Source organism: Sylvia atricapilla, chromosome 6 (assembly GCF_009819655.1).
Source record: "Sylvia atricapilla isolate bSylAtr1 chromosome 6, bSylAtr1.pri, whole genome shotgun sequence".
Taxonomy (NCBI): Eukaryota; Metazoa; Chordata; class Aves; order Passeriformes; family Sylviidae; genus Sylvia; species Sylvia atricapilla.
This window is the reverse complement of record NC_089145.1, coordinates 40,026,708-40,098,796: the sequence shown is the minus strand read 5'-3', so window position 1 is coordinate 40,098,796 and position 72,089 is coordinate 40,026,708. Positions and strand designations below refer to the sequence as shown.

General features: G+C 44.4%; 1 protein-coding gene and 1 long non-coding RNA gene across 2 annotated transcripts in view; both read right to left on the bottom strand.

The window, feature by feature from the left end:
• The window catches only part of LOC136363213 (uncharacterized), an 8,068-nt gene extending 6,975 nt beyond the window's left edge, over positions 1 to 1,093 (bottom strand). Inside the window, exon 1 of the long non-coding RNA XR_010743928.1 lies at positions 992 to 1,093. This is a non-coding gene — a long non-coding RNA (uncharacterized lncRNA). The remainder of the gene's footprint in view (positions 1 to 991) is intronic.
• Positions 1,094 to 16,353: 15,260 nt separating this feature from the next.
• Positions 16,354 to 53,404, bottom strand: SYT16 (synaptotagmin 16). Its single transcript, XM_066322290.1, has 5 exons — positions 52,849 to 53,404; positions 32,880 to 33,136; positions 28,541 to 28,984; positions 27,302 to 27,491; positions 16,354 to 16,848 (listed from the first exon to the last, which is right to left on the bottom strand). The coding sequence occupies exons 1-5, from the start codon at positions 53,390 to 53,392 to the stop codon at positions 16,535 to 16,537; spliced, it is 1,749 nt and encodes a 582-aa protein (XP_066178387.1). The 5' UTR covers positions 53,393 to 53,404; the 3' UTR covers positions 16,354 to 16,534.
• Between the last annotated feature and the right edge of the window lie 18,685 nt (positions 53,405 to 72,089).

Here is a 72,089-nt window from a genome sequence, read left to right as displayed (position 1 = left end):
TAGATAAAACATTAGGGGAAAAAAATCTCAGTTTTTCAGTGGTGTAGCTATAATCCTCTCAGAGCAAATGCTGCAAATATAGAGCTTGTTCCTCTAAATATCCGGATGTTTCTGGAGCTAGAACATTAATTCTACCCCAACCACCTCTTAAAATGGCACGTTATTTTCTCCATTAATTCTTGTCAACCTCAAAGGAAAGCTAAAGGGCTGCTATTAAAACTATGCCATTATTTTGAGTAGCAACATTAATTTTCTATCATACACACTCACACTGCCTGCAGAGCAGTACAGATCTGGGGAAAGTCAGATTCCCATTTCCCTTTAACAGGGTGCACGTTTCAGAGTTTGCCTGACATACAGAACATTTTCCAGGCTGATGCCTTGCCTTCTGGGTGAAGCATTCGCGCGCTGTAGTAAGAGTATCTCCCACTCTCAGGGGAAAAAACCATCACAGATACATGTGTATAGCTAAACTCTGCACTTTTACATATGTGTGCCAGAGACACTCAGACCTTTTTTTGAGTACATGAACGGAATTAGACCTGTCTAAATCCTGCAAGAGAGAAAGCAAAAGAGATCTTGTGTGCGCGCGTACTCATGTCTCGCAGCTACAAGACAACTATATTTAGACACTTGTGTCACCCCAGAGGATGACAGCACTAACAGGCAATGGAAAGAAGAGCTGTGGTTACTTTTCAGAGTTCAGCTCTGACCGTAAAAAGCGGATTCTGATGGAAATGAGCTCTCGCAGAGTCCGGCAGAGCAGCAGCACCTCTGCCCGTGGCACTGCGGGACGCGCAGAACCTCCTTCTCAGCTCTTCCCTCTGCCACGCTGCAGCAAAGCCACGGGAGCTCCCAAACAAACACAAAACTTCCTCCACGCCAGCAGCCACCTGCCAAACCCTTCGGAGCAGATCCCACCAGCAAAGCCCCACACCGCCTCGCAGACGCGGGCAACCCCACAGCCCCCTGTGAGCTCAGCGGCACTCACCCAGCGAGCCCCGGCTCCAGAGGGAGGGCTGCTCCGTCCTTCCCTCGCTGCTCCTGGAGGAGGTGGTGGCGGTGCTGCTGCTGGTGCTGGTGGCGGTGGTGGTGGCGGCGGTGGCAGCTCCTGCGGGTCCCTGCAGCCACTGAGGAGCGCATCACCTCCCGGCCGCAGCCCGCGGAGGTGGGTGCCCAGATGTTCCCCGCGCGGATTGGTCCAGCGGGAGCAGATGTTGCCCGGTTGCTAGGAGCGTTGCTAGGAGCGCTGCTAGGAGACGGTGACGCTCTCTCCATCACTGGCGCGACTCGAGGCCGCGGGGAGGGAGGAAGGGAGGGAAGGAGAAGAGAAGGAGGGAGGAGGAAGAGGGGAGGAGGGCGGAGCAGGTCCCGCCACCGGGATGTCCGCGCCGGGCCGGGCCGGAGGATGGATCAGAGGCCGCGGCTCAGAGCTGAGCAGGCGGTGAGGAGCTGCCTGGGGCTGGCGGCAGAGGACGGGGACGTGAAACGCCAGAACCGGGAGGGTTCGGGGAGGGCGCGGGCAGGGGGACCGTAAAACCTGCCGTCAGGGCGGGCTGAAGGATGCGCGGAGCGGGCCGGGAGGTGCCCAGGGCTCGGTGCGGCACTGAGAGAGGGCAAGAGCGCTGCTCGCTTCAGGGCGAGATTGGGAGAGACACAACCCAGTGCCTGGAAGGGCTGGAGGGAGAGGAGTACAATTCGCTCCTGCTGGCAGAGAGCCCAGCTCTTCTGCTCTCTCACTGGGTCATGTTCCTCTTCCCTTCTGATTTATGATTCTCCCTTTTCCCTCCATGCCCACCAGCAGATCTTGGCCCATTTTTTTCCCCCTGAGCTTTTGGAATGTTCCACCACGGTGCCCTGGGTCCCACCCTGGCCCTTACACCCGTGATCCCATGGCTAGGAATTGGATTCCTGTAGGAAAAAAAGCTGCACAGCAAAACAAGCCAGACCTCCTCCCAAATAAAAGAGCAGGTCACTGTGGGGTAGGGCAACTCCTGCCTCTCAGCTAGACAGTGGGATTTGACTGCTGACCACCCTCCCTAGGGCAATAGGTGAGATCCCAGGCTCAGCCTACCCTCACACCCAAAGGTCCACATAGAAAAAGATTAAAAGGGGTCAGTAAATATAATACAGTGTGCAGAAAGAGGGGAAATCCCTTTTCCTGAAGACCTAACTCAGTATCTAAATACTGGCAGATAGAATGGTATAAAAAAGAAATCTATTAAAAAAAAAAAAAAGCCAGCTAAGTGTAGGGATCTTCCCTGGGGAAGTGGGTCATTTCCAGAGTGAAAAGGAGTTGCACAGGATGAGCTTTCCTGGAAAGCCAGACTGGTGCCAGTGGCTGCACTGGAGTTACTGGTACAACACTGGCTTAGATCAGCCCCAGCACCAAAACTGGGCTTTGATCAGGACTTCTCTCCAAGAAGAAACATCTCTAGACAACAAATTTTCCTCTGCACCTGCCAGCTGTGTCCATTTCTTCACAGCTACCACGGATGACACTGCTACTCCTGCAGATTCACGTTCCTGCCACAGCCTTCCTCTCCAAGCAGTCACCAGTCCAGCCCACAGAACCTCAGAATGGCTTGACTTGGAAGGGACCCTAAAAATCATCTTGTTCCACTCCTTGCCAATGGGCAGGGACACTCCTCACTACACTGTGTTGCTCAAAGCTCTATCCAACCTTACCTTGAACACTTCCAAAACTACTGCCACCTCCCGTCCTGCTACTAAAGGTGACTCAAAGGCTCAGACAGGGTGAAAAACAAGGCAAGGTGCAATGGAACATATTCATTTTGACAGCATTTTAAGCTCCTGGGCAATTCCCTGTTCCCCTGTGATCTGTAAGATATCCAGTGCACATTCTATCTGCTCATGTCACTGCTGGAAGGACACAGGGACTTCCCCTCCCTCTGGTTGCTCCATGAAGGTTCTGCAGAGGATTTTGCAGCAGACTTTATCCTCCTCCCTCTTAGACAGCGGGAATGGAGGCACAGAGCATTTGGCATTCACCTGGATCAATATCTCACCCAAATTTTAACAAACTGGGTCTTGGCAGCCTGAGGCTCAGCTAGCACATGTCAATGCAGAAGCCTCAGATCAGTTCTTCCCTGAACTTGGATCACCTGGCTGCATTTGGTACTCAGTGTGCTCCCCTGGTCTTTGCAGCTTGAGTAAAGATCACTCACGGCCACATAGTTACTTCAAAATATCTGTGAAGCTCTGCTTCTTTTATTGAGAAGTCAAATGAAACTCCAATTTCAAATTTGAATTTTCTAGGACAATAGGAAAGCACTAGAATTTAATTGATTTTGATTACCTGCCTTATTATTATGCTGCCAGTAGCAGTAGTTCAGGTTGGTATAATTTTAAATTTACTGTGAGATGAATCTGACGTTTTTTCTACTGCTGAATTGAAGACTTGAGCGATTCTTCAGCTCTTCACAAAGACGTCGTAATTAATTCAGTAATATCACTTCTGTAAGCAGAGATAGAAAAGGAAGACACAGCAGCACCTACTCCGTGCCTAACAGCTGAATGAATGACAGCATCACTCATTCCAATCTTTGTGATATTTACTGGATTTTTTTTAACATTCCACACAATTCCTACTGCAAAGACACATCTTCCCTTCTCCTGCCAGCACACAAGCAGGAGTTACTAGCAGGCAATAATTTACAGCCAAAAGGTCAGTTGTGTTTCCTCAGCTGGATCCAGGAAGGGTTTCTATCCCTGAGCAACCCTGAGGAAATTCTTCCACAATCCAAGTGTAGCTGCTTATCTTTGCCTGCTTTCCAAGGGGGCAGAGACTGCAGGGAAGTAGATCCCTGCCAGTGTAAACCAGCACTCAGAGGGACCTCCATCAGGAAGAAGATGGTCCATCTCACCCCATCCCATCTCCTCTCTCCTGCATTGGAAGCACGAGGAATCACCTCCCCTCCTTGTCTGGAGAAGAGTTTTCCCATCCACCAGGGATGCCTGGTCAGGAATCACTGCCCAGATGATTCTCACAGAGTTTTAGTGCAGAGGAAATTAAACACACCCATGAACTGGGACTAAAGCGTCTACTGACAGGGATATTATTTGAGAAGATAAGATTTTAAATGTGTGCAGCACAAGATAAAACCTGGACAGGCAGACAATGGAGAGCAGCTTTTTTATTTTATTTTAATCTCTCAAAAGAAGGATTGCCTGACATATTCAGTACTATAACAAATACATGTTTTTAAATGGTTTAGAGCAATTGGAAATATAAAACCCCAGAACATTAGCATTTACTTTAACTGTCTCACAGAATTAGGAAAAAAAAATCAGTTCCTTCATTTCAAAGCAGTTATGTCTCCTCAAGTCAAGTGTTAAAGAAGAATGAATTAAGTTAATGTGCCCTTTTGAATCCAAGCACCAAACATTCAAAAGACGTGTTTGTATAAAAGCACCAGCCCTCTCAGGCCACATTTACCTACACATACCTACACCTACACAGGTGCTGCATTTCTAAACATAGCATGCAGAAGGTATTTTCAAAAGACAAAATGCACCCAAAATGCTCTGCATTTATACCTGGGAAGTTTCAGATGTGAGGAGCTGCATCCTGGGCTAGGTTTCATCCTTGGCCTGGCCCACTCTGCTGCCTCCAGCAAACACAGACCCTCAAAAACTTTCCCAGCCATTGGCTTGTCACAGCAAATGAAGATGAGTAGCTCCAGTTTCTGGACCCTGTTCAGGCCTCCCAGTGGTTGGCCAGCCTCAGAGGGACCAGATGCCTTGGGAGGCTAATCCTGCCTCCATCTGAAATGCAGACCAGCTCTTTCTCTTTCTGTTCTTTCTGTAGAATGCTATTTTTCTCCTCTATCTTCCAATTCATTGTACAAGGAAATTTGTCATTTTTTAAATTTTTCTTTTCTTTTACTTTTTGACATTTGAGAAAAACTTTTTAAAACAAGCTGGGGACGAGCAGAAAAAATGAAGCCCATTTTCCTACATACCTGTGCTCTTTACCCCCTACACTCTCCTCACATCCCCAGCCAAATTCCACCGTGCGCCCTTGAACACTACCAGCTCAACCAGAGGCAGCACATGCTGGAGCTGTCACAATGGACCAGCTCACCAACCCTTGGCCATCAAAGCCTCTCCTTTCTGCTTCTCTGGAAATGATCCTCTGCCAGCTGACAAAACTTGTAGAGGCATAACTGTCTTCGAGACAGTTACCCTGCTCTCAAATGTGATTGAAATTGGCCAACCCGTTAAAAAGTGATGGTGGTGGAAGAGAGGCTGGCGAGGAGACAGATGGCAGACAGCTCAGCTTTAGCCTCCACTGAGCTGATTGAGAAGTGGGAATGCTTTCACCCTCTCGTGAAAAATGATATCACTCTTTTGCTGAAATTCAAAACTTAGTTTCCTGACATTAAAAATGTGACTTTTCCAAGTGGTCAAAATTAGGATGGAAAAAAAAAAAAAAAAAAAATGATGTCTTTACAAAACAGCACTTGGTGCTTCGCCAAGGGATGAAGTCATTCCAAAGAATTAAAATGCAGCTGGAGGAAGGACAGGATAATCAGAACGATAAAACATAAGACAGCCGGGAGCCCAGCAGGGCCCACACGTGCTCGTGCTGAGCAGTGGTGTCCCAGCAGGAGCAGCAAGAGGAGTGTTAAGCCCTTGCACTTGCATGGAGGAGTTGTTCACCAAGCACAGAGAAAACCTGAGTTTTTAACACCAAATTTACGGGCAGCCTCACTTAGTCCAAGCTGACCAAGTGCTGGCACCAAAACCAACATCCCGGTGCCTCTCCCTGAGTTCAACACCAGCAGTTTCATCATGGTGTGTGCTGAACTCACATGGGCTCACAGGCAAGTCTACCTGCAGGAATGAAACAAACCCTGTGCTGGTTAGCCCTGATATGGGAATCAGCCTGAGAAAACTCACCTGGGGCTGAGGATATTCTCACAAGTACGGAGTAGGGCTGCAGGAACAGCGGTGTTCCCAGCAGAACCAGAACCATCACCAGCATCCCTCAGCACTGGGGTTACTGGGGAGGATTGGGGTGACTTGGTGGGAGGATTGAGGCAGGGTGATTGGGCAGGGAGAATTTTAAGTGGTTTTCAGAAAATGCAAGGGGGGTGAAGCAGTGTTAGGAAAACCAAGCCAGGACAGTGCTGCCCTGGTACTGACTCAGACCCTGGCAGCAGCTCCCCCCTGAGCTCCCAAACCCCTGAGCAACTTGCAGGCAGTGCCTGGCTCTGCAGATTTCCCTCTGTGCCTGGAGGAGTTGCAGGGGGACTGCTGCAACCCAGAACAAGCCCCAGCCCACCCTGCAAGCCCCACCATCCTTCTCAGCTGAGGCTGGTCACCCATGAACATCAGTCATTAGCAAAACATGTATTCCATCCCCATTTTACACCAAGGAGGGTGAGTTTTTCCAAACTGCCTAGTTTCTCTCTAAGCCTCCCAGCATAACCCATTTCTCCACTGTCTTTAAGATGAAGGGCCCTGGGCTGGGTTTTCTGTGTCCTCAGACATGTCTTATATCAGCTGCCTTTGCCGAGGTTTCCAAGCACTGAATCTACCAACTGTTGCCAGAAAAAGAAACTCTATTTCAGGGCTGGTCCTGGAAAGCCAACCCTGTGGGTGCCAGCAGGGCTGCAGAAATCATGGTTTCTCATGTCTACCTCAAATATGGCATTGCTATTCTGAGAGGAACAAACTAACCCCAGTTCAAAGTCACCAATCTGGGAAATTTTTTTAAGCTTCTATCATTCTCCATCTTAAAGTGGGCAGGTATTACAACTGCAACCTACCAGAATTAAACCACTCACAAATACATCACCACCAAAGGTAGGTGCAAACAAAAGTAGCCGCCAGATACAGACACACCCGTTGGTTGACCCAATTTCACCTCTCCAGCTCATCATTTGAGCTCTTACCTTTGTTTCCCCCAAGTGGCCACCCCAGCTTTGGTGAGGGCATCCCTCTGTGCCCAGTGCACACAGCCAGGGTGTCACAGAGCAGGGACACTGGTGACACTGACTCCGTGTATTCTGGTGCAGGTGCCAGCATGTCACTGGTGTGTAGGGGAAATGCTGAGTCCTGGCTATCACCACAGAGGGGGCTGGAGGGGCTTCTCCCCCAACTCCTGCCAAGGCTGGATGAGAGAGCAGGGAAGAGCAATGTCAAAAGCCCTTTTTCTTTCCCATACAGAGTTGGCTGAATGGCTGCATGCAGAGGGAAGCAGAGACACGATGGTGATACTTTAGGATTTGGCTTTTGTATTTTCCAGATCCTGTACTGCCTTAGTGCATAGCTCTAAAACCCCAAAGCTTGTCAGTTGCTCTTCTCCCATTTTATCCAGATAAAACAATTCCTCTCTAGGCCTGAAACTCAAGGACACATTATTGTTTCAGGCCTGAGAGATACAAATAGTGAATTGTGGGGGGAGGAAACTTGGAGTAAATTACTTCATTACCTGAAACTGTAATTGGAGGATTAGCCCCTGCTATGTAAATGGATCAAACTTGTAGCTGTATGAAACACTGGTGTCTGTTGTCCAGCTTGGGTGTAGCCCCTTGGAGGATTTTGACTGCCCAAGGTGTACCTGGTGAAGGCCTTCAATAAATACCTGCTGTTATTCTCTGAATTTTGTCTCACCTCTGTTTCAGGTAGCCAATCCAAGACATCAGTGGGACATGGGAATCTCTTCCACCCCCAAAATGCCCCAGCCTGCTGCCACAGGGCCCCTGTGTCCATGTGGATGGGCAGGGAGACCAAAGGCAGGGCAGATACTTCCCACCCCTCCCCAGTCCTGCATTATGCACCAGGCTCCTGCAACCCTGTTCTGAACACAACACATCCCCCTCTCCTGGATGCATATTCACTGGTCTGCCACAGTGAGAACAAAAAGGAAGATACGTTGGGTTTGCATGTCTACATGAGCCATCTGCTTCTGTTTTATTGATAAAACCTCTAAGAGCAGCATTCTCCATAACAAAATAAGACTGTTTCTAAGGTGTGGACAGCTGTGTGTGTGCAGGGGTAATTTCAGCCCAGAATTCTGCAGAAGCTGGGTGTAGTGCTGATTTTTTTTTTCCAGTCAGATATCATCTAGACATTAGTATTCCTAAAGCAGCATATAATTAGCAAGAGGCAATATATTGTATGATCATGCATGTTAGCACTTAAGTAGAATAAAAAATGTTTCATTGTCAACTACACAAAAAGCTAAGAATAAACTCATACCAGTTTTACAGTTGAATATCCAAACATCTTTTCCTTGTGTTTTCAATCTTTTTATCAGTTTTTGCATTCCAGATATCTCTTTCAATCACATACCCAGCAAGTGAAACAATTCTCACACCATCCCAGTGGCCTCTGTCCAGTCAATACCAACCATCCAGAAACTAGATTCAAGGTACAATTTTCAGTGCTCATCTTTGAACTTTACAAAAGAGAAAAAGACATGTGCATTTGGATTTTTTTAACCTTCATAGTAAGAAAAGTTCTCCCTTTATAGATTTATGTACCATAAAAATAATTCAACAATAAATGCAAGCCCTAGAAGCCTTGCTTTTGCACCAATGGAAGTTAAGGATGTGGAATTTTTATTAAATTGTCTGTACTGTTATTTTTTAAAGTAAACAATTTATAGATAAATTTTGTGCTTGCCGAGGGAAGTTGTGGGTGTTCATCCCTGGAATTGTTCAAGGCCGGGTTGGACGGGGCTCTGAGCAACCTGCTCTAGTGGGAGGTAGCACATGGCAGGGGTTGGAGTGGGATGGTCTTTAAGGTCCCTTTCCAACCCAAACCATTCTGTGGTTCTGTGATCTCAGGCTGGGAAAGGAGAGCTGGGATCTCCATCGCTCCTGGGGCTCCCTCAGCCACGGGCCTCAATCACTCTGAACACCAATCCTGTGCTGAGGAGATGACAGCAGAGAGAGGAGAAATATTAAATATTCTACTCAACACCAGCAGGGAGATGCAGTAGGAGGCTCACAGCACAAACCCCAGGAGCGATGTCTGCACACCCACCGAGCTCCTGAGGAGGAACAAATCCCACCTCATGGAGGACAAGGAGGAATGAGGACAAGGACACACTTCTGTCTACAGAGTCCAGCTGTGCCGCAACAGAGAGACAACAAAACCCCGCCAGAGATGGTATATTGTTCCAATATAGAAAGAAGTCAATACACACTAAAAATAACTTATTACATACCATATATTTAAATCAACAGTCAAATATACATCGAGATGTGCTTCATGCAAATGCCCCGCAGCACTCTGCCATTAAAAAAAAAAACATTTTTATATATACACACACATATAAATGTCACACAGTATTTAAATGCTAAGTCTACCAAACGATTACTTCATTTACTCTTCTTGACAAACAAAACTCTCTGCTGGGAAGAAGTCAATGAAGTTTCAGCTGAGAATACAGCCCAGCAAGACACAAAGCAATGCCAGCAGAGGAATACAGGAGGGATGTGGTACCAGTTTAATTGGAAACTTGTGCTTGAGGTGCCACGTAGTGACAAGGGATCAGAGGACAGGTTTTATCCTGAGCACTGTGAACATAAAATATTGCTACCAGGCACTGACCTGCCTTGGACCAGACCTCTGTAGATGTTAATGAGAGGATGGGAGATGCAGTGATGGAGACAGCATGAAGGAAAAGCAGCCGAAAAAGTGTTAACAAGACACAACAGGGATGAGGAAAGCTGGCAAAATGATACGGGTTTTTTCCCTAGTTGCTAATGAAGAGAGAAATTTGCAATGTTACCCTAAGAGAAATGAAGGGAGAGGGAAGTATTTGGCAGGGTGAAATGCCTTCCCTGGAGGTCACAGCTAATTAATGGTTGTGGGGCTCAGGAAGAATCCTGCTTTTGTGTGAATCCTGAATCCTTGTTCCTCACCCATGGCCAATATCAGTATTTTGTCTCTTGTTTCTCAGTAAGATCAGCCCACACTGAGAATGACACTACAGGGGACAAACATCTCCAGAGTGTTCGGTGTCTATTTGATGTCCCCCACTACAGCCAGAGGAAATACAAAAATGAAGAGGAAACATCCTTAGCTCCTCACACCTGCAGCTGCCAAAGCAGCTGTGATTTGTCTTAAAGAAAAAAAACCAAAACAAAACAAAAACAAACAAACAAACAAACAAAAACACTACCCTGCTTTCTAATTTCCTTGAGAGATGAGCAAGTAACAGGTCTGAGTGGAGTTTCACAGCTCCCATCTGGCTTTTGTGCTTCTTCCACAGCTATTTCCAAACCCAGCTGCCTAATACTCACTGAGGGCAACCCAGTGACTGTACAGTTTTTGGTGTGGGAGATGACAGATTATCACAGCCTACCTGCATCACCACCTGCAGTCTTCCTTCTGCTCCACCAGGGATACCTCAGAGGATTCAAGGGTCTGTGCTCCTGTGATAGGCAATCCTATGCAGGTTCCCGAATTAAGACTAAAAAAGGTTTCATTACTGGAATTTTGTTTTTCTTCTGCAGGAATTAGGTTTTCTCTGCTCTGGGTGTAAAGGCCTGTCTAATTGACAGAGTTTTGCTAAGATTGTTCAGTTTTGCAGAGAGATCTCGAAATTCATCCACCCAGGACAAACTCAGGAGCAGAGGAGAGAGGAAAAAAAAAATCTCACCTTCAGTCTTTTGTTTTGGGGGAGCGGCACAGGGAGAGCCCAAGGCAGAGATCTCCTCTTTCCCCTTCATTTTTATAAAGGGTTTGTGTGAAGACGAGAGGGTTTTTAATGCCAAAAGAGATGAATGGCATCTACTAAGTTTTTTATCCAGGCTACAGTATTGACCTATATCTGCTTTATAAAGGTGAAAAAACATGGATAGCTGTGTAGGTTGAGCAGGAGCATCTTCCTGCTGCCAGCTGGCAAACAGCTTGGGGATTACAGCATGAGGATTAATAGCCTTTGTCATTTGTAAGTGCAGATGCTAACCTTACTCATATGACAGACTGATCTTCTTTGGATTCTGTGCCTGTTTGCTGTTCCAGAAAGATGACCTTGGGCTGCTGTGAGAGACAAAATATTTACACATTCATTTCTTAGGGCCCACGGTGTAGGCTGCAGGAAGACGTAAGCTCACTGCACTGAATAAAAAAGCTGTGTGCCTTCAGCAGATCTGGAGCTCAGGAGTCATGCAGAGAAACTGAGTTTCAGCTCAGGCTTGATGCCACTGCAGCCAGGCTGTGCTGCTTTCTGGAGCAGGGAGTGAGCAAATTCCCAGCTCTACAGCAGTACGAGCACATCAAGAGCCTTCCCCTCCTGCCTCTCTCCCCCGCCGCCACCTTCCCACCACTGCTTGGGGTTTTCATTTCTTGCCTGACAGCTTGTTAAATCCTCCACAGATCCCAAATAAACACCCAGACCAGCTCTGTGGAATTATCTTGGATGCCTTTCCAAGCTTTAGGATCTGTCAGCTTCTGGCTGCATGTATCAAAGAAGCAGATGAGCTCAGAGCCAGCACCGCTTCCTGGGATAGGAGAATGTATTTGTTGGGGTATCACATGCTGGAGGGAAAAACCTGCCTCATTCAAAGTGTGAGCTTCTCTACAAACCCTGGCTGCTTTGTTTCTTTCCCTCAAACCATAGCTGCAAACATCACACTTAGCACATTTTAAATGGAAAGAGGATGTTCCCGCATACTAATTCCTGCAGTCTCTGTTGTCCTTTTGCAGAACACAATGCCCATGAGAATAGGAAGAAAGCAAATACAGAACCGGTTGTTTCTTCTGTCATTAACTCGGTCCACACTGAGGTGAATGGGTGTCACTACTCTGTAAATATTTGTCACAGCCCAACCGACAAACTTCGAACTCCACAAGTGGACAAGAGAGCAGGGAGGCAAGGTCTTGATCAGGTGCATCCCAACTTGGAGATGACCCCTCTGGGAGGGGATAACGTGATGGAGAAGGCCACGTTCTTTGCTCAGCCTTTCAGTCAACTTTTCGTGCTGAAGGGCAGAAGGCAGCTGAGAGGCAGAGAGATGAAGTGCTGTGATCACACAGATTAAAAACGATGATAAATATGGGAGCGGAAAGCAAGCTCTGCAGGCACGCCAGCTCCAAGGTCACTGCCAGCTCCAGCTGAAGGGGAAAATGAACTGCCACCAGAGGAAATGCCTGCTCCTCTGCCAAGCTGCCACCTTCAGCTTTATGCTGGGGAAATGATCAATAGCAGCTGGCAGCCTTTGGATCTGTGAATCCAGGAACTTCTAACGACATCCATGACTGAGGATCAGTCGGCTGTGTAATGCACCAAATAACTCCTCGGGATCTGCAGCTGCTAAAAATACACCCAAGCATTGTCCACGTACCCCGGGAGCTGCACAACCCACGTTGCCCCTGAAGGGAAAAGCAGACAAGGCAGAGCAACAGGAACGAGCAGGCCACAGCAGGGTCCAGCTAATTAAAGACACCGGTAAAAAGGAAACCCAGGCAAATCAAAGGATGCAGAAGATCATCCAGATAAAGCCTTTGCAAATGGGCACTTTAGTGAGCGATTGCCGCAGCTCAGTGGGCTAAAAGAGGAACTCATTCCTGTGGGCATCAGTTGAAGATCACCATTGTTATGGGGAATATAAACACGGTGAGATCACTCTGTTCTGTTGTCGATAAACATTTAAAAAGAAGGAACAAAATAGAAACAGAGAGCATGGCAGGACAGGGGCATGCTGGCCGGGGAGAGAACGAGGAAGGAACAGACTGCAACCAGATGAATGATGCTGCTCAAGATACAGAGATGTATCTAGGGCACTTGCCGATAACACTCCGGGTCAATGAAATTAATCCCTTTCCACATTTTCAGGCGGTTTTTGTTGTTGTTGTTTGGTTTGGTTTTTGTTTGTTTGTTTGTGGGATTTGCTGTTGTTGTTTGGGTGTGGTTTTTTTTTGTTTTGGGCGGGGTTTTGGTGAGGTTTTTGGTGGGGGTTTTTTTGGGGGGGAGGTTTTTTGGGTTTGTTTTTGGGGTTTTTTGGGGTTTTGTTTGTTTGTTTTAAGAGAATTCAAATAAACTATAAAGAGATTACAAACAGTGGTGTCAAAAGGGAACTAATTATCTTAGAAAACATGAGTGCATTAGGAAGCTTCCATGATCTAGACTAGCAAATGCCCAAGCACCCCAAAACCCGGTTATCCATCCCTATCCTGCTCCCTGAAACCCCCATGGCCCTCTCACAGCTCTTCTCCCCATCTGGAACCCCACAGAAGCAGATGGCATCAGCACCCACATGGAGAAATCCAGTGGAGCACAGGATCTACCAGCCATCTGCCAGTCAACTGAGAGTCAGGATTCCCGAGGAATGGAAAACTTCCTTGTCAGCCACTTCCAAAGGAAACAAGGGGTTAAAGCAGTGACTAAAAGGGCAGTGGTGTTTACATAAGAAAGACCACGAGCACAAGCCCAGCCTGTATCAATATTAGCAATGACTAATTCAGTCTGTCAATGGGAAGAATTACAGGAGCTTTGGAATATGCCAGAGCTGCTGCAAAGCCTCTATTTCACAGACAGTCAATAATGGAAGGAAAAATAAACCACAAAAGCAATAAAAATCCTAAAATATAGCTAGCCAGCACGAGTACCTCCAGCACCTTGTTCATCCCAAGATTCCTGAATTTCTCCATTGTTTTAGTAGGAAAATAATATCCAGAATGCCACAAATGCACTTCTCAAGGCATGGATGTGGCAAGCCTTTTAGCAGTAACTCAAAAAACTCAACGGTCCCCCTACCCCAGCCCTTACCCCCTCTCTCCAAAATTTTCTGATAAAATATAAGGGTAAAATGTGGCAACAAGGACAGAATAACCTGCTTCCCTTGGACAGCAAAGTTTTGACACATCCTTAGGTATTAACTTACTCCAAGTAAGCCATTTTCACTTGCTTTCCTCTGACTCCAAAAACTCTACAATGAAATTATATATTAAAATTCAATTCCCTTAATGCCATATCTTCAGAAAAGATCTTAATGTGAAAACAGCATGGAAGTCCAAACCCAGTGTACTTCATTGTTTTTTACAATTATCTTTTTCATTAGGGTTTTTTTTTAATCATGCTGTTATAAATCTGGGTTATCTCCAGTTCACTGCTGAAATGTATTATGACCCTACACATTTTCTTTAGCTAATCATGAAGTGTAGGCAAGACTGTGCAGGTTCAAGAAGTTCTGAAGAGAATCTCAGTAAGTTTATTATACACACATATTCCAGGTAATAAAATTAATTATAAACACTTGCATATACATTTTATGCAGTTCAAGACAAAAAAAAAAAAAAAAAAAAAAAAAAAAAAAAAAAAAAAAAAAAAAAAAAGACAGAGAGAGAGAGAGCGAGAGATTTGAAAACAACTGGAATCGGCAAATGCACCTTTTGAATTGGGTTGTTTCCTCTATTTTTTTTTATTTTTCCCCAAGAGAAAAGTGTATGATAAATAAAATTCTATGCTGCTGGCTACCACTCAGATGTTCACTTTCTCTTGCATCAGTAGTGCAGCAGCTTTAGCAGTGCAGTCAAGAACGGATTTGTTGGGTGAGCTGCATTTGGGTTACACCCTGTTTTGTGTTACAAAGCCCCAGTAGTGCAAAGCAGACGTGCCAGCTTATCTAGACAGTGGAGGAGAATCCTCCTGCATAGGATAACCACCAGTCTCTCTGGAAAAATGATGCTCAGACAGGTGATAAGAGGATACAAGAGCGTGGTCTGCAGAATAACTTGTATCACCTGTTCCAGGAGTGCTTCTCTGTGCAGATTATTCTGTCTGCCTCCTGAGGACAGACAGAGCCTCTGTGTGACACCCAGTGATAACCTGTGAGTGTCACAGCAGTGCCCTCAGGGCCTGTCTAGCCTGGATGTGACAACAGCCAGCACCAAGGACCAATTTTGGTCGAACAGCCAGTGCCAGAGTTTGCATTAGTTAGATTTGCACAGCACCGTTGAAGCGAAGGAAGTGGCTGTGGTGCAAGAGGAGGCAGAATTTGGTGCCAGGTCTCTGTAAATGGCAAAAACAAACCATGAAGTGATTCAGTACAGACAAACCTCTTCAGCAGAATATTTCCTGTGTCTTGCTGTCATCAGCAGGAATGGAGAAAAGACAGTCCTCTCCTAGAGAGAGTGGGGAATGGGAGATTGGGCAGCTGATAGCATTTGAGATCTCAGCACCTCACTGCCTACATTCCACTGAGGATGAACATCCTCCTTTGTGTCACACACAGCACTGCAACAACAACCACTTAGCCAAGCAGCAGACTGAGACACATCCTCTATCCATCATCTCCATGACTTCAGCTCACAGAGACAGGAAAAGAGATTAAAATGGAAAAGGACAATGCAGTCTGAAAAGTAACCACGTGACAGTGTCATCACCTCATCCAGCAAGGCTGCTCCTTGCATTGCTTTCAGTTGGAGGCAGGAAGCACAATTCTTTTCCCCCATGCTAGTCCAGCAGAGCCAGCAGTCCCTCTGGATCCTATTCCTGGCCTGCAAGAGAGCTCCTTCCCAAGGTTAGGGGACATGGTCTGGCATCCTTTACTGCTCAGCATGCCAGAACCAGTCCCCTTCCATATCCCAAGGAGGTATTATAGGATAGCACAGGAGATTTGAAGAAGAGCCCTCAGCAAACTGAATCACAGAAAAGCCACGAATCTGAAACCCTCTCCTGCAATGCTCACAGAAATGCTTTTCTGAATGAACCTCACTTCTAAAAATCACATTACCATGTGGGCAAAAGGGTGCAGAAAGGAGTGATTCAGGCACAAAGGTGGCTGTGCAGTTTGTTCTGGTATTTTTTTGGTATTTGTGGTGACATAAGCCAAAACTTCAAGTAAACATCCAAACATGCATCGTGTAATGCAATATAAATCTTGTGCAAACTTATGTCAATGCAGGCTAACAAGTGCACAGGGTGCCTAATTAAAAATACCAATAGTATTTAGTCCTTATATCAACTGTTAGTACAAGAGAACAGTAGTAATGTCTAGGCACTTAAAAGTTGACAGAGAATTCAAGAGTGCTTTCTCATGCTGCCTGAAAAATATATCATCCAGTCTACAGTGGTATCAAATGCTTGTTTCTAGGACTTAGAAACACGATAATAAAAGGGAGAGGATGTGATCTGCATGCAGGTTAGCTTTTCTGTGAGCTATCTGCGTGGCAAGAATATTTGCAAAGTTCATTAATATAAATAAGGGGAGAGAGGGAAGAGAGAGTTTACCCCAGAAGAAAACAGTATCACATCAGAATCAGTCTGTGGTGCTTAAGCCTACAAAAAAATGAGCAAGACAATGACCAAGGAAAGGATTTTGCAGGTATTCCCACTGCATCTCACTAGCATTAGAATTATCTGAACGTAGAAAATGCAGGGCAAGCTGGAAAGGCAAGAACTAAACTTGCCACCTTTGATACCCATGGCTGCTGACACTGAGCAGGCAAGGTAAAGCTGCATGCCCCGCCAGAGTTGTTTCCTGCTGGCAGAGAAGATGGGGAGACAGCCCTTTGTGCCAGGACCTGCAGGCTGCCCAGACCACCACTAGGACTCCAGCAGCGTGTGCCACCTGCAGACCTGTGTCCCCTGCGACTCCTTCATCTCCTGCCAGTGGCTCTGCTCCTCCTCCCCGCTGCTGCTCTGGCCCAGGGAGATCCAGCCCACCATCTCCTTGCGCTTCATGCTGCGCCTGTTGTAGATGGAGATGAGCAGGGTGACGTCAGAGAGCTGGAAGAGGGCGACCTGGAAGATGAAAGTCTCCTTGTAGACGGGGTTGGGCTGTCCCCTGCGGACAGAGGTCTTGCAGCGGGACATCTCCTGACCCACGGAGTTGCGCAGGCAGAGCTTTCCGTAGGTATCTAAGGCAAAAAAAGAAAAAAGAAAAAAGAGGAAATGACATGTTTGGTGCAGGTGAGAGGCTAAATGAAAGTCTCAGGAAGTCAAAAAACACCCCCAAAGACCATCCAAGTAGAGCAGTTTAGGCTGCAGTGAACAACCCTCCTTGGTAAAATCTACAGAGTGAGAAGTAGATGAAAGCATCTCTTGGATTTTCTCATATTCAGCTGGGGAGAAAAGAAAACCGATGCACATTTCAGCCCCACTCTCTGGGAAAGAACAAGGTTATCAGGTATCCAGTCTCAGCAGTCTCAGTCTCAGACTGACCAAAACTGTGAGCACCACTATGGATTCTTCACTTCAAATGGTATCTCCACCTTCCCTTCCTCACAATCAAACTTCATTTGGGCTGTGTTACTCAGGCTTCCCTTGACTGCCCTTGCCTCTCCACCACTCTCTATGATCTCTTGTTAGAGATACTGAAAAAATAGGGATCTTGAAAAGGAGGGGGAAAAAACTGCATAAACAATGCAATTGTTTGACCTCCCATGGTAGTTTCACATTTTTTCCAAATTCTCATATTACTTTTTTGCTGGACTCAAGGTCAATTTTATTTACAATCTAAGTCTGTACAAGGAGTCCATACAAGGAGAACACATGCTTAGCAAATACAAGGAAAGGGGGTGGCCCCATTCAGTGCTCCTGTAAATCTACTCTTTAAATTCCTGCTGCCTCCTGTATTACTCAGTGCTCCTCTGTTACATCGTTGCTAATACTGTGGTGTCAGAGCTCCCAGTGCTCCACAGACCCAGCTCAGGCAAGTTTTCACCTTGCTCTGCACGTGACAGTGACAGATTGCCTGGCTAGACAAGTCCTCTGCTAACCCCTTCGTAATCTGTGCCTGGGTCCCTGCAAGTGAGTATTATTTCAGAATGTGCTGAAGATAGGAAATAAATAACAAGCCTCCACCTCTTGTCTGCAGCATTTCTATCCTCTTCTGTTCCCGTTTGATGTGCTATTTTACGCACTTATCTACTGAGCAACACAAGGTGTGAAATTACACTTCAGGTGTGAAAACACTTCCATGTCTCCAAAGCAGGGCTCCCCGCTCCTCTCAAACTGTTCCACTGAAAAAGCTGTCAGGAGGCTGACAATCAAGGAGCAAATTGTGAGCCTGCACAGCTGTACAGCTATCAAGTTACTGCGGGGAAAGTTCAGCCCAGCCATTAGCTGAGGGTGGCAGCTTGGCTCCCAACATAACACTGGTGATGAAGAGGATCTTGCCAGCAAAGACCTACTTGTCACACAGAAAGGCAAAGATTTGATTCAATTTCCTGATTATATCTGGGAAGGAAAAAAAATCCACTTTATTGAGAGGTGGACTAATTTCCACCTTAATGTTCAGTGTTGAGGGATTGAAATCTGTAACAACTTCAGACCCATCAGGAACACAAAGCCCAAGAGAGGACCTTCTGTTCCGGCTTGATTCAATGTGAAACCAGACACAACTCCTACAGTATTTGTAGGGATGTCACTGTGCTTGGCGCTGACAAACCACAATGTGCACTGAAGCATTCCTCATGCATAAGTCCCGGCTGCTGGTCTAGACTGCAGGGAACTCCCTGGAAATAAAGATAAGTAGGGGGTTTATGGATTTTGAAAAATGTATTCATCCTTTTTTGCTTTGTTTTCTGAGAAGGGGATTTCAAAATATTGGAAGAATTCCACTGGGCTGATTTTTAAATACAAACAAACAGGTAATAAGTACAATTATCTGTTTGAACTTCAAAATTTTTCTTTCTTTTCCCAACCAACCCAACATTACCTCCTTATGCTATTTTAGGAAAAGGTCCCCCATGTATGCCCACATCTCTTTTTCTAAGAAGACAGGAAGAGGACTGAGGTCTAGATTTTAACCTTAGTATACTTTGCTGTCATCCTTCCTTCTGACTTTCTCCAGCTCAGGTGGGATTCATCACATCTAACTGCAGGCACATTCATCTGAACAGTATCCAAAGGAGTCAACCAATCCATAATCAAAAAAGTAGATGCCATAACTCAGCAGTGATCTAGCAGAGAGTGATACCATTACAGATGTTTTAGGTGTTAACACTAAAGCAAGTGCCACAGCTAAAACAACCCATAGGATACTGTTTCAGCATGTCCCAGTTAATTTTGCAGGCAATGAATGGATGAGTGTCTTAAGCCATAAACTCTGGGATGTCACATCCCTGACTGAGGCCTCAACCTTCAAAAGTGAGGGATAACACAGCTGGCTTTGAGGAAAAGTGAGCAGTACACCACCAATGAGCTAAAGTCAGAAAAGTTGGATTTTTCTTTAATATACCTCAGATTTTTATGTAGTTCTGCACCAAGACCCTGTTCCATACCAAGATGGGTGGGGATTCTGCATTTATCTTCTGGATCAGGCTGGAAGGAGACTGCTCTCAAGGCAGAGGCAATACCAGGAGCCCTATTTACCCCCAAGGAAACACAGGCACAAAACCAGTGCAAAGTGACAACTAAATCAGGCTGCTAATTCTCCTCAAGTTTATTCCACTGGGTGTATTTTACCAGCCAAAAGAATCAAGCTTGCCTGAACAGAAATAAAAGAGTAGGTGTGGATCATATATTTAGCATCTGAAATTTGCTTTGCAGAGATGGTACGTACGAGGCTGCGCTGTTATTCTGCTTCACTAACTAAATTTTAAGATTGTAGTTTTCCCTTCCTGCACTGTGCTCTTTGCAGCATCTTTTTAGGTAGCTCATCAGAAAACACAGCTTTTCTTGTGGTCCAGTCTGGTCCTCTGGGATAGAAAGCTTTCCCCTCCTGTTGGCTTTGCCAGGGAAAATCCATTCCTAGTTACACAGTGAAATTAGTGGAGCTACAGCAAGGATGAACTTGACGATTTACTGAGGAATGTATGTGTAAGAGCATCTATTCATTATGAAGGCAAACATTTTCCATCTAATTACATGCTCAAGTTCAGTAATGGCCTCATTACCGTGGTGTCTCAGCACTCAGTGCTCTTCAGAGTGTTTACTTTTGTGCCACCTCCATCAAGCACAAAAGGAAAAGAGATTAGGGCTGACATTCTTTAAAATGCCTAAGTGCTCACCTTCTGTTTAGGCACCCATCTCACTGATATGAGGAACAGTATGACCTCTTAATATCTGGGAGTGTCTGAGACTGCAGCTTGCCCACGGTTACACAAAGTCTGTGAAGATTCAAGAACAAACTCTAATTTTGCCAAGACCAATTTTAGAACCACATCTACCAGGCTCTCCTTTCCATACAGGTTTTGGAACAGAAGTTCTCGCTGCAGAGCATTTTTACTCTGAACTCACCTTTGCCTCTCTGGTGTGAGTGGACTGGACAATGTTCATGTGTACATAAAATATCAGCATCTCAGCATTGAATACCAGAGTGAAAAGCACTAAATCAAGGAATGCTGACACAGTTTGGGCTAGTGCTACATCTTCTTACTCCAGAGGGTTGGCCAAACCTCTCCTTATGCAGACTGCTCTGTCTCCATCAACTATCAAACACCTCTCAAGGGCTCATCTGCAAAGGCAATCAGTTTTTCCAGGATTCTTCTAATGACCCATTTCTGTCATGATTCTTCAGAGGGAACTAACTGATAATGACAACTCAGGGGAATAATCAACTGTAATTTATGCATTCCTGTTTTTGGAGCAGGGACCATAGCGTGCCTTCTGCTTTCAATTGCACTAAGCACCACCATTATTATTAAAGCTGACCCGTGTGCAAGAGCACTGCAAATACAAAAGAGTCTAACCCCCTGCTTGAATTTATATTTAGAAAGGAAGTAAACAACCAAAGACTCCTGACCCCTCATGTCCGTGGACCGCAGGGCACTGCACAGCGCCGTGCGGACTTTCCCACCCGCGCTCCAGGCAAGCTAGCTCATTTCCAAAAGCAGGATAACCGTGTCAGCATGCTGCAATCCAGACTAATAACAGCAGCAGTAGAAGAAAGCCTTGGGCCTGGAGTTTAATTTCCCCCAGCTGGCAAGCCCACGCTCCCAGCCTACACAATGAACGGCAGCACCGCGTGGCAAAGCCGCCCCAGAGCTCGGCTCTGTGCTGCTGGGTACAGGCAGCTCAATGTGAGATTCCAGATTAGGGGCTAGAAGACCATTAGTCCTGGGTTTGCCTCCCCTTTCAACCAGCAGTGGGGCAGAACACTGAACATCCACACTCTGAACTGGACTCGCTGCAGTTGGATCAGGAAAGTAGCAGGGAGGAGAATTGGACCCAAGCTTTTGATCCAACTGCACATCATGAAAGTCTGGATTAAGGCAGTTTCTGGCCTATTCTATAAATCACACCAGAGCTGGGAGCTTCCTGCTACAGTGCTGAGAAGTCAACTCTCCTTCCCCTGTTCCACCAAGCCTCTTCTCAGGCTCCCTCTCACGGGGTGGCAGCTCTCTCACAAAGGCAACCTTCTCTGGCAACCTTCACAATGTGAGTAATCAGAGAAGAGGCCAGCAGTTCCTTTAATTTAAAATGCAGCAGAAAAGAATGCACTGCTCCCTGGAAGCACTGTTGAGGGAATTACTGGCATCAGTGACATGCAAGAGGGGCAGCAGATGAGGGCTCCCTGGAGGCAACTGCGCAGGTCTCTCAGGAAGAAAAGCTGGTTTCAGAGAACCTTGGAGCTCAGTTCCTCAGTGATTCTCCTCTGCTGCCTCAACACTCCATGTCCACTCCATTTCACAGCACCAGCCCTCTCCTGGGACACATGTCAGGCTGCAGAGCCTGTTCACCACCTGCCTTCACTCCCCAGCCCTGAGGAGGTGCAGCTTCAGCCCGGGCTGACACAGCTAAAACAGAGCACAGACACCTCTCCAGATGCACAGCGTCACTCTCCTCTAATCAGGGCATTTCTGCTCTTTTCCACATTAGTGCTTTGCTGCTGCCTCAGAGATGGGCCTGGAACTTTACAGAGAAAGCAGAGATGCCCAGCCGAGCAGATCAGGAAGCAACGGGAGCAGCAGGATGTAAGGATGCTTAAGCCCGGCTTTTGTCACCTCCAGCCGCAGTGCCCACGGGCACGGCTTGATTGCACAGCCTGTGATCAGACCTCCTGCAAACTCTGCTGCTCGCTAGCGCTCCTGCAGATTCTGACTGAACATTCAGCTCCAGCTGAAATTTGGACTTAGAATTGTTCCACTCTGGTAGAAATGCCTTTTTTTTCTTCTACTTGTTTTGGGAGGCGAAGAATTTTCTTGTTAACACCATCCGTCCACTTCAGATGCAGTCCTTTGATTCAAAAAGATCTTCATTTCTATACCCAGCACCTGTATCATGGACTATGTCTTTTACAGACCTTTTAGAAACCTCAAGCTATTGAAAACATTACTGGGTAACCATGCACTATCCCTGGATGTCTAATTATTATGGAATATCCTCCATCTCAGTCAATCTCACTGTTGCTCCTTGAAAGTCCATTTTTCACTTGTTTCGACTGTGACACTTGTTGCCCAAAGCCTACTCAGTCCCAGGTCCCACATGTGGTGGGAAGAGCTGTACCCAGCCAGCCCATCCACCCAACAGTGCCCAGTGCCACACACAGCAGGAAATCCACAAAATCATGGGGTAGGCTGGTTCTCTCACAAGTACACTCAAATCTCCAGCGATTTGTGACTCAAGAACTTCCTCATCTAGAGGCTTTGTGTTTAACAATCCTCTGTGGAACTTTCTCTGTGGATTTCTCCTGTGCTGCACAGAACTGAAGCAGGCTCCCAGCATCCATGACATCCTGTAGTGAGGGATGTGACAGCGTAGGTGAAGAGCTGTCTCCTCTTCAGAACCTGCTCCCTCCTCGCTTCCTTTAACTATCCTTTGGTTTTGTATCAGAAGAAGACAGCAGATTACTATTGTCAATTCACTTTCTCAATGGCACTTAGAGACCTCTGTGAATCCTCCCCCATCTCCCTTTGTTGTAGCATGGTAGGAGGCACAGTCTATTCAGCTACAGCTCGATGGGAGCTGTTCCCATTCCCCGATTGTCTCACACCCTCCTCACCACATCTTTTCAGTTCTGCCATATTCTGTTTGAACAGAGAAAGACAAAATTGTGCACGGTGCTCATTGCACCACTGAATGTGTATTTACAATCAAATACCAATTTTCTGTTTTGTCCACCTTAAATTTGGGGCTTTTTTTCACTACTATGGTGACCCTTGAGTTGACATTTTCCTGCAGCTATTTACCATAAGCCTAATATTTCACTCCTAAGTGGCTCTGAGTCCATCCAGATCTTGTTTGAATTCCACCTGCGTCCCCATGCAATACCTTACACCCATCCACACTTCCTCTTCCACCTCACTGCCCAGCTGCTCATTACTGAGACATCCTTCTGAGGCTCCTTGCATCTGGCCTCATCTTTTCCACCCAGAACAAATCTTCCTCAGCTGTTCTTACTATGAGCTTATTCCAGCTATATTCATGGATGGACAGCAAGAAGGAGCAAAAGAAGAGGTGGTTTTCTACAATCTTACTGTCATTGACTGGCAAGCACTCAGCAGCAAGAAGCTTCCCAGCACATTTACTGCTCTGTTATCCAATGTCTGGAGGACTGAATCCATCCCAGCTTACCCTGGCACAGATCCCTCTTCTATTACTGATGACATGAGAACATGAATCACAAAGCTTTAAGAGCTCAAGCAAGTTCCCTGTTCAGAGCAAGATATCCAGGTGAAAAAGGTTAGTTTCTTTTATTCAGCTTCCTGGCCTGCTTTGAAGTAATTAAAGGAATTAATCTGTGCCTTTGTTCTCCAGCAATGTAACACGGATAATAACTTTTCTTCCCTCGGAAATAAGCAAATAAAATAAAATAAAATAAAATCCAGTAATGGCTTTCAAGCACTCTGACCCCAGAGCAAATGGGATCCAAATTTAAAGATCCTAATTTTCATATGGGAGCATTTTCTGTACTTGTTGGCGTTGTTACCTGTGGCTCAGGTAGATGTTTGTTTTCAGACAAGTCTTTACTTCAAGAATTTCTCCTGTTCCCCATAGAAATCCTGATAGCTTGTTCTCTCTCCTCCTGTCTTTTCCAGCATCAGTGCTATTGTATTTGTTTAATGGGGTTAATATGCTGCTGGTATAATAATGATCATGCACGGATGCAATTATTATGTGTGATTAATTCTGCAGCTGCTGAAAAGCTTGGAGGACTTTTCTTAGGCAAGGGAATAACTTCACAATAGTTCTTCTCACATTGCATTACACACAGACATAAACCCCAAAAGAAATGCAGAAGGGAACAGAAGGGAGGCTGGATTAGAGGAGACAGAGCTGCACCCAGCAGAGCTGCTGATGAAGGTTTAGCATCACATGGGCAGACACATTTCTGTGCTTTGTGTCTATGCACTGACTAACTCAGATGATTCCTGGTCCATCACTCTGATCCCAAGGTATTACTTCCATGCACATAGTATGTAACTGGTTATAAATTTTTAAATACATTTCTGCCAGTGGTGTAGGCTTCTCTTGTTACTTTCTTTTTTAAATAATAAACACCCTTTAAACCAACACACTGCATTTTGTTCTGAGAAGATACAAGACCACAGACCAAAATATGAACTCCTACAAAATGCTAGCAGAGGTTAACGATATTTTTCAAGACACAAGGAGAACGAGGGGCACAGCATACAGGCCATTACCACTAAAATACCAACAGTGTCCACATCTGACAAAACTGTAGATGCTTTTCTGCACGAGGCTTTTTGGCACACCCAGATAATTTACAGCCTGATGCTGAAGCCATACTCTTGAGTGCTCTTAAGTGCTCTGAGTGATAATGGATCTATTTGTGTGATCAGGGGTTATAAGTTTAGGCCTATAACTCAGCATGTATCCCAGAATAATACCTGGACATTTATCCTTGACCAAACTATTCTTGAATTCCATATATGTGACCTGAAGAGAAGACATTTGCCTGCACAATTTAAGTTTCTGTAAGCTGCCCAGCAGTCTTCTAACCCATTTATTATCCACGTAAGCACCCATGACTTTGACATTTACCTGACTCAGTTTAAAGGTTTAAGTGAAGGAGAAAATATGCCCAGGAAACACTGTGACATGCACTATCTCCCTTTTCTTCTCTAGAAAGCCATCTGTTTCAGCCTCTGCAGTCTTTAACACCTAAAATCGCCAATGCCCCAGCCCAGTTCCTTCTGCTCACAGTGAGATCCCATGCAAAGATGCCAAGAAGGCAGCACACACGGTGTGGGTCAACAGGTGGCAGAGAAGAGGGTCAAGGTGGGCAAAAAGCACAGCTGGAGACTTTGCTGTTGTGCAAAACTCCTTTGCCATTGCTAAAAGCTGACAGGACCACATATAGGTCCTGTAAGGGTCTGTGTAGCCAGGGCTGGGAATGGAGAGAGATTCTGCCCCTTGGCTTCTCTCTCTCTTACTATAAATGGCTGCCCTGAATAGCGGTATAGGCCAGGTATTTAAGTGTTCCACAGCTCTATTATATCCAAAATTTCAGTGACACTTTTTAAAGAAATCACTCCCTCTGAGCCTCGAACAACAGAACTTCAAATAGGACCTATTTAAGAAAACACAAGGGCTCTTTGCTCACCCTCCAGAAAGAGTCTCAGCAGTTTCAGCTTTCACCTTGTGAAGGACTTATTGAGCATCTCATTCAGCCAGCAGCGTGTTTCAGAGCAGCCCTCACAGCACTGCTCTGCAGCACCCGAGGGGTTATCAGTGAAATGCCGCTCCAGCACCGAGACAAGGGCTGGTTTCCTTCCTCCTTTTTAATTCCTTTCAGTTTCTGCTTCACTGCGTTTTCTTTTTCTCACCACACTACTGGGGGCTTTGCAGGCACAGAAGAACAATTCAGAAGGCAGAAGCAGCAATGTGACTTGGAATAAAAAAAGCAGATTTTGATAGGTCCAGAGTTTGCCTATAAAAATTTATGGATTTCTGTGTTTCACCTGAAAGTTGGTCTAGCACTGAGAGACATTGGTCTGACATTGGTCTGTATCATCTGGATACAGAAAGGATGAAATTTCGTTTACAGGGAAAAGAAGTGGGCATTACAAATGCCTGAAAATTAATTTGCACCTATATTGGGACTACTTTAATGTAATTTCTGAGAGTAAAACTTTACAGTGTATCTACTCTGCAGCATATGTAAACAGGAGAGCTTTCCTGGTGGGGCATGGTTGCCTTAGTTTACCTTTGTTTCAAATGACTAAAGAAGATCCCAACTTAAAACCTTTTATTAAAAGACGTACATCCGAAGAAGAACATGCCTTTCGGTAGCCCATTTGGAGGGCTAGGTTGTCACAGCTAATAAAAGACAGTGAGGTCTGCACAGGGTGGGGTCAGGTGTTTTACTGTTGCCCAGACTTTCCCTTAATTTTCAAGGGACTGACTGATGGCACAGATTATTCCTGTAATCTACTTAAGTATAATTTAGTAGAAAACCTGTGAGTTTTCACTACCATGTACTGAAATATTTAATAAATATTTTCTAGATCGGAACCAAAGAGTAGAGTGTCTTGCAAAAGCAATTTCAGTGTTTTGCAGCTCAAGATACTCCATCAAATCCAGAGGAGGCAAGGAACTGTCAAAAGTTGACCTATTTTGACAAGCAGGCGCATGTCACAGAAAGCAAACACACTAACAAACAAAAAGGTGTTGTTTCACATTGCCGTTAGCTGCTGGTTTCGGACAAGAGGCACAGGGACAGCAGGACATGAATGAAGCACTGCTGTTCCACCCCTGAATGAGGCAACCCAGCAGCAAACAGTGACTGTGGCAGAGACTCCATCTCCATGGACATTACCAGCACCATCCTTCTCAAGGACTTACTGCAGTTCAGGCACCAACTGAAAGTACTTTAAGGCAATTCCCATTTTTTTCCTTTAGGACTGGAGGAAGGGAACTCATCTGTTGGAACAGCTTTCAAATCTTCTTTCTGCAGAAGATTTCCCTGTGCAGCAGTGGAGAATTCTCAGCAGGAGGGTCCCCAAAGGGACCAGGGCAGCAGGTCATCCAAGAGCACAGGAAAGGGACTAAGCCAAGTGTAGCCCTGGGAAACACTTAATAGCACCAGGCAGGGCCTCCGTGGGTCACATGGTAACATTTAAACACTTGGAAAGTGCTTCTTGCTTTTTTTTATGGGTCTGCTGAGAATTAAGCTGTGCTTTGGGTACAACAGCACTTCTGTCATAATCAGATATTGTAAAGCTATGAGCAATAAAGCAAACATTTGTTACTGCCCCATCAGCTGAGCCTTCATATGATTCCCTCCAATTGCCCTGTGATATTTATCAGCACGTGGATCTGACATAATACTTAATTTTCAATCAGGTACTCTGCAAGGAAACACAGCTCAGAAACGTTGCAGTTGAGTACCTTGAGGAAGAAAATTTATACAAAGCAAATTTTGTCTCAACGGCTCTATTTAATAGCAGTAAAAGTACTTACCAGGTGGCCTATTAATTGCAAGGTTTCGGAAATGACTGCCTTTGATCATCTCCACTGACAGCCTCCCTGTAGTGGCATTGTATGACAGCCCCACGAGCAGCTCTGGCACCCCTCCATGCGACAGGGACTGTGTTGAGGAAGCGCTATCACTGTGAGAGATTGCTGACAGACTCAGCTGAGAGTCTGCACTCTGCAGGGAAAGAGCACTGAGAGAATCATCAGGACATTCACCACTCCTCCCCCCCCCCCCCTTAATTTGTATCTTGTGGCCTTGTTTAATCAGATCTCTCTTAGAGAAATTACAATAACTGAGAATTAATTATGCTGGGGCACCAGAAGGATCAGAGCGTCACTTTTACAAAAAACACATCTCTGAACTTTCTCTTTAAAGAAGAGGAACTCTGAGTAAAGTGTTATCATGAGTGTAAATCAAAGCCTCTGAGATAAGCAAACATCCTACTACACTAATACTCTGTACATCTCCTTGCTAATGGCTTTTGGATGGAACACACCTTTCAATTTGGCAGGTTTTGGCCATGTGCTGTGCATTTTCTTACTTTTTTTCCTTGCTACCACAATACTTTCACTATTCTCCACTTCACCTGGAGTAGGATGTTTTATTCATTCACATGCACAACCTCTCTCTGAGCTTTTTGTAGACAATGAGTCATGACAGAGTTCATCTACGCAAATTGATTGGCATAGCCAGGGCTCGGTACAACTGTGATGTGCATGGAAAATTAAGAAGCAGCACAGCCAGCTCCTCTTCACATGACCCACCTCTCCACTTCCATCTGCCATGTTGAGGAACATTACTAAGCACTTCTGGCAAGATGGAAACTGCACAGTGGAGATCCACAAGCTGGTATCTGGCCAAATGAGGTAGATTTTGCAGTGGCAGTACCAACAACAGCCATGCACAAGAACCACTGTCCTTATTGAAATTGAGACTAATTACGCCTTGGTGGTTCCCAGCCCAACCTACTGTATCTGAATGGCACAGCATGTGCAGACGTGGTTAGGAACTTATGATTTTGTGTAAGCTTACTAGCTGAGCTGTTAATAAAACACAGCTTTGCACAGGGAAGAAATGCTTTGTCCTTCCTCTTACTGATCACTTTTTAAGTGACAACATGACAGATCCTCCAGTCGCACACTGACAGTCCTGAACGAAGGACTTCAGGAACACCATATTCAACAAAAAAAACCAAACAATTTTATGGGCTCCATCAAACTTACACTCAGGTTACTCCTTGGCTCCAAGAGCAGTGTCACCTTCACCTCCTCTTCCTGGCTGAGGCCACTCAGGTAGAAGAGCTGCTCCCCCATCATCTTCTCCCCAACCATCCTGTGCACGGCGTAGAGGCGGAAACGGACGGCGTGGCTGCTCAGCTCCCGGGGCTCCAGCTTGCTGAAGGTGATTTTGTCCTGGAAGGTGGGGATGGGCCCTCTCTGCACACTGGTCTTACCCCTCTGTTTCTTGCCTGGCATCAGGACAGCGTGCACCTGCCAGGTGTTCACACCACTGCGGTCCTTGTCTGGGATGTCCCTGGCCTCCAGGACAGTGGCTATTAGCTTTTGACTCAAGGGTTTGTAGGTGAAGATGACATCCAGGTCACCACATTTGCAGATGGGCTCGTGGGCACCATGATGAGCTGGCACACTGTCCACTTCATTGTGCTCCTGCAAAGAGAAGGAAGAAGTAAAACCTCCACTACGAGCTCAGCTGCCTCCACAATTTCAACTCCATTTAAAAAGGAATTGTTCTCCTCACTTGTGCCTGCACGTATAGACAGTTGCTGTGTGAAATATGGATCCCAGTGTTTCTGGAAAGGCCAGTGATAGTTAATTGCCTGATTTTGTGTAATAGTCCCCTATGCTCTGGTAAGCAACAGCACTTGTTGAAACATTTCCAATAAAAAGTTTCATCAATATTTAAGTGTTTTGCAGGAGACGGTTAATTTGGCAAACATTCTACATAGAGAAAAACTAAACAAAGGGATTTTTACATTTCATTCATGTCAATATTGAGGCAGTAACAAAACAATGTGACCTATTTAACCTGTTACTTTGAACATAACCTGGAATTGTTTTTCAAGGTGGATTTTTTTACACTATTAAAATTGAACAATTCAGCTGAATCTGCTAACTTTTCAGATATTTTGTTCTGCTAGAAATTTTTAAAAAAGGCATTATATTCAATTTGAAGCGGAAATCACCATGTGAGAATTTCTTGTAGAACGGAAATTCCGTTTCTAGATGCTAGCCCATAATTCAATACTTTTCCTACAGCTAAAGCAATGATAATGGGGAAAAGCAGTCTGATTAAATACATATTGATTCTTTATACCCTTCTAAAATCTCCCAAGAGAAGCATCTGTTCCTTCTGTTCAGTTTGGGTACTAATACATTCAGAATAAAAATTCAAAGTAAACAATCGCAACATGTGGAGACCAATTCACACACAATCTTTTACCTACTTTTAAAACAAAAACCATCTTGATAAAACAAGATAAAACCATGGATTGCTCACCTTACCTTTTTCTGAGTGGGTGTGTGGGTTTCTGTTCAACAGTGCTTTTTTATCTTAAAGCTAGAATGTGCTTCATATGATAAAGGGGTTGCTATAGTGATCAGCGATTTGTATTTAAACATGAGTATACACTGTACTAGGGAAAGATTTTCAGTTAATAGCCAGAAGGTGAATTAAGGCCTGTCACCAGCATCTGAGTCACCCTCCTCCTCAAACATTTATCTTCTTTTCACATTTCAAGTAACACTTCTTTCCAACACAGGAATCTTTTTGTTCAGAGAACAGATGATGGGCCATGGGACGTCTGGTGTTAAGTCCCTTCAGAAGTGTCTGGGGTGGTGTGTCTCAAACAGGACCTTGGGTAAACATGAGAATTTTTGCTTACTTCCTGTCAATCTACTTTTGAAGTGCTCAGATTCATCTGCCATTACATGCAAAGCTCCAAATTTTCACATTTTCAGAGGTGTTTAAGGCTTGTGCACATGAACACAAAAGTCCAAGTGTGCAGATTAGAGACCTGCTGTTGTACGTCTTGCAGAAGTAACGTCAAATGGAGAACAACGCACAAAATGACTTGCTTAGCTACAGAAATACCTTTCTGTATGAACAGCAGGCTGCTAAAAACAAAAATGCAAGGCAGGCCAGGTTGCCTGGAGTGAGCGTGGTGTTATGAAAATGTTAAATGCTCCTGTGTAGCAGTCAAGTTATTTCTGTCTGATTGATGAAACAATATTCAGTATGGGATGGGATTGTGCTTGACTGCTATTTCCCTCCACATTTTCACCCCTCCACACTTTCATCTGTGCATTTGCTGTTGAGGAGATGGAATCATGGCACGTTTAAGGACTGCTGCTAAGGTGTGGAGACAACCGTGCTTGAGGCATAACTTTTTCTTTCATCTACATGTCTGAGCTGGAAAATGTGAACTCCAGTGCATCAACACAGACCCATAGGAATGAAAATCTGAGAGACACTTTCCTGACCTAGGAGGGTTTAGTATCTCACCTTCTGGCAGTGTGTAAGCCAGACAGAAGTCAGAGATCTGCATTTTGACTGAACAGCTAGAAAAGATTTGGATTTCAGGAAATCCAAAATTGTGCTCTTAGAGCTGTGGCCAGATCCACTGCAGAGCAGACTTCATGAACTGGTGGAAAAGAGGGAAAAAGAGCTGCCATATTCCTTGGCAGTAATCTTTCCATGGGAAACCAAGCTTTGGAGACCTCACAGACTGGCCCTTTCTGGGAGCATTGTTCTATCCAGCACTCACCCCCATGCAGGTTTGCTGCACACCTACATATGCTCCTTCTGTGGAAATCGTTGACAGAATTCCCCTCTGCTTTTGGAGCCCAGCTGAGCTGCAAGTGATTTGTGAATGTGTTGGTTATACAGACACTTGAATTTGAATTCAAGAAAGAAAGATTGGTGTTTAGACGTTTCATCTGAATTTCCTTCTTTCCCTCTTCCCAGCACAGTTGTTGAGAGGCAAGCCAAGTGTTCTGATTGATACTGTACATCTAACCCGGTCATTCAGGACAGCCAACATCCACTTCACTAAGTAAAATAAGTCCATTTCTGCCAGAGAAACCTGAAAGAGCAGCTAATTATGGACAAGGCTTGAAATGGTACTTGTGGTTCCACTGCAGGGGCATAAAATTACCATTTCTGTCTCTAAAGAGAGGTCCTTTGAGTGGAGCATAATAACACTTGGACATTTCTGGCATGCCAGAACATTTAGTTCCTGCAATAAAAAAGTCTTTCATTAATCCACACAATACCTTTGAATGAGAAGCTGCTTGTAAGAGATAAACTGTGTCTTGGGCATTTCTGCTCCAGTATGCTGGAACCCTTCTTTGCATTTTTAAAATGTAGACGTGGGGAGTAAAATGAGCCATGCATTCCAAAGAAATACAAGAGGACACTGGAGACACTGCGGTACACGTGAACCGTGGCAAAGCACATCAGACATGGAAGGGGAGAAATGAGCCTCAGATGAGCAGACAAACAGTGTGTGTCAGAAGCACAGCAAAGAGAGGGCAGGGCTGCTGCCACACACAGCTCCCATGTGGTGTGTAGCCTTTTGTGGGGCTGGGTTGTGCAGAAGACCAAAATGCTGCTCCAAATGCCCCTTAAGGGCTGGAGCAACTGCCCCAAGGAGCTGCCTTCCAGCTCTGAACTGGCTGCAGGCACCCTGCTCCAAGGATAGGGACCTTCCCTCAGAGCCTTTTTGCTCACAGTCTGGCAGAGGTATGGATTTCCACAGCTCTCTTTTAACTCAGGCAGAAGATATGACCTTTGTGCTGTTCTTTTAATATGTCTGATGCAGGCTGATATTTTTCCAGAAATTTAATCCCTCGGTAAGATAATGACAATCAACACATCATGCAGAGGGATTAGGAGCGAATAGGGGGATGCAAAGTCATGAGGTGTTTATAATGCCTGAAAATCTGAAATGTTTCCTTGAGGATTCAAAATAAAAGTGCAAAACTAAGGGAAAGCAAACTCAGATTCTCTCCTTCCCTAAAAGTTTGCCTGGTATCAATGGGGACAAGATCATGGTGATTTGGCCAGGTCACAGGCCACCCCCAGCAGCTATCTCCAGCTTTTCAGATTATTCCCATTGTCTAAGTCATAGAAACTACCTGGAAAGGGACACAGATATAACCTAGTGACCACAAACCGTGTCCTGGGACACACACCCTGCACATACAGCCAGTGACCAAGCCTGGGCCACCACGGAGGGCTCTTTGCTGAATGGCACCAAATGCTGCGGGGTAGCTAAAGTTCAAATTCCAGTTCAAAGACTGCAGCCAAAAATCAAGCAATGAAAACATTTCTGTGAATTAGTGTTAGTAGCACGAGGTTAAATACCAGAAAAAAGGGGGAACACAAGGGAAGAGGTATACAGACATGCACACAAACACACGGAGTACCATCATCTTGTGCTGTGCTGATCAATTTTTCACTTCATTTCTCCTCTAACCTTTTTTGGCCCCAAATATCCTCCAAAAGCTTTCACCGTGTGCAATAAATAACAATCCACTGTACCTCAGGGCTCCAAGCCGATGAGCTGTCAGTAGCATCATTTACTTCCAATCCCTGGTTGGCAAATGCTGTCTCCATTTCCAGACGACCTTCCCTGTGTGACTGGCTGACACCATCCCCAATTCTGGGCTCCATCCCAGGCCCTGTGTGCTGCCCAGTGCCCTTACTCCTGTTTGTTGTTCTTGAATCAACAGATACGTGGTCATCTTCACGATAGGAGAGGTTGTCTTGGTAACTCAGTTGGCTTAGTCCATCCAGATCTAACAATTTTCAGCAAGAAAATAATTTCAGAGTGATTAGCACAAATTCCTCCCCCTTGCAAAATGTGCCTTTCTCTCTTTTCTTTTATTTTTCTTTTAACTTTTCCCTGATCCCCAGTGCTTACAATAGACAGTTTCTGTTTCCTGCAGCACTGAAACTATAAAATAATCAATCACCTTTAAATCAGCATTTGATGGAGAGGACATGGCTGTTTCTCACCCCATCCTGAACTGAGAAACCCATTGCTTTTACTTGAAGAAGTTATCCACAAAATGCAAGTATCAGTGGAGTGTCTGGGACACTCAAGTGCAGCCCCAAAGCAATCTCTTCTATGAAAACACAAATCAAACTACAGAAAAGTGCCGTGGAGGCTTGATGAACAGGTATCATCAGTTCCTCATGTGCAGGAGGAGGAGATGACAGCAGTTAGCATTGTCGTCAAGAGCATGGTGCTGGTGAGGAAAGCAGCTTCACAGACATAACAGAGGCCAGCATTACCCTCTCACCCATCCCTGAGAGCTTGGGTGAGCATGACCAGCTCCAAAACCAACCAGGAATCTCTAAACCCCGTGCTTGGGCTGAGTTGTCCTCCCAAGGACAACCGGGGGGAGATGTGTTACCTAATTTCCTAACTGCTTTTATTACTTTTAATTCATCTTGTCCTACATACACGTACTCCATGGGCTAGAGTAAGCTTCATTAATGAGAATAAAATAATCCTCTCTGCTTCACATCACAGATTCCTTTCCTACACCACTGAAATCTCTATTATGAACACACGGTGCTTTTCTCTACTTGAAAGCACCAGTGAGAGCTCTCTGGATGGAGCAGCACAAATAATTACATGTCCAGGGACATAGATGAAAAAAAGTCATGATTTGGCCTTGGATGTGTTCAACAAGCACTTCCAGAAGAAAACCAGGGACATTACTCCTCCTCCTAATGCATCTCACGATGAGCCTTGCTTCAGGAACACGAAAAGACAGACTCTGCCTCCTTCTCTTTCAAACAAGCAAAAAGCAGTCACAGTGAAAGAATGAGTTTTGCTTCCAGAGAGCTGATGACAGCAATGAAAACATAACAATTCCCTTTGCAAACAGAGCTATTTGGGGTTTAAAGGTTTCACAGAAGGAGGTGAGGTTGAAAGGGGCCTCTGGAGGTCATTTTGTCCACTCCCCTGCTCAGAAAGGGCCATTTGTTTGTTCCTATGAAGGTCGCTACTAAAGAACAATCATTTTTTCAAATTTGGTCTCAAATTTGATTTTTTGAAAATAGTATTAAATATTGTGTTTAACAGAAAACCATTAGTTTGCTCTTGTTAAATGAATCAATGTTTTTATTGCCTGTCTGATAAATGAGATCAAGAATTTAGTGGCAACTGACATGGAGGCAGCTGAGGTGCCCAACAACTTTTCTGTCTCAGTTTTCACTGTCAGCTGCTTGTGCCACATCTCTCAAGTCCGTGAATCTCCAGGCAGGGACTGAAGGAATGAAGTCCCACCCATCTTAGGAGAAGATCAGGTTTGAGACCCTCTGAGGGACTCAAACACTCACAAATCCATGGAACCTGATGAGATGTATTCCAGGATCTTGAGGAAACTGGCTCATGCAGGAAAGACATGGAACTGTTAGAGCAGGTCTGAAAAATTGTCTAAGGGCTGAAACACTTTTTGTAGGAAGGCAGGCTGAGACACTTGGGATTGTTCGTTCTGGAGAACAGAAAGTATCAGGAAGACCTTATTGGTGCTTTTCAATATTTGAAGAGGGATTACAAGAAAGATGGAGAGACACTTTTTACCAAGGCCTGTAGAGACAGGACAAGGGAAATGTTTTAAACTGAAACAGGAGAATTTAGGTTTGATATAAGGAAGAAATTCTTCACTCTGAGGTGGTGAGACCACTGGCACAGGCTGATCAGAGAAGCTGTGGGTACCCCGCCTTTGGATATATTCAAGGCCAGGCTGGATGTGGCTCTGAATAACTTGATCAAGACAGCCGGATTGGACTTGATAAATTTCAAAAATCCCTTCCAGCTTGAGCCACTCTATGATCCTCTACACATCCGTGTGTCCTAGAACAAAAAGCCCAAATCTTTCTGAGTAGAAGAAATGTCTGGCCTTAGCAGCAAATATACTATTTCTGATGCTTATCTGCTACACACACACACACAAAATTCCAATGAGAGGAGTGAGGATTATACTCAGGAAACATTTCCTGTAGGTGAATAGAAATCCTTGCTCCTTTTCTTGGCTGCTCTTTCAATTTAAGAACTCAGAAATTAGGAGAATAACTTTATCCCCTTTCTTCAACTATGAACGATCTCCACTCCCTCTCCCAGTAAAATGCTTCAAGCACTTCAACCAAGAAGCCTGAGAGCATCTCACAGCTTTGTGATTATGTCTCTCTTCCTCATGAGAGATGGTTCTTCAGCAAAGAGGGATCCAAATTCATATCTCTCAAATTCCAGGTGAGTGCTCTTCTCACTCCCTTCTGAAATGCAAAACTCATCTCTTCTCCTGCTCCTCATACTTGCCAGACCTAGTTCTGAGCTGAGAGCCCTCATTGTCTCACTTCTGCCCTGAGCTGAAAGTCTTGACTGAGGGTAGAAAGTAATCTTACTTTTTTTTTGCCATTACTCCCCTTTTTCTCTACAGTCAGAAAACAGAAAGAACTCAACATAAAAGCATAAGCAAGAAATAAAATAGCAGAAATTCCACACATTTACTGAGACTGAATGGATACAGGCACTCCTTAAGGCATTTAATTAGCAAGCCAATGTCTAATACACATTTAAACAGTGGGTCATCCATCAAAGCACACACCACACAGCAGGCTTTCAGAATAAAATGCTTCTGTAGTAAGAAATTATCCTCACACAATTGTCTTGTGGGTTTGACTCCTGCTGGGATAATATCTAGATCAATAATAGAGGAATTTTCAAAAACTACATTAAAGCCATAAAAGTCTACCCGTAACAGGAGAACTCCAGAAATATATTAATAGAGCAAGCCATCTCCCTGAGACTCAGGCACAAAATGAATGTGTTAGGAAAGCAAATGTAGTATTCAGGGGAAGTAAAAAAAAGGTGATTCACCCAAAACAATCAGTGAAACAGTCTGGCTTTTTCTTTGAATTTAAAGCAGTTTGGTAAGAGATAATCATGTATAAATACCAGTATTAGATGATCATTACAGGTAATAGACCAACTATACAGACTAGAACAACTACACCTCTCCAATTACATCCATTCCGACATTATATTCACAAAATAAACGTTGAAAACAAAAGTTCCTCCCGTAAAGGAAAAGGTCAGAGCAGTAAAATGCCTGTAATTTACCTGAGAGATCTTTAAGGAAGGAAATGTCAACCGTCTTATGAATACCTGACGTGAATAAACAGCACAGCATCAGTGACAGAGGTTGAGACAGCATTATCTGAACTTTAATTAGCCAAGAGTCCCTGCAGAGCAATAGCAGACAATTCTCAGATTAAGGGCAGATAGTACTGTACAATGAAAATCGTGATTTTTCTGAAGAACCCTGTCTCTCAAACTTTCCCTTTCAAGTCACATGTTCACAATCCAGGAATAAGGCAGGGGGGATACTGGGGAGCAGAAATCAGCAATAAATCAGAAAATCCTGTGTTCAGGGTTGGAGAACTGGCTGTGAAAAAACTGTCAGATGAAAGGATGAGCATGACCTCCAAAGAGAACCCCAACAGGAACTGGGAGCATCTCTCCAAAGATACAAGGAATGCTTGACACATCAAACACTGAAAACCAGGCTGGAAAAATATTGTGCAGTCCCTCCTCACATTGACAGGCAAATGTTCTGGCTAATTTACAGTACCTTTTTTTTTTTTTTTTTTTCAATTCTCAGTTCTATGAATCATTCTATTGTGCCAAAAAAATGTCCTGGGAGGTCTCATCACTTCCGAAAACCCACTGCCAGTGTTAAAAGGTGGGGACTGGTAGACTTTGCTAAATTAACACCACACAGTTAATTAACCAGCACGAAACACAGAAGAAGAATTTATGTGTGCTGTTGCCTGTGCTGACCAAAGCTGTGTTTGCTATGTGAACTCTAAGGAATCACTGCACTTTCACACATTAAAAAAAAAAAAAAAAAAAGGCACTTCTCTTATTTGAAAGAAATTAAACCCCTTCCTTAAGCTGCATACATACTCATGCTGAAAGTTAAGAACCTGTTTAAGTATAATCCAGAGGAAGAAAAGGGTTTTGGTATGGACCTAGGTACCTCTGGACTTGAAATCCTCCTAGCTACAAGCAGTGATTTTTCAATCCCTTTTTCCTATCAGAGAGCAGAGCTATTGCTTAGTGGGCCTGAGGCATATTTGACCTCACATAGCAGCAATCCTCTTACCTGGCCCCTGCTACAAACCCAGTTCCTAACCACTCTGCAGCACCCCTGCACCTCTTGCACTGAGACAAACCCACAGGGAGACCAGGCAGTGCTCCTGCCCCTGGTTATTTTGAGATTAGCCACCAAAAGAGTGCTAAAATCTTCCTAGAAGAGCCTCAAAGGAGCAGAATCATTATCCAATTACAATAAATCTAAACAAAAATGGCTTGTAAATTTTAGGGGTTAAAGAGAAAAAGGATGTTAAATTTCAAGTGACATTATGCAATCAGGCCAAGATTGTTTAATTTACCACATGCTGGGTAATAGTCTGAGAAGGCTCCATGTTTCCAGAACTAAAATAGGCTCTTTATTAACAGGGTGATTTGCAGAGAGGCTGTGGGCAGAGCTGGCATTCGAGCCATTCAGCTCCCCAGAGCATCCTCCAAATCCCAACACTTCCTTCATGCTGTGAGCACTCCAAGATCTATTCAGGTTATTACAAAGATTTTCTAACAGGTGAAAAGTTAAAGCTAAACGAGTCCAAAGTGCAGACTGTCATGACAGTGAAAACAAGCAGAGGGTCAAGGAAGCTCTCCTGTAAGAACACAATGTGAGAAGACTCTGCCATATGCCAAGTCTGAGTGGGAGAGGAGTTATTCAGGGCTCTCCAAGATGCTCAGCTCCACTCCGTGCCTGAGTTTGCCATAGATTTTGGATTATGTAAGAAATTAAAACTACCAGCAATATGTGTAAAAGGTCTGCTAAGAGTACACAAGGAGAAGAGAAGTCTCAAGCAAAGTCTGAACATGCCACCATCCCAGTCTGGGCTCAGCACTTCCAAAAGGTTCCAGAGGATCTGCTCAGCTGGAACAGGTTGTGATACACCCGTGGGGGACAGTGATGGCTTTACATCCACAAATCTTTATGTTTTGTGATGGTGGCAGCTGCTAGGTACCTCTGGAACTAGAAGCAAGAGCAACTTCTGGAAATAGAAGCAAGAGCAACTCTGCACCCTGTTGTACAAGAAGAGATAGATGGAGTGACATATCTTCAAATGATCTAATTGGAGGGTGCATTAAATTCAAGCAATTATATTTCAAAATTAAAACCTTCTATTGAACTAAAAACAAAGGGCACTTTTATGGCTCTTCCCTCTAATGAACTTCTCCAGATTTTAGAATGTGTTCAGGCCAATTTTCTAAATAGCTGTGTTTTTAAATGCATTTCATCTCTGTTTGTATAAAAGAGTCATTACATTAGTCCATGAAAGATCATAAAATTCTTGCCTTCTGTGACATAAATTTTTAGTTTCTGTCATTGCCTGACATTTGGCATATGCACTGGCAAATGATACAGCATAATTCATTCAATGTTCACCTTGTGTTTGTGAAGTTGTTACAAAAAGAGACATTCAGCTTCTGCTATAAGGCTTGCTGAAGAGATGACTTATGTGACACAGATAAAAAATAATTACAACCAACTCCTGCAGTCTTTACTCTGGAAAAACTTGCAATAAAAATCCATGAGAATCCCTGTGGGTTAAGGAAGCAGAATTCAATAACAATATGCAATTAATGGAAATATCTTAATGGACTTCAGCAAGCCTTGGACACTTCCCTCTAAGTATTTTAACTGCAAGTAAAATCAGGAAATCGGGTTTAGTAAGAAAGAACGGACAACTAGGACTTCTTGCCCTCAGCAAAAGAACCTCTCTGTGTTGAGGGTACAGATCCCAGACTGCAACTTTTTCAACCTTTTTCCATGCAAGCAGTACCTCTGCATCCAAACACCTCTGTCCTGTGCTCCTTGTGGCTGGAGGGCAAGTGGAATCTACACTCCACACCTACTTTTTGTTCAGATACTTCTGGTCAAAAACTAAGTGACCATGACACAGAGATCTCAAATCACGTCATGGTTATTGCCTGAAGATGCCACCAGTTCTTCGTCCTCCCCGTATCTCTTCATTGGGAGAAAAACACAACCTAGGCTTTAGCCAGTCTGCTGCTCCTGGCCAAGAAGCCAGAGGACACAGAACACTTCTGACCCTCAGCTGCACCCTCTGGGGAGGAAAAATGACCAAGTATTTTGGGAGGACTGGGGCATGACCTTGAGAATCACCTGCTTCTCCAAACCTCTGGAAAGCTTGGTGGTATCATATTGTATCAGCATCATCTACATATTATCAGACCTCACTCAACTCTTCATGTTAACCTATTTTTGGTTGTTTTTAATGAAGATATTTAACAAAGCAAAACACAAAGTCACATCACACAGAAGAACCACTTGTAAAAATCACTTGCATGTGCAAAGACAAAGCAGTAAACAAAGGACTTGAAAACTTTTTCATGCTTCCATTCCCCCCCAACCCCTGCTAAGGGGGGAGAGAACTTCTCTTGTGCAAAAAAAAAACAGCTCAGAGGTAACCTGCTCAAGGCAGTGCCACGACCACATAAATATGGCACGTGGCTAGCAGGCACTGCTGGCTCCATCTGGCAGCAGCAGATGAGCTCTGGAGACCAGTGTAAATTATAACCTCTAAATGTGAAGATAAGGCATTTATCCTTATCCCTATGCTGCCCTTGCCCTCTTGCTGCCAGCACTAGGTGATGGGGTTTGGCCATTCCCTCATCAGTGCTGAGGACCCTCCAGATGAGGCAAGGAGGGCACAGGACATGCTATATATTATATATACATCCTGTATAAAATTGGGCTGGCTTGGTCAGGGTGGAAACACAGGGGTGTTTTGCTGATGTCCCTGGCAGCAGCACCAGTGGAGCACAGCAGTAGGATGTTGGGAGCTGTGGGATGGCAGCAGTCACTGTGCAGGGGATTTTGTGTGAACAGCCCATCTGGTCAGGCCACTGCTCATCCTGCAGCACCAAGGGCATGATTTGGTTGCCAGGACTCACTTTGATAATCTCCATGGCAAAGCCCAGCAGCTGAGCAAACGTGTGAAGAGGGAGGCTCTCCTGTTTTGGGAGTGTTACAAATGCATACTATAAAGTTGTTTTTTCACAAATATTAATATGAATGCTATATGTATAATGTTAAAATAACTTTGCTTTTATTTCTGCTATTAACAAAAACTTCAACATGGTAGTAGTGGTAGCTGATGTAGTTACGAGTGAACTGTCTTTCTGGTGGGGATAACCCAGTGAACACGTGATGAAGACCCTGCTACTGATGTGCCAACTGGCAGCATCTCCCATCTGAAGAAAGTATGGACCAAGGCCCAAGCTGGAGGTGATAATAAAACCACAGCCAAGAAACAGGCGTGCTCTAAAAAGACAGACTCAAGGAGTGGCTATGCTAAACATTTCCTAGAAAAATATGAATATCCATAATGATCTATGACTATGCAACAGGCTGACAAAACAGGAAAGGTATTTAAAGGGTACCTCCAAAGATGATAGCTGAATGCCAAGTACCTGGCCATTTTAACCCTTTCTATCTCTATTGTCTTTTAATTAAACTTTTTAAACTTTACCAAGAAAGTGAACCTCGTCTTTCACAGGAGAGAAAGCACCTTCCTTCATCTTAAACCTAACATCACCCTCCGGTGAGGAAACTGGGAGCTGCTTTAACATACTCTGCTAGGTCAATAAAAAATCTGCAGTATAAACTTAATGGCAACTGCAGTCACAGCTCCATGAATCTGCCTGCTGCTGCAGAGGAGGCAGCACTCCTCTCCCAGGACAGAGCACCAAGTCCAGCTGATCCCAGCAGAAGCCAACTCCTTTCATGCCACCACACTGGCAGCTTTGACCCTCTCGTCTGATGTGCCAGACAACAAGCCTGGTCTTCCTGCTGGAAAACTGCTCTCAGCTGGAGGCAAAAAACTGTGTTCCTACTCCAATAAAAGCAAAAAAAATTTAAACATTAGTTTGTAAATGGTGGGTGACCAGCTGTCGTAAAATTTGATTACTTTTATGTAAGCTATTAAAGATAACCTTCTTTGAAATTTTCTTAGATAAAAATTATTTCAGGCTGTAACAACCCCATGGCCTAAATGGGCTAGAGTCAAATAATCAAATCACATAAAAATAAACATTCTTTTTCAGCCTAATACCTGCATTTCTACCTGCAGCTCATGTACGCTCTACAAAATTTGTCTAACTGCTCAGCAAATGCTATAAAGTTCTATTAACACGGGTATATCTTTTGGGTGATTAAGATAAAAATAAAAAATTAACACAGTTTAACCAAAAGCCCACATTCCCCTCAAACAACTTTCTAAAAATCCTGTGTGAAATAACATCTTCAGTAATTAGACCACACCTTTCAGCATTTTCTCAAACAACTGTAATATTAAAATCCTGGGCCCACGGGCGTGAGGCTGTAAACTCAGATAAATGTGCCTTAACATAATGTGAAATTCTGATTATTACAAGCCATTTTGCAAAGACCATGTGGAGGGCAGGACTCCTGGACAGCTCCTGTCAGGGCACTGACCCACCTGCAACCCTCTACAAAACACAGCAGAGCCCTTTTTGCTAAGAGAGGAGAAGGGTGAAGGGATGGAGGAGAGAAGCATGGCATGGTGTGATATATTATTGGCTGCTTGACTTTGATTTCAACTTCCCCCAGTCCCCAAGGCACAACTGCATCACTTGTTATGACAGTGGCTGCTATTCCTCACAAACATTTGGAAGCACACAGGCTAATTAAACGGTGGCACTGGGGAATCTGCAGCAAAAGCCTGGTGCTCCTGCTGCTGAATCGCTGCCTGAGCAGCCGACAGCTCCCTGTCAACTTAATATCTCTGTATTAATAACAGTAACTTAACCCAAGGGAGAGGAAAACGATCACCATTCAAACACACAAGTGGCCTGATTAGCAAAGGACAAGGGGGAAGCATTTTCTACATCACCATGGAAACTTAAATAAAGGGCCCATAATTGCAATCTAAATTCTGGAAAGATAATGAATACATCTTGAGATCTGCAGATGTTGTGTAGCATATACATATTTCTAGCAACTTCAACTCAATTACTTCTATGCAGCATCTGTTTTACAAATCAACTTCCCACTGCTCATAACGAGGCATGTGGGATTTTTAATTTATTTTTTTTTCCCCAGAGGAGACAGTGGGGGAAGAAGAAGGGTGACCTCTTTTTTCTGGTAAGGTATTTCAAGCTACTACTATTTATTTAGAAATTTCAAACACCCAGTCAGTTACAAAGTTAGCTTACAGGCATCCAAACACACCAAGCTAAAATGCATGAAATAAATAATTCAAGAATTCTCTGCAGTGTTGCCGAGTAGAAAGAATAACTTATCATTTTCTCCGAGCTCACCCAAGAAAAAAAAAAAATTGGATAAAATACATCATGTAGGTGTGAAATATAGAGGTACTGCTTGCATCCTGTCTGCCTGGGTGTTAAAAAACAACAGCAACAAACAACAGTCATTTTGTCTGAACAATGGAAACGTTCCAAATGCCAAATTTCTGGTTTTCCTACACATTTCATGCTGCCTTTGTGCGTCCACTTTCGTCTTAGAGATTTTGATTCTGCTCTATGGAAATCAGGGAGAGTTTCAATGGGAACATCACCAAGCCCTGAAGGAAGCAGGAGTAGTACACAAAAAAAAAATGCATTTGATCACATAACCAAGACAATATCAGTACATCTATGCATAATGCATACACTCAGAGCATCCCAGGAGCACTGGCTGCTGTGTTCTCTGTTTTTACAGAAGCAGTCACACAGGCCTGGCCTTAAAATTTTCATGATCAGGATGACAGAGAGGAACAGGGACCTGCAACAGCTCCTGCCCCAGCAAAACCCAGAACTGTGCACAGAAAGAAAAGCTTTTCTTTGGAAAACTGGAAACATCTGTGGCAAACAAGGGACTTGTTAAAAGCTTCTCAGAAAAAGGAGGAACATTTTGTACAGGGAACACACAGCAACACACATGGGGTTGCTCCTATCAGTTCCTAGGTGGCTACAGCTCTGTGGTAATTTTCAGTCTGGAGCTTTCTTCCTGCTCTTGCTGTCAGCCACTTGAACTGGGGGTTCAACTGAGGCACAACGTAACAGACCTGCCTGATTTAGCCTTGACTAAGGAGGAGGGCACTCCATCCAAGCCATTCCCTTTGATCCTAAATCCAAAAAATGCTGGAGTAAACCCATGCTTCTGCACACTGACAGGACACCCCTCACTTACACCCACTGGATTTCTCCTTGCACCATCCCTGTGTGTTTTCACCCCCACCTGCCAGGTCTAACAACCAGGGAACACTCGGTGTCCAGTGCTAAAGGTGAGGTTTGCCCCTCTTTGCTCAGTGTCAGCAGACAGTGCCCTGCTTTTGCCTCTCCATCTGTCCTCACTCCATGACCAAACCAGATAGGAAGCTCCTCCAAGGTGAGTTTATTTGGGTGTTTCCATGCAACACTGGTGGAGAGAATCACAACTTGGAAGCCTTTGTACCAGGGGATATTTACAACAAAAATATTTTTTAAGAAAAGAGAACAAAACAGGAAAAAAAAAAAAAAAAAAAGAGTAATCAGAAAAAAAAATATGTTTTTGGCTCTAACCACCTCTATAGTGAAACAATACAGGAGTCAGAGCAACACACTCCAATTCTGTGCACAACTGTGCAAAGAAATAGAGGACTGCCTACAGAAAACAGCATGAAAACCAGCGTATTTTCCTGTTGTTTCTTTCCTACTCACAAAATTGGATTTTAAAAATAGGAACATGGGATTCCACGTCAAACTGGCTCTCATTGGGCTGCCTAAGGCTCTTCCATAGCTGTAAGAATTGGCAGCCAAGAGGCTGAACCACAATCATCCCTGATTTTCCCAATCACCTACTTTACATCTCACATGTGGAGCAAGTATGAGTCAGGCTTCATTTATTCTACTGGGTTCTATTACCACAGGCCCGGGATTTGTGCAGGAGTGGAAGAAAGAAAAGAGATTACACACTGTAGGAGACCCTGCTAAGCCAGGAGAACCCCTGGTGTGGCTGCAGTTACATCCATGAGTCAGCCTACACCTCCCTGACAGCTCAGGTTGGGCTGTGAGCAGGAAACATGCAGCTGCAGAGGCAGAAAAGCACCTTCTATCAGCAAATGTCATGTTACACTGCAGGGCACAGGTGGAGCTGAATGTGCTCTGGGGTATGGGCCTGGAAATGCTCATGGGCTCAGAAACTAAACAAGCTGCTGGATGCCAATGGCTGGTGAAGTAGAAAAGACTGTCCTTTCCTTCCAACAGAAAAAGAGCTTTCCCCTCACCAGTATTGTTTTTATGACAGTTTTCCTGGTAGTTTTCATACCACAATGGGTTGAATTCCTTGAGGTCACCCATCCATCATTTCTTCTATTTGTTTGTTTGGCTTGGATATGAACTGCCTCTAATGCAAAGGAGTCAGTTCCTAAAATTCCTCCAGCGGTGTTTAAGGAAGTTTCTCTGGATTGGCACTCGTTGCTTTTGAGCTAGCAGAAACCAAGCCAGCCGAGGAAACATCCAGAAAACTCAGGTCACTGACTCTGCTCCTCTTTAAAGTGATTTCACCACACCACATGAGATCCAGTGTATGCACATACCATTCACAGCACTCAACCATCAGCTTCACACCCACAGGCCTTTGTTTGCTGATTAACAGTGTGGAAATGAACTCCCTCAAAAAGATATTTGTTTGGATTCAATACAGAAAACAACTGCACTGCAACGAGGCAGATATTTATTTTCCCACTGATTTTTTCTAATTGAAACTTTGTTTGCTGCCAGAGGGTTGATTCACCACAGTCCCTCTTTACTGCAACACCACAGCAGCACTCCTGGGAAAATCAGCAGCTTTGAGAGCAGCAGTGGGTGGGGATGTGGTGCAGCACAGGGAATATTTGGTGTATGAAGGCTCACATGCCTTTGGGACTGAAGCTGTCACCCAAAAGGGTCAACTCTGTCCTCCTGCCCTTCCTCTTTTCCTGTTGTTTTGGTTTTAGCACTCACATGGCCAACTCACCTGGTCCAAAATAACAGGAAAGGGGCTGCTGGCTCTTGTTTTGAGGCAAGAGGGTGGGCTGAATCACCACACAGTGGCTTGCTCTGAGGCCAGGCCTGGGGAGCAGCTCAGCTGTGTGAGAGGGGGAAGGATGTTCTGTCTCAGATGCAGTTTTACATCAATAAGTGGCAATTGCAAAGCTCAAGCCCAAGGGTTTTGCAGCTACATTATTTATGGCAATAAGTCTAACCCCCAAACTGACCTTGAGACACAGAGCTCCAGCAAACCACAGGGCTCTCATTAATCCAAATTCAGGGCTTTCTCTCCAGCACCACTCATTATTTGCTAGGAAATACTCCCACAACAATTATGCTGTATAGACTGTACAGGTTTGAATCCCTCTCAGCCTGAGGAGGTGAATTCCTGCAAACACTCAGCTTGTGGGGGCAAGTCCTCATGAGTCCCTCCAGGGATGCTTCGTCTCATAGGGGTACTGAGTTCTTGAGTCAGAGAAGCACCTGCCTGGACGTGAGGGAACTTTCAGGTGGTGCAAGGATGCCAGGAGAGCATCAGCTATTTCCATGGCCACAGGAAGGGATTTTCTACAGATTTTGCTATGGACTGATTTAAGATTCAACTCAAGTCATTCTTGTTGGTCTACAAATTGGTACTGATGGATTGTCCCTAAGTCCATCTGTGGAAGCTACATGAGAATCCCACAAACAACATCTGTGGAGGTACAGCCCAAACACACCTTCCTCATTACCTGCAGCATCCCCAAAGCCCAACAATGACATTCCCTGTCTTTAAAACTACACGGTTTTACCTCCATGACTGTAATTACCCTGTTTGCTTTCATTGCAGAAAATTAATTTTCCCCTTGGTTACTAAAACTACTTGAGGAGTCTGTGGGGACACTCAAAATGGTGGCTACTGCCACCAGGTCACCACAACAACCACAGATTACCTGGGCACAAGGAAGTCACCTCCACAGCCCTGTCTGGCAAAGGGTGAAGATCAACACCGGCTCAGTTTTTGGCAGAGTGATTCCATCTCATATAAGCTTACAGTAGAGGGTTTTGTGCTGTTAAACATTGCAAAGATGCTAGGGGGGAACAGGGATGGATTATCCATGCTTCCACCAAGCCCCTGCAGGCCAAGCTAGCAACAACTGCAACAGAAAAGACACACACACGAAAGAAAAAAAAAAAAAAAAAAGGCAAAAGACAAACAGTACTACTGTTGGTGTCAGCACAGAAATACTATGTTCCAGCTCTGCACAGAGTGCTGCTAGTATTGCCTGCACGTAACCTCCACCACAACACAATGAGATCATTCACACCTGCCTTGCCTGTAGTAGGAGAGGGAAGGTGAGGAGGCAGGGTTTCTAGGAGAAAGGCAGCATTTCCCAGATGCTGCCAAGATGCTGTTTATTGGTAAATGAAGTCTCTTGAGTCCTAAACAACCTTCCCAGAGGAAGATAGAGTCGCAACTGCCATATGGAGAGTGGGAAGAGGATGTCACTTAGCAAAAGTGGATCAGAAAATACATGCACAAACACACACGCTCACACACAATTTGTTCTGTAACTGCGCTGAATGGCAAAACCCATTTCATCCTTTCCAGTAAACCCTTCACTATACAGCTTATGCAACCTTCTAGATGACAAGAGCAGATGACAAGCTCTCCTGGACAGAGCATTTTTCCCCATGACCCCAGGGAAGTGGGCACGAGTAGGCTCTGCCCACCAGACAAGGAACTTGGTGAAAACCCAAACCCCTGATCTACTATGGGCTGACAAGACACTGTGTCTAAAATCACTGTCTGAGGATGAACAGCAATGCTGACAGGCCCAAGACAGAGCTGGCAAAAGCACCACATTTGAGAAATTTTTGTTTGAACCACTGTTTGACTTCACCTCCCCAGCTGTAAAGCTGATGTGCCACAATCCATCCTCCTTTTGGGGCTGTTGTTTTCTCTCATCCCCACTCACATGTGACATCCTGCATGAAGATCTCTTGCAATTCAAAATTTTGAAGAGACAGAACTGCAAAGGAGTACTTTAAATCCAAGTAGGAACATTGTACCACCTTCTCAAGGACAAAAGTCTGTGCACAAACACTTTTGAGTGGTTCTGAATTTTCCCAGAGAGAAAGCATTCAGTTCAAACTCACGTCTTCACTTCAGAAAGCCACGGGCTTGTATCACATTCTTCAGTGACCAGATGCATGTCCCTGGTCACGTTTGTGCTTTGTCCCACTTGAGCTGCCAGGAGTATTTTCTCTGAAGTGTTTTTGTCCACTGTCTGCCTTTGCTTTCATTCCCTCAGTACTCGTGGTGGTATTGATTCAGTGTAGCCTCTTTAAATGTTCTTCTTGGAGTACAGGCACTGATTTTTATAGGGTTGCATTCTGGCTAGAACACTGGCTGGCTCCATACCCAGACAGGTGATAAAATTCATAAACACTTCACTTCTCAATGTGGAGACTGGCCATCTATCTATTTTAGTCTCAAGTTCAAGCAGAAATTTAATTTATCCATAATCAACATCTTTTCCTAATGGGTATATTTTGCTATATGGGTTTATAGGACCTAATGAAAACCTCACTTCTTGCCTAGGATTTCCTGCCCGTATGAAGGGTCATTTAGTGAGGTCAGGAGTGTTCATATAGAGCAGAAAGAATAATTTCCTTTACTACAGCAATTACTGGCAAAAATCAATGACCCCTGTTAAGCTGGAGGCCAAGGTAAGTAAATACAATAGTGCTTTCTCAATTTAAAAATTCCCAGGGCCTCAGAGGTGTGATACCCTTCACACACATTCTGAGGGAAACTAGCCAGCCATCTAGACAGGGGTGTCACACTTCCTAGCATTCCAAGGCCATAAAAATTATCTTAGTGCAGCTGAAATGCAACCTTTAGCCGGCACTGAGGTTGTCCAGTTGATGGGGACGAAAAAAATCTCTAAGGGCTTCTTGCAGTGGAAGTGCTGTGCTCACCTGTCCATTACACCAGTGCTGTGAGCAGTGTCAGACAGGCTGGGAGACTTCCACCACAGCACTCATTGTGCAAGAACAGTTCAGCTTTCACCCAGAAGGCTCAGCTCTGCTGCCGTGTCTGTCCCCTTGCTGTGCTTTTTCAGGGCAGTGTCTGGTGAGACTGAGAACTTAATGGTCAACTTTGGCTTTTTGTTTGCAAGGACAACAGCCCTGAGGGAGAAGTGGGCTGAAGCCCTCTTGTTTTCACTGCAGTCACTGTTGTTCTTCACTTACTTCACTATTGCTGACTTTTTCCCCTTTAGATTCATGCTGGGAGGCAGGAGGACTGGCCACCTCTACTCTTCTACTTGCAGTGCACTACTTTCAGATGTGGTTTCTTGCTCCACTGTTTGCTGGTTTGGATTTTTTTTTTCAATTCTTAAGCCAAGTGTGAAGTGATGGGTCTGGTAGCCAGACTCTTGCCAGCCACCCCCAGTCAGCTGAGCAGCAGCATCCCAGCCATGGGAGGATGCAAAGGCTGCTCTCTCCCTGCTCTGCGCTGTGAGACAGCTTCTCTGTCACAAACACTGAGGTTAAGCAGTGGACAAGGGTCTGAGAGAACAAGTTCATCTGAGCCTGCAAAATTCACAGCTACACGATTTGCCACCGGTGGCAGCAGTCTGCACACAGGAGACTCTGCCTTGCCATCATCAACTTCTTAAGCCAAACACCTGGCACTGCAATGTTTCCTGCTGAGCTACCTTCTCAGTATTAAACTGTGGTTCAAAAGCATCTAAAGTTAACAAAAAAAAAAAAAAAAAAAAAAAAAAAAAAAAAAAAAAAAAAAAACCAACAACAACAAAAACCCACCCAAAACAAACCAACTTTTCCTTGCTTTTATTTGAAGACTTGCTACAACTTTATTACCCTCATTTAATTACAGACCAGCACTGGGCAGCAGCCAAACCTGCACCCCATGACTGACCTGTCTCATGGTGTCTGATGGACATTTGTCTTAAAACCCCAATAATTTCATTGCTCAAACAATTTATTAGATTTCTAAGCCTAAAATAGGTTTTCACTTATATGTGTGCTGCTTCACAGCCTCAGAAAATCTGCTCTGGGAACAAGGAAACATTTCCAAAGAGGCAAAAATGGGATCAAAAGCATTTTTGATAAAAAGGAGAAGGAGTGATGATGGTTTTTAACTATGGTGTTATTTTATTTCATCTCAGAAGCATGGTGTCAGTTTAAGAGAGGGGAATATATACTGGATTTTGTTTTGCATCCCTTTTAAAGCAAAATTATTCTCACTTAGAGCTGCAGGGCTTTTTCCCCCTAAACCAAATAAACTATATGTTGGAATGACCTTGTAACAGGTTTCTGTGGCTCTTTAATCACCAGTGGCTGCTAAATGAAGCATATCTATTTTCTCTGTTACATTACTATTGGCAACCAGGTCTTCAGTAAGTGCCCAGAAATATTTCCATGGCAACAAAAAGCATTCAGCATTGCTACTGTTTTGTGCCAATTTAGCTTTAAAATATTCTATTGTGGAGAGAAATATGGTACATTAAGTGAAATAAAGTCAAGATGCAATGTTCAGAAAAGAATACAAGGATAAACAGGAAACACGTATTTTGCAGAAATGGGAGGGGGTGGGAACTGCCAAATGGAAAGAAAAATGTTCAAAGCTCATTTTGATGCTACCGAACAGCTTTGCTGAATGTCAGCAAGTCCATGTGTCACTCACATTGTCACTTAGGGTTAGGTAAAAAGCTAACAGAAATAAAGATACCTCGAACATCTTCTCTTGATCATTTTAATCCATGACTGAAATTTTAAGTTGCCAGGGTATTATAGTCTCTCTGCATGTCTAGGTTACCATCAGAGGAGTTCACACTCTTGATGTTAGAGAATGAATCTAAAGAAAAAAGAGGAAATAAAGAGTTGAAAAATAAAATACAAAGAGCATATGTGTTTTGGAAGTGAAAGTTCACTTAGAAGAATGAAACGAGTTCTTCCACATGAAAGGGTCTGTGGAAGACATTTTCAAATCACAGTTCAGCACTTTCTCTCCCATTATACAACTTAGTTCTGAGAGAAAGAGGTATCAGTTGCCAGCCCTCTAACCCTTAAACAGCCAACTTTTGTGACTATGAAGTCTTGAGACCATTGGATGGCCCTTTGTGCGGCCCATTGCAGAGATAAAAAGATTAAAGTCTATCTGAGACTATTTGGAATGACATTCCCTAAGGTGCAAAGAGCTGTGCAATGCTCTCTGAAGTGCTTGGTGTGGAAGCAGCAAGCTCTAGGAAGCAGCACTGTAAGTGCTGGAAGCTCTGTGGGACCAGCCTTCCAGTCCACAATGGCTCCAGGAAGGTTAGGGAGAAGGAAAGCCAAAAAACATGGAGAGAATCAAACAGCAACTTGACCAGTAGCTGCTCTCATCTGGGAGAAATGTCCAGAGGGACCTTCCCTTGAGCTGCAGGGATGGGTCACTCTGACATCTGCCTGTCCAAGCCTCTTACCAGGAAAAGTCCATCTGGCCCATCACCCACTCCTCAGAACCCCCTTTCTCAGATGTCCCTGCGGATGACAAACAGCTCTGACAGGGACAGCAGCTCACTCCTGGCTCCCATTTCCCTGAGAGCTCACCACCTTTCCTCCCACCCACTGTGAGCAAGGGTGTGGCAGGGGGTTGCCCTAGGAATGATGCACTTGGCACCTGGCTGAGCCCCAGGATTCGCTGTGAATTGCTCCAACAGCCCCTCCTGAGGCACCGGCATGCAGGCTCTGCAGGAGACAAGGTCATGCCCTAGGAGAGCACTTGTCCAAGAGGATCCGTGGCCCCAGCATTCCCTGAGTGGACAGCTGGTGCCCTGCTCCATCACTTCTGTGCACACACTGGTCACACAATCCAAGCACACACAGCAAACCCAGCCCTGCAGCACTGGCTCGATGCCTATGGACAAACCCTGGGGGCAGGACTTTGCACAGGCAATGTACAGGGGTACCAGAAGGTAAGGGTTGGGCTCCAAGAGATACAACTCTGAGATCTCTAATCTGAGAACTGGCAATCTTTCATTTGGAATACAAAACAAGCAGTCCCAGTTTGGGAGGCAGAACAGCTAGACCAAAAGCGCTCTTTAATTATTTACTCCCTGGCCATAATGGAGTGAGAAATAGCAATAAAGAAAAGAGCTAATTTTACAGTCATTAAAGAGCACCGTCAAGGTTTATACCCTCTCAGTCTGATATTCCAATTAAACACGAAAACAAACAGGCTGATCTTCCACAGTCTGCACAGAAAAGGCTAAATATGTAAGACTTCCCCAGAAGCCAAAAGCTCCTGGTCATAATAAAGCCGACATCCTCAAGAGCATCTACCACCTGCTTAAAAAAAAAAAAATATTTGAAGCCAAATTCTGTAGATACTCAGTGAGTCTCAAGTTCTTCATCAGCTCCATACTGTAGAGTCCAATCCCCCCATCCTTTTTCCACCCTTATCCCCATCCCTAGGATGCCTGTAAAGAGCAGTTTTATGCCAGCAAGACCCAGCAGGAGTGCAGCTTTCTTGGTGTAGTCTGGACCTACGTCTCCATCAGATCTCTGTGACCCAGGAAATCTCCAGCCACACTTGTGGCGACACTGGGTGAGCACAAGTCATGGGGCTGAAACTCACTTCTGGGCACAATTGCCTAAAAACACTCCTGCTGTCATTTAAAGATCAGAAGTCATAGTTAGGCCTATTTAAAACTGAAAATATCAAACTCAGTTCTCCTTCCCATAATCTCCTGCCTGCTGTCTCTTCAGTCTTGTTTGAAAAGCCTGTGGGGGTGGTGGGAGGGGAGGAGAGCGATTTGGGAGCCTTTTATCCATAAAATCATGAGATACGGGCTGGCTTTTTAGTACAGCATTTCACAGCACATGGCACAGTAACATCTTGAGATTCCTGGCACAGAGAAACAAGGTTTGAGATTACATACATACATACATATATACGTGTGTGTATATATATATATATATATATATATATATCTTTAATAGCAATGACGCAAAGGCAGATGGTTCTCAAAGCAAAGGCTTAAGGCTAAACATTCCCTTTGAAGGGTCCTGCTACCAGAAACTAAACAGGGGGGAAAGTAAAATGCTCCTGACTACAGCAACAGGGCCTGATTGCCTTCTAATACACAGCATTTCACCCTGGAGATCTCCACTTCTTTCAATGAGATTAGTCTCACAAACGAGGGAAGAATTGGAAAGGTTAGATTTTTCTTTGGGATTTGGGGAGTTTTATTTTAGCTGTGGGAAACAGAGACAATACAGAACATAATGAACAGATTAGCAACTAAATCAAATCAACAGCAGAAAAGAAAGGCCTGGATAATGCAGTCAGGATGCGTGCCAGCTGCTTACCTGCACAGCGTGCTGGGCCATTAGCATTGTTTAAGGAGCCACCCAAGCTGAGGCTGTGCTCATCACCTCCCATCCTCAAAGAGGGCTCACCTTCTTCCTCAGCGATGGGAGGAAGCCGATCAAGAAACTGGAGATCTTCACCCATCCAGTAGGATCCATTGGTTGTCGAGGACCTTTTGCTTTCAACTCCCTGCTCTGGCAAGCTGCTGGTGTTTTTAAGCCGTTTTTGCCTCTGTGGACCCGTGTCAGAGCCAGGAGGGAAGTTTTGTGAAGCAAGATTAGGGCCTCCAATGTAACTGTCTTCTTTAGGATAGAAATAGTCCTCATCCCAAAGGTCCAGGTCTGATTCCTCAGAATAATCCTCATAAACTCCTCCATTATTCTCTAAGTCCTGAGTCCTCTCTTCTTCGGGCTTGCGACCCACTCCACTCAAATTCAGCAGTGAGGTGGATATGGAGTCTCCTGCTTGTTGGATCGCTTCGTATATTTGAGACATCCAAGAAGACAGTGGCTGGAGGAGATTCTGGGCAGCCTCAGAAGCCATGTTTAACACTCTGCCAGTGTCTGGTGATCACTTGCTCAGCTTTGCCAGCATGTCGCTTATAATTCAGGGAGCTGCAGAATAAGCACCACAAGAAATTACTGTAAATTACTTGTCCATCAACACCTGTCGACACACGATGTAAGACGTCTAGAACTGAGAGGGGGGAATGGAAAAAAGCACTTTTAACCATTGAGAATACCACCAGAAATCCAGAAATGATGGACAAATTGCACATATTCCTGCAGAGCTCTGGAAAGTTTTTGTGCAACTGCTAAACCTTCAATAAAAACAAGAACACAGAACCTTGGAACACAAGTAACTTTTTGGAGTGCACACACTCTGGTTACAGCTGTCAACAGACCTGGGGAAAAAAGGGAACAAAACAACCTGCAATGAAAAATCTCAAATAATCTCCTGGCCCCAATTTCCTTAGCATTAGCATGACCAGGTAAGAAAACTGAAGGGAGGAGAATTTGGGGAGAATTATATTTTCAATGATGAAAATGACAGGCCTAAAGCTTGCAGAAGCAGCCCATGGCAGACAAGCACCCCAAATGCTTTGCTCCAGAAAAGCTATGAAGAAACTCTCTCTGCCCTTAGCCCAGAGCTGTTTTGCCATTCACAGAAATAAAAATAAAGAAAGGAAAGGCCAAACAGAGGAGGTGTAATATAGGTACGAAATTACTGGGAACAGAAGCAAGTTAACAAAAGCACTGGTGTCATCTCAAGATGATGCTTTCTCAAAATTCATCTAAACTCTAAATAAAAACATAACTTGCAGAAAGTTATCATGCCTTTTTGCCCAATATGCATCTTCCCACATTATCACAAGACAGACATTCTTTAAGGAACTCTGAGGAGAAACCTACAAATAGGATCATGGGTTTAGGAAGAAAGAATTAAATCAGTTCAGATTTTAGATTAAAAGACAACTAAAAAGAAGCTTCAAAATGAAAATTAATGTCTTGCTTAATTGGGAGATCTAAAAGCAATATAAATATACACGGGTAAATGCAGTGTAACAGCAAGAAAATGAGCTCAGCAGCGATGTGTATTACCTTGTGAAATCATCTTCAGAGAAATGTAGTGGGAATCTCAGTGTTGTGGATCTTTAAATGGAGCACAGACAAAGGAGATCCCACTTTGCCTGGTGAGCAGTTCTTTTAGACACAAGATCAGTGACTTAAGGGGACTTTAACTTTTAAAATACCCGTGCCAAATAATTTTGTTCAGTGATGTTGATTTATGCTGCAAACCAGCAGGTTTATTGTCAGCTTAAGCGTGTGCTAGGAACTGCAGACCTAACAAGGACAGTAAAAGAATGTGCTTTACTAAAGGCATTTTGAGAGCTGTGGCTGTCACAGACTCCCTGGGCTCAGGGCACACACTGTTCCAGCATCCATCTGGCAGCCTCCAACCCTCAACTCAGCCCCTGGGACCCAGGTAGAGCTCCCTGCCATGAATTAGATCTTTGGCAAGGAGCAGACATAGCCTCACCTCCCAGGTGAGCTGTTCCCTTCCCTGACTCTCCTCTTTCCATCCCTGCCCTTGGCAAAGCCTCTCTGCTCTCTGCAACTGATTTTCCCATGGACCAAAAGAGATTACAGGCTCCAGAAAGCCTGTGTTCAGCATGATGTGGATTGGCTGCTGGTAAATGGCAGCATCAGAGAAGTCACTGGAAGGAGATGGTACTTTTGACAGTGAGATTCTCCCTGGCATGGAAGGAGATAAACTCTGGTTAATGCTAGATAAGTGCTAGATACTGGAGACATTTTTAACCTGTCATTTATTTACAGACAAGAGGAAATGAATCTCTGGTTTAGGATGAAAGGAGAACTTCACAATGCTCTCCCTCTGTCTCAGCAGCAAGATCCACAGCAGCAGTAGCCCTCAGAGGGATGCAGGCATCCAGAAGTGACAGCTAACTAATGGAAATAAAACATATGGGTGCTAAAATGAAGTGCTGATCTGTTCTAAAGAATCAACAGAACTGAGCCTTGTGATATTTGCATGGGGAATAATTAGCTCCTCTTGTTATTAAATTTTGGAGCTAACACCTGATGGGTCCAACAGAGCTATCCCACTTCTGGATGCTGTGGCTGGCTACGCCAGGCTCAGGCAAACATCACAGACTCTGACACGGGGAAGTTGGTACCACAAGCATAAAAGTGGAGGGAATTTTCAAGGCAGGATTTTGCTTCAGTAAGGGAAGTAAAGCAGTGATCTACAGCCACCTGCAGAGCCTGGATGTGGTCACTCAGGTCTGAAGCAGCAGATAAAACTTGAACTTTCATATACCAAGCAGTGGCCTGTGGGCTGGGGGAGAACATGACGCACACAGGTATGCACATGCACAACCCTACCCAAGACTGGGACATTGCTCTGGATTGAGTCCTAGGAACCCCAGCAGGTGCTTTGATTCCAGTTTATAGAAAATAGACGGGCAGTGATGTGTATTTCAGCAAATAATCTAAACCACTTTGCAGTAACGCCTGCAACTCACACATGCAACTTGCAACCCAGTGCCTACATAATCTCTAGAGACAAAAACAATGTCTTTTCCAGGGTGCCTGACTCTGTTCCACCTTTGCTTTGCTTTTCCTACCATCCTCTTACTGAAGACTCCGCAGACAGTGAAATGGAGATATGCTGAACAACTGGAGTTCAGCTGAATTATAAATGGTTTATTTCTGTTCTTGCAGCAGATGGATAAAATGTGTAACAAGCTGCAGACAAGTTTAGGCGGGCAACGATTTTACAAACTCACCAGAGGATCAAAGGGGGCTGAGCTGTGTTACAGGCTTGCTGTTTCCCAGGAGCTCTCTCCATTAATTAGGAGACGCTGCTCTAACAGCGTGTTTATGATATATTTCACAACATGGCCTTTTCAACATAACGGATTTTTACTTCTGATTTCTCTAACAGTTTTGACTTGCATTAGAAGAACAAAAAAAAAAAAAAAAAACCCTAAAAGAACTGAGAAAAGTATAAAATGCGTGGGAAATAAAAAAAATCTATTTCTTTTCAAAAGTATTCATCAAACAAGAGAGAGGGAAAAAAGCAGTTTAGCAAATTTACTTCAAGTTCCATCTTCTAAAACCACCCATAAGAATTTTCACACCAAATCACATGCTAAACTCAAAGTGATTAGGGTTTTTTTTCCTCCCCTGGAAAATCAGATAGCTGAAAGGATCAATGTTAAGCCTCTCACAGAAACTATCATAACCTTTACTACAATCTATATTCCCTTGTCTTGATAGGATCATTATTCCCGAGTAGCATTCCCATTGAGAGGTGCAATTACTGTATTGCTAAAAAAAGTAGACAATTACCAGAATTTCAAGCACGACCACAATGCAGAGGTTTGTAATATTACCAAACTGTCTTTCAATCTTCTTGATAGGTAGGTTCCTAAAAGAAGTGCCATCAGTTGTGCATTTCTTAATGTTTCTCTTATTCAAGGTGTTGCAGAGTGTAGGCACAACCTTCCTTTCTTTCAGTCACTTTTTGTGTGGCCCTTGGAAAAGTTTTCTACCAAACTCCTCCCTTACAGGCGGAACACAGGTTGAAAATGGATCATATCCATGAGCAGAAGATTTATTTGTGTGGATTTCAAAGAAGAGCCGTGTGACTGACCCAGCAGGAAGTTCTGCTCCAAGTTTAGGGGGAAAAGCTAAAACAAGGTGTGAATCTAAGCTGATGCCCACAACATCAAGGATCTGTGCAAAAGGTAAGGCCACTGCTGTTCACAGAAAGGGGAAATGAGGAAGACTTGGGAGACGTAAGATTTTCTGAGAATCTGAAAACTGTAATGAGCCTGATCCTCCTTTCAGACTAGAACCCAATTAAAATACACATTTAAAACAGCAGAGGGTAGATTAGAAATGTACTCAGATGAAGGCAAGCAGCAGCAACACTGGGCCAAGAAATCCTCTATCCTGGTTCTGGGAACAATCTGGACTCTTTGCTCCTCTTGCAGTTGCCAGAATTGTATCTAACAAGATGCTTGCAAAGCCCTTGCACTCTCACCAAACATTACTATGATGAAAATGTATTTCCAGCTGAAATTGTCACAGTGCCAAGCCCAGCCTGTTCACTTGAAACTGTTGAGAGGGTTGGAGCCTCTATCAGAAGTGTTATGAGGTAAGTTCACAGACAGTACCCAAGGTTCACATCAGCTGTGAGCATCACTACTGACCAAACTTCCCTAAGGTAAAAACAAAACAGAAATACAGAACATCTGGTACCTTTTTGGCCCATTTTGTGCTATAAAAATACTATTTATGTGGTTGAATTTAACACACACACAAAAAAAAGACAGAGGCACTTTCTAAGTGATTATGTGCTCTGTGATAATAATTTCAGCTGGTGAATCAGAAACTCCAAGGCACAGAAGGAAAATCTAATGGTTTATTCCAATAAATTAGACACATCTCATTGGAAACATTCACGGGCTACAAATCAACACAGCAATAAACCCACTGCTGCAGAGTCCTGCAAGCTCCAGAATGGTGAAGAGAAAACAAAGATGAGCTCAGGCAGACAGCAATGTACCCGGCTGCACGGGGCTCAGCCCACGCACAGGAAGCCTGCAGACTTATTTCTCACTCCCAGATCATCTCATGTCTTTGCAGGCAGCTCGCTAGTGATGCTGTGCCAAATTAGTTGTAAAAATTGATACTCAAATTACAAAAGTGGTTTTTATCAGGATATTTAGCCCCATGTTGTCTCCTACTTTCTTTTCATTCCTTTGTTCAAGCTCTCCTTTTGTCAATGACAATGGCAAAAATTACTGATCTTCCTGCTTCTGTGGGATGGGGAGAAAAGGAAAGAGGTAAAAGAAAAAAGGAATTATGCAAATGTGACATTTATCGTTCAAAATTATGGAGCTTTTTTCAAAAAAAAAAAAACCAGGTCTCTCCATCATACAGAGCATGTGATGACAAATTCAAGGGGAAAAAAAAAAGTATTCCTGGAAGACCAGGAATCAAATCTTGTGCGCAGAAGCTCCAGCAGTAATGGGGCTGAGGAGCTGATGGCGATTTCCTATGCTGACCTCTTCATAAGTCCGTTTTTGCCTAGACTGTAAGAACTGCTGAAATCAGAGCTGTGTTCATCTCATGATAAGAAGTCCGGGGCACCCAGAAAGCAGAGGATCTGTGAATGCACAAATAGATGTTATTGCCACCAAAGTACTAATACAAAACCTGGGTGAATTTTCAGGAGAGAGAAAATGGCAATACCTCCCTGGCCATAATATTTGGTTTGAATATTCAGGCGAGCCAGATTCTGACTTGGCACTGGTGTTAAATCCAGAGTCACTTCACTGAAGGCAGTCACATCCTTCAAATCAAAATAAAGCCCTTTGCATTTAAAGAGCTACTTGTCGCCAGAGGCACAAAAAAGCCCCTAACTGTTCCATGCCAAATGGTTGTACAAAAAGCAGCAATGAATAACTTCATTTATGCTTCTCCAGCCGAGGGTTACAAAAAGGGCATAAAGAAATTCACAAATCATTGGAGTATTAGAAAAGTGGTGTTAGTAGTGGCAACTGTGCTCTTTCAGGCTGAAAGAGTGAGAAACATCTGTAATTACTGGATTAGGGGAATGAAAGAAGAAACCTGCAGTCAGAAATTACAGCAAGTTCTCTAATTGAGCTGCTGCCATTCACTGGCTTTCGTGAGGACAGAATAGCCAAAAGGAAATCACAAGTTCAAAAGGCTGGAGAAACACCAATTTACACCACCACTCCAACCCACCCACCTGTGCTGTCAAGCTATTCCCTAGAGCAGATCCCATAGACTCCACCCCGCCTGCAATTTTGCTACCCAGTCTGCAGCAAATGAACAAACCGGGGTCAATCAGAGCAATAACTTGCATGGGAATTAGCAGTGGGAGAGCATGTCTAGCTGTTTAACAAAATGAAGTTATTTTAGAAACATTTAGAGGAGTCACCCAGTTCCTGTTACTCCTTCCCCCACGCAAACACTCCATCCTTACAGAGCCTGTGGGAATTGCTCTGTGTGGACCACCAAGAGCAGTGCAGACTGTGCTGTTTGGGAGAAAAAAACAAAATTGGATGATTCCTGGTGATCCACCTTTGTGTGCACACAGGGCCGAGTCTGTAGCTCCCATCTCCTCTCACCTCTAAGTCAGCCACAAGTCCAGGCAGAGATGCTAGGAGGCTGAGGAATCCCTGGGAAAACCAGAACTAGACTCAAAGGATTTAAAGGAATTTGGGGCCACAGGTCTGAGCAGGCAGTTGTCCCTACTGACTTGGGGACTGCTCCCTCAGCTATTTTAATCCTTCCTTTAATTCAGCTTGTTACAAACCAGGCTCTCCAACAACTAGGGCAGGCACCAGTAGCAGCAATGACACTTTCCCATGGCCAGCCACTTTTCCTACGTGCCTCTACTGAAGCAGTTGAGAGAAAAAGCAATTTAGAAGAGCAGCTCCATTTGGGCACTGCAAAACTTCCCTTTCATGAGCTTCTCTCCTTCATGCCACTGGTTGGTCAAGGAATCTAAACTACCAAACCTCAGCTGGGTGACAGAAACAACCTCAGGCTTGCTCTCAACCTGCCCTTACCAAGGACAGTGGAGCTACTGGGTACTCAGTATCAGAGTTAAAAGGACCAACCACAGCTGTGTTTCTTTGAAGAAGTACAGCCCTGGGTTTTCCACAACTTTGGAGGAAGCCAGACTGGTGCTGTCACACTCACCCACGTTTCTTATTTCTAAACATGACTCTGTGCCTCTGCTGCATGTGACAGTCCCACTCACTGCATGTGACAGGTCCCCAGGGCCCAGGGCAGCACTGACAAGGAAAGGCAGCACCCAGGCAACACTGCCAACTCTACAGCCTTTGGTGAGTGCTAGAGGTGTTGATGTTTTCCTTAAAGTCAAGGCTATGGGAGATGAGTGCTTTATATAAGAACTGCATCTCTGTTTATTTATTTTAAGTGTGCAGCTAGCCCCAGAGGCTGGAACAGTGGCTGCACAGAACAGTTTGAGAACATGAACTGAAAGTGCTCTTGAGGCTGATAAAACAGAAGGAAAAATGAAAAAAAAAATCTTCCTTCTAACCTCATCATATTTATGCTGTTTTCAGACATCAAGAGTACATCTTTAACAAGAGTTCAAGGCAAGGCACAACTGGAATGTTTTCCTATAAAGCAGAGTGTACCAAGCCACAACTTCTTTCCCAGTCTCAGGTCACATCATTATGAAGAGATTACAGTGTAGAACAAGGAGGACCCTTCACTGTCTTGAGCCATAACACTGAAGCATATGGTTGGTTACAGCTCTTTACACAAAGGTTTGCCCAGCATTGTCACACATACCTGTGAAATTCACTTCACCCATGAACTTTTGAAGTAAAGGGCTCCCCAACACTATAAACACTGTGTGTAGGAACATCACCACCTTCTCTTGGTCCCAAAAGTAACACTACAGACTGGGACACGAAAACATCACAGCATCAAAAGGGCTGTGTCTCACATGAGACCTCACTGACTTGCCTCAAGCCTCTGCGCAAGGGAGGATTCTCCTTCCTTGTGTGAAGGGATGATTCCAGGGGCAATTTCCCATAGACACTCTCCCAGTGCCCAAAAAACCACCAATGATGTGAAGAACCACTCCAGCTGACCCTAAAGGTGTGGCAGTTAATCTTTCCCTCACTAAGGAGTTCTGCATATGGCCTTTATAAAGGCTGTACATCACTCTGGAAAGATCAGGACTGCTTCATGCCACCACCTCTTCCTTTTGGATGTGCTTGGGCACAGGCAAGCAAGCTTGATATGCTCTGTGCTACCAACCTACCAGCTCTGTGGTTACCAGCTTCTCTGCCTTTGCAGCCTGCTCTGAGCCCTCTCCTGGAGTGCCAAGTGCATCCTTAATACAGGCTGGCTGTGTCCAGATAACCTCCAGCCCTCCCAATGAAGGGACTCCTGCAGCTGATGGAGAAGAAACCAGGGCAGCACATCACTGCTCAAGAGATGGACTCGTCATCAGCATCAACAAACCAGTCAAGAACAGGATCCATAGAAGTTTAGAGTACCAAAAATCTGCCACTGATTTTGTCCCAGTAATTAAGAGTCTCTGTCCTAAATTCTCATAAAAAGTTCTCGATGAAATCTTCATTTTCACAATGATCTTTTCCTTATCTTTGTCCCTCCACAGAGACAAACTGTGCAATTAAAATTAAATCAAGAGCAATCCAACCAGATGTATCCTAGAGCCATGTTGATGGGAGCACCTATTTCATTCTGTCACTTGCCTTGTTCTGAGGTCAGGCTCTACACAGGAAAGCAAAAACAACAACAAAAAAGAGGCTCTGACATTTTACAGTACATTTTCTAAATGTCACCCTGCACACCTGCAAAGTAGACAGATTTACTCATGTTTCTCTACCAACTCTCTTCTTCAGTGGTAGATAACTCAGAACTCAGCTGAATCCAAGGACAAGAGGAGCAGCTCATGGACTGAACGACACACCTCAGGCCACAGCCTTCATTCACCTGTGCTATTGCCTGTGGGGCTTTATCCTACAGCAGATATCACAGTCAGGTAAAATGCCTTCTCTCCTATTTAGATAGATATGTTCTAAGCACTCTTAAATTCCGGATGTGAAGAATCAAAAATCCTTCCCCAGTCTGAGACCTTAGAACTGGGAAGAGCAACCATTAGTGGGCTGCACGTTAAAGAACACCAGAGTCCTTGGAATCAGGATCTCCTTGCAACACACACTGCTCAGAAGAAAAAAAGCCGAAAAGAAGAAAAGTGAACGCTAACCAACAAACTGCATGTTGCCAACACTCCCCATCCTGCTCCTTCCTACCCAGCAAAGCCAGATTCCAAATTTGAAGCAAACTCTTGCTTGTCAACACTCCTCTTGGGAAGAGCTCCCTTGCCATGCTGGAAGCAGCCTTCCCTGGCTTCCCTGCCCAGGCTCAGCCTCCAGGTTTCTACATTCGCCATATGACACACTGAGGTAGCCCAGGGTTTAATATATTCCCTCATGCTGCTGTCCTTTAAAAGCATTGGCATTTCCTACACATGGATTCCATATTGACTTTACAAGTACCAAGACATTACGGTGAAATTTAAACTAAATATAGAGGTGATATTTTTAAATAACTCTCAGCTCCAACTCGCCAAGCCGATTTTATTTGAACGGAAAAAGCCGACTCCAGCTTTAAGCTCCCCTTGTAATTAATGATTACAACACATTCCTCTGCCGTATCAGATTTAGCACCTCATTAATGTATGTGGTATTTTTCTTGCACGGCACAGCTGTAGTTAAAGTTGACTTAGTGTTTCCATTATAAGCCCATGTTTTCAAAGGTTTATCACTCAGACACATGAGATTTAGTCTGAGATGAAAATTGCCATCCAGAGTGTCAGCTGGGAAGCAATTTCTTGTCCTTCAAAATCTGGAAGCAACAAGCAGACACAAAAAAGCAAGCCACTATGTTTATTAATAATTCACATTTTAAAAAGCATTGCAAATACATGTTTACATGATAGCCTGTGACAGCTCCATAGAATGTCAACACCCACACGCTCCTGAGAGATGTGTCATCTTAAAAACTGAAATAAAAGCCACATTTTTACACCACTTGATGGGAGGCGAAGAGAAGGGGAAAAAAGACTTAAAATAATATAGATGCAGGAAACTTATTTAAAAAAACCCATAGCTTTTGTTTAGAAACCCTGAAGTTAGGACTTTCAGTCAAGAGGGACGTGGGTAGGAGTCATTTCAAGCACCATTTGTACTTGTACGTTTTTGGTGCCTATCCCTGGCTCACTAATGAATTTAGCAAGAATTAGTCCCACTGAGTTCCCACCACAGATGGCATCCAAGTCTTCAACTGTCCATGAGTCCTGGAGTCTCAAAGTACAACCAGATCATGTCCTTTGCAACAGCCATGCTGAGACACAAGGCAAAATGAGCAACAAAACAACCTTGTATGAGCTCTATGTTTTGGGATTGTGTTCTTCTGCCATTATGTTTAAGACTGAACTATTGAGATCTAAACCTTTCAGTTGGGAGGCTTCTGAGGCCTCTTCTTGGCTGACTATCTCAGTTGTTATACACTTATGATGTGCAAATTTACAAGCAAATACAGGAAGAAATGAGCAAATTCACAGTCACCAATGTTACCAGAACAAATGCATTTTTGATGGCTGAGAAAAATTAAAGTGTTCTTTTTCTAACACAGTAAAATTCCCAGTTGTTTCGACTCCAGGACTTATGGGTTTACTCAAGACATAACATTTCCAGAACACAACAAACACATGAAGGAGCGTGTACTACAAGGAAACCAGGACAGGCTTATCCTTCATGAGCAGAAAGGCACAGTTGTTACTCAGAAATACTCACATTTTGCTCCTCACTGGATAAACAAAACACTCCCACAACAGACAGAGCAGGGAGCATGCTTCTTTCCCCAGTGTTGACTTTCATTTTTCAAGACATTACTCCAGACCACAAAGATACTGGGAACACGGGTAGCAATTGCATATCCTCATGATCAAATTTGGGAGGTTTTTACCAAAACTCTACTGTTTTCCACACAAACAACCTGAGAAACAGCAAATGGGACTGTGTCTGTCCTCCCAGAAGACTCTGTACATCAAAGACAGTGTAATGCTGTGACACTTACCAAGGCCTTCACCAGCTCTGGACTTTTCTTCCCAGTGATTTATTCTCCCTTGTTGTTCCAGGCATGGGAGCACACCTCTCTCCTCACAGCAGAGCTTCTTGTTGATGAAGAGGACTGCAGGGAGGATAATGAAGGCTCCAATTGCAGACAAAAAAACCAGCGGCGTCAGGAGTAACTAGGAGCAGAAAGTCAAAAGAGAAATCGTCAGCACAACCAGGAAAGCTGCCCAGTGAAAGATGTGGGTTAAGCACGGCTGTATCCATGCCTCTGCTTCCCCATCCTCTATGCAGAAGAAATAGAACTGAAATCCAGCAGAATTTGGGCTTGGATACAACATCCATTTAACACACTGATCTGGTTTACTAACTGTTTCCAATTAAGTCCTAATTTCAGTCACAGGATGAATTCCAACACAGGAAAGACACCAAGTGATTTTAATAAACTTTTGTAGGAATACAGAACTCCATCAGCTCCAAGAAAGACACTCTCCAACTGCAGCACAGCAAGAATCCAGCCAAGAAAGGGTAGTTGGTCATTAAGGCCCCAAGACCTCCTTTGCAATTTATGTATTTTCTTTAAAACAATCAGATTGCACATAATGGTACTCACTAATTTCATTACATTTACTAAGAACCACGTTAATGTGTAACCTATGATCTTCATTCAACTGCTACTTTACCCTTAAGTAAGAAGCATATTACCATACTACAAAACTACCATTATTTTCTGGGGAAAAATAAAAAAATCAGCCTCCAGCTCAGATAATTCAGTTTACCTCCTCGAATGTCAAGTTTGGCCACAGGTAATGAGCACAGTGTTTTTGCACTAGCTGATGTCCCAGCCCTGTACATCAACATCCCTATGTCAAACTGTAAAGAAACAGTCTGATTTCAATTTATCATGTTCTGCCTGTACCACTGGGTCTGCAACAAACCACAGGCGCCAGCAAAAAGCTTTTAAAGCCATTTCACCTCTCTCACACATATCAAAATGCCAAAACAAGGGACAAACACTACATACATCACTTGATGTGGGTGGCAAGGGCGCACGTGTCAAAAACTTTCAGTGTCATCTGCAAAAAAAAATTGGCTTGTTATTCTGGTAATTACTTCACCAGGAAGGGGTGAAGTTCAGCTGCTCAGTTCAAGTCAAAGACCCCATAAAAATGAAACATCAGCAGCATCAGTGGCACACCAGGGATGCCTGTGATTACAGAGCTGCAGCTCACAGATGAGATGAGCAGGATGAAAGGAAATAAACAGGGCCAGCCCTGCCTGTGGAACATCCAACAGGGAATTTATAAGACTTGACTCAGCAAAAGACTTAGGCTAGAAGAGCTACACTGTCCCCAGTTACAGCCTTCAGAGTGCACCATATGACTGCTACCAAGGGGATTCAAAAAATCTGAATTAATCCAAGCCAACATGTCTCAACTGGAAACAAAAATCACCAGTGCATAGCAGCAGCCCACATGCAAAACAAATGAGTGGTTGGGACTGAACCCAGAGGAACACGTGTTACCCAAACTCTGGAGGTGGCTCTGACCTCCCTCATCACAGCCTGAGGAAGAAACAGAAATATGGACTGAATCACAGCAGCTCAAATAACAACAGGGTGAAGTCTACACTTTCACTGCTCTATTCTGTATGAGCACAGACAGTTGACAGAATCACAGAATGGTTTGGGTTGGAAGGCACTTTAAAGACCATCTAGTTTCAATGCTCCTGATAGGACAGGGACATCTTCCCCTAGGATGCTCAGAGCCCCATCCAACCTGTCTTGGAGCCTGCCAGCACTGTAATTTGGTGCCATAACTTCCCTAGATAATTTGGCTGGCACATCTCAGACCCATTTCCCCCTTACACCTCAGCCCAGGGAGCAGGGCTGGGGATGTGAGAGTGGCTGAGTGAGACATTGACTGGCTATTTTCAGCTGCTGAAGTCACCATTAAATGGCTGCTGGAGCCAAGGATAAATCAAAGGAGATGAGTATAAATCAAAGGAGCCATAAGCCCAGAATATACATGAAAGCTTGGCTGCATCCCATCAATGACTTACCCAGCTCTTGAGCACAGAATAAGCAGGAGAAAGGATAATGCTCTGCCTTATATATAAAACACATGGGATCACTACATCTCAGCACACAAGAGTATGTGTGTAGCAAGGACACCACTGTTACTGTTACACACTGTTTTATTTCATAAAAATCTCAGTGAGCCCAAGGAGGCACCAGGGTTTTGCCTTCTCAGACAGGGCACAGACAAGGCACCAGTATTTTTAAATATAAATTATTCAACACATGTTCTGAAACACTACGCAACCCCCAGCTAGAGAAAATCCTCAAAGTGCCCCTTTTCCCCAACAGACCTTCAAGTGACTTGCAAAATCCCAGAAGAAAAAGCAGATCTGTGACTAGACAGGGATCCTGAAGGAAAGCTTGGAGACGAATGATCACCTGCTCTATATTTGCTCTAAAGTAACTCAGACTAGCACAACAGTGTTATTGCCCATCTAATTTTTGTTTCCTGATATAGAGGAACAAGAAGGTAGTAGCCAGTGACATAGCACTTGGGAGAACTCTTCCAGCTTCCCCTTCTCCTTGAGGCAAAAATATAAAAGGCACCACTTCTCAGAGCTCACCAAATTTCCAGCATCAACTTCCAGGAGGAAGTTTTCAAAGCCAAGTACTAAATCTGTCCACACAGAGGCAGAGTTTTTGGGAGCACAGGCAAGAAGGAACTGCACAGACTCCTCCTGCAGGGAAAAGATCATCAGCCAGCTACCAACAAGGCCTCAGATCCCTCACCTCCCTTCACTGTGGCCACCAAGTAGCTCTCCCATCTCTCCTAAAGATGGTCTGTCCAAATGCAAGGAGGTGACTGGCACTTCTGCAGCACAAGGCAACACAGCTCATGGATCCTGTCCCAAGGCTTTATGCACAAGTTTCCTCTTTTCCCAGACACAATACTTGTGCCAGATACCAGAAGTATGTGCCACAATGTCTCTGAGGGGGAGCTGAATTTGCACCTGAGCACTGCTTCACACACTGCACCTGGCTCCAGCTAGATGCTCAAATCCCTCTAGAGGGGGAGCGTGCTGGCAATTTGCTTTTCCATCATGAAGAGGAAAATGTGCTGCATCTGCATACAGTCCTGATCACACCTCCCAACCCTCAGCTGAAGGGCTTTCTCTGCAGATTTGAAACTCCAAACTAAGGCTGTGCTATGGAAATGGCTGTAAAATTGATTAGGAGCAGAGCTTTGTTCTGGCTTGTGGTGGCTGGCTGGGCCTGAGAGGTGCTGGGGAGGAAAAGTAGCAGAAATGCACACACAACCCTTGTGCTGCAGCACTGCTGGAATGTGTCAGTTTTCACACAGGTAGAATGTCCATCCTCACACCCATGGATGACAGACTGTGCCTGGAGAGAGAAAATGAGACACAGTAAGGCCTTCAACTCTTGGTCCAAACCCTGGGAGGTGCTGACCACCACATGCTTTGGGACATAAACATTCATCCAGGACCCTCCCCCATTTACCCATTTTTAAGCCAAGAAATTTATGCCATAGACCCCTTTGTGCAGTGCCACAGTGGCTCCGCTCATTCTGCTACACAATGAGAGCACAAGGCAAGAAATGGTGTGTGTGGTCCTGGCAAGTTGAGGCCACACAACTGCACACACTCCTTGCCCTCTGCTCAAGAACAAACCAGAGGTGCAGTGTGAAAAGAAATCAAAAATGGAGGTGGAGTCAGCAGAAGAAATCTGAGAGAGGACCTAGGGAGCACAAGGCATTATAATGCTATTCCTGCTCCAACCTCTCCTCAAGGCCACAGTCACACTACAGGATGACTTCAGTGAGAGTCTGTCCAGAAGAACAAGGGAGAAGTGTTGTGTCACTAGACGGACATGAAAAAACCACATTCACCTGTCAGGTTGAGAAATAAGAAAGAAAGAAGTTTATTTTTGGGGTCTTGACTAATATAGTCTTTGGAATTTGATCAGGGACTGGGGGACAAGTTTAACACCTCTCTGGCCCCACTGGTCAACGTAGAAGTCAATCAGTTTGTCCTTCCCCCTGGAAAGGAATGTATTAATTACAAAACATCACTCTTTGTTTATCTTACAATGTGAGAAACTCCAGTAGAAAATGCAAAACATCAGAAGGCTGAAAAATCAAAGCGACAGTGTCGGGCACAGTGTTACATGCATAGAATCCAGCTGGGTTTTGGGCTTGTACCTGGTTTCACAGCAATCCTGCTACCAGACCTGGCCTCTCCTGATGGACCAGGGCCAGGGGAATGAACACAAGAAGCTCCACAGTAGGTTCACTTGGAGAGTCTGCAACTACCAAGATGTTAATCCATTCTGCTGTGGAAGGGTTAAATTCTGCATAAAATACTATTCCAGACAATAGTTCTTTAATTTCATTTGATACCAAACTTCCTGAAAAAAGGAGTGTTTACTGGTACTTCTTAATTATGGAAAAAAAAAAAAAAGAAGAAACCATAAATTGTCTGTTTTGCTGTCTGTGCTAATTACATTTCATTATGTATTTGGAGTAAGCTATGATTTTCCTGCTGGTTCCCATGACATTTTTCATTATCAGCCACTAATTGTCTAGCATGCACACTGCATTGTGAACCAAGTAGGCTGGTGCGTGGGCAGAAGTTCCAGTGAAAGCTGCAAGGCAGTACAAGTGTACATTATTATTATTATTACTATTGTGATGTATTAGAGAATTTCCACCTACTTGCATATTACATATCCTCATCCCTATCAGCAGTGTCACAGCACAGGAGTCCACCTTTCTGCTTGGCAAGGCTCAGCAAATCCTGAAGGGAAAGTTATGTGGGACGAGATGGCGGCAGCAGCCCCACTGCAAGGACAAGCTCCCCGCTGGGTGCAATGGAAATACCAAGCAGTTTTCTCAGTCACTTCCTCTACTTGGTGCCCAAAGCACGTGGGTATCAGAATCTTGTCACTTTGCCTACTCACAAGCTGAGGCCAAGGTTATCAAGGAAAGCAGTGCCGTATGTGTATTCCTAAAGGAATAGAATAACTAATGGGATCTTTCTGAGGCAGCAGGACAGAAGAAAAAGGTAAAGGGTTTTTAGAAGCCATGGCTAACACTGTATCCATTATAGAAACATCTCCAAGAAATCCTCATCTATGCAAACTCAGAAAGTGCCACAAATGGTGAAACAAGTCCTTGCATGCAGCATTTCATAAACTCAGACTGAGGGAAGCTGTAGGTGCCAATTCTTCACACAGCAAACTGCAAGAACATGACCACTGCTCGTCCTTATCAGCCTTGGACAGGTGGCAATTCTATTCATGTGCACCACACACACAATACAAAAACACTTCAGAAATAAATGTGTGTTTTCACAGGATTGCAGCTCTCTCCTGATATATCTATTTCAGAGGAGACAAAGCCCGACCCTTTCCAACAGCACTGTGAGGGAACAGTTGTATAACTCCCCCTCTTCTCCTCAAGGTGATCCACAAATACATTATCAGAAACGGAATCAGATCACATTTGGTGCTGTAACAGGAGTGAAATTCCCATCCAAGGCAGGAGGACTTGCCCTGCATAGAGGCTGGGTTTCACACACTTTATTTTTATGTCCTGATTTACAGATAGCAAGAATGAGGAGGTTCTCCAGTCCTTTTATATAAGGAATATGCAGAACTGAAAGGCACTGATGACCTGACTATACCTCTATTTACTTTGACTGCCAATTTTGTCTGATCAATGGGGGGAGGAATAGACCCACTTGTAGCTGCTGCTGATGTATTTGCAGGGCATCTTCAAAGATTTAAGCTGCCCTTATGGCCTCTGACATAGGCATGCAATTTCAAAGGTCTCAAATGCAGAAAATCAACTTCATTTCCCTCTCTTCTACCACCCACAGAGCCAAACACCATGCAGGCTTCAATGCATTTATCCTGCCAGCAGGTGTCTGGAGCAGGGAAACACTAACACAGCTGCCCCACAGAATGGGAACCATGGCACAGACACAACCCCAAAGGGTGGAAGTTAGACCCAAAAGAACAATCAGGAAAAGTTACATCCCTCTACATAGGTATTTCAGTGCTTGGAATTACCTCATGTTTCACCCAAAAGCTGAGGGTTTGTCTAGAGATGACACCAAGAGGACAGTCACAGGACTTCAGGCATCTCTCCTCAGTCACACTGGGTCACACAAAAGCCACAAAATGGGCAGTTTTTTTCCCCAAAACTGGGGAGCTGCATCCTCTGATTCTCTAAGAGATGCAATCCAGTAGAGGTGCCCAAAACCTTCAGGCTGCAATTGAAGGCACATCAGGCACAACAGGAGACACAGAGGCAGTGGCATTTAGCAAGTGCTCTCCCCTTAGAAATGGAAGGCCTGAGATAAAATCTCCCTTAAACTCACATTTTCCTTTTCCCAGTACCATGTCTGAGGTGCAGGACTAGAGGAGGGCAGCCTCTACCCTTTGGGCTCAGCCTGGCTCACTGTGCAGCCTGTACTGGGGTCAGAAGTAGCAGCAGATTTGATTTTTCTCAGCCTACTCATAAAAGCCAGACTCAGACTTGAATCCTCAGGATGCAGTCTGGAATTCACTTAGAACCTGCTATAGATAAATGACCAAGACACAGACACTGGGAGGGCAAAACCTCAAAGCACCCAGCAGCCAACCTCTGAGAGCCACAGGCCCAATCTCTAAAAGGCTTTCCCTGAGGCCAGATTTTCCACCTTACAAAGGCTGTTCTGTGTTTTGCTACGTATGACCCTGTGGCAGCACTCTTTTCCCAGCAGCAAAAAAACCCATCCTGGCCTTGAGCAGTGCTCTTGATGACATTTGTAACTGAGCACACACAGTTCAGTGAAATATTCTGCCTTCAACAAAAGGCACTTTTCAACTAGAAAAGATGAAGAATTAGTTTTGCTTGATATGTTTCAAATGAGTGTGGAGCACTAGTTCAAGTACACAGCCTCTGCAGACAATGACACCTGAAATTCTGCATCCAGAAGAGTCCTGGCTCTCTCCTCATTCCTCCATCCATAAGCAAACGCACCACAAACACAGCTGGAAGCAGGGAACAGAAATGTGTCCTGATGGACAGAGAGAATTCACACTGTCTGGTAGAGGTCATTCTCAAGGGTGATCCAGAGGTTCATCATCAGTTTTTAGTAATAACCATAAAAATGGCTCCAGTTCAGCATGGTATTCAAAACTCTTTGAAGTTAACAGGGCCAGGGAGACTGAGAATTTGAGCAGCACAGAACCTGAATTGTCATTCATGAGCTGAAAGCTGGTCCCCTCCATGCCAGGGCTGGACAGGTTTGATGGGATCACACCAGGAACCTCACACCCATCCTGGCCTTGGTCCCTGCCAGGATTGTTCCCAGGGCTGGGTCCACAGCTGAGGTAATCAAAGTGAAACCTGCAGCCTCACAACTGCTCATCTCAGTTCTTCTCCAGACCAGGGAAGAAAAATTAGAACCAGGTAGAAAATTACTTTCCCAGCCCACAATCTGTGAGGTACCCTCACACTCAAGAGTTCTCTCTGCCGTTTCTTCTCCATCTCAATATTCACTCTAATCTCTAAGAGATGACAAAATTCTCGGTTTTTCACTCTGGAACTATTTTCCATTGTAAAATCAGCTATCGCACGAAGCAGTGAGCAACCTTGGAGGTTGAAGCTTTCACTTAGGACATAGAAAAGCAAGAAAGTGGCTGTAGTGATAATGATAAATACAATTTGAATTAGAGCAAATGAAAGAATCTAGTCCCTAAAAACCAATCTCCTGCTGCTTGGGGCTCTCATGTTAGAGATGAGAGCTGTACTTACATGCAAATAAATCAAACAGGAACAGAGATCTCAACTTGCCCCTTCCAGATATCCCTTGACTTTTCAGCCTCTGGAAAAACCACCACAGTAGCAAGGGACAGCAGGTTTTTTCTCACAGACTACTCAGAGGAGAATTCCATCCTGAACTAGGATCCAACTTGAGTCTAGGAAAGTTTTTTTCAAGGTGATGCAC

Bases quoted from the DNA above. Each gene is read 5' to 3' on its own strand.
- SYT16 (XM_066322290.1), bottom strand. From the start codon at position 53,392: ATGGCTTCTGAGGCTGCCCAGAATCTCCTCCAGCCACTGTCTTCTTGG. The intron at 33,137-52,848 runs GTAAGCAGCTGG...GAAAATTGTTAG, and splicing joins TGGCCCAGCACGCTGTGCAG to ATCTGGATGGACTAAGCCAA. The intron at 27,492-28,540 runs GTAAGTTTGATG...CTTTCCCTGCAG, and splicing joins AGCCAAGGAGTAACCTGAGT to AGTGCAGACTCTCAGCTGAG.